A 72089-nucleotide genomic window follows, 5' to 3' on the forward strand; every position below is an offset into this window, starting at 1 on the left:
TCAGTGCAGGCAAGCTTTAGTAATGGGAACAAGTCACATATGAAATGATTAATAAAATTGGGTCCACAGAAGGGCAGCTGCAATGTGAAGATAATTTGTATGATAGCATGCAAGAAGCCTCCTGCCCAGGCTACTCCCACCAGAATGCCACACACCCTCCTGTTCATGATGGAAGAATAGTGAAGGGGCTTGCAAATGGCCACATAGCGGTCATAGGCCATGGCTGACAGAACAATCACTTCTGCCCCAGGGAAGAAGTGGACAGCAAATAGCTGTGTCATGCAACATTCAAAAGAGATGGTCTTCCTCTCAAAGAAGAAGTCTATAATCAACTTGGGTGTGATTACAGAAGAAACACATGCATCCAAGAAAGATAGAAAAGACAAAAAGTAGTACATGGGGATACCAAAGAGTGTGGGACTGCATACAATTGTTACCATAATTAACATGTTGCCCCCAATAGTAAAAAGGTAGACCAACAAAAAGAAAACAAACAATATTTTCTCAACTTTTGGGTTCTGTGAAAGTCCCAGAAGTATGAACTCAGTGACAAAGCTCTGGTTTAGCATGATTCTTGAGAAATAGACAAAATAAATGAGTTCACATAAACCTAAATATGAGAAAGAATTTCTTCATGTATTTTAATATTATCAACAACAAATAAAATAATGCAAAATGCTCAGGACTCAACTTTCTTGTCAACACTATGTGGCAGGAGACAGTATAACTATTTTTTGTGCAAATGTTAATAAAGATATTAAGATCAAATGAACAAAACTATCATTAACCTGGTGACTTTGGAGACACAGGTCCCAGCACACATGACTACTAAATAGACTGAACAGGATGATGATTGAGATATTTTATCTCAGTGAGAACTTCGGAGTAGTGATTGTTTTTCTAAAGTCTACTTCTCTGTATAATCATTCAAGTATCTATTATTTTCTTTATTTATGCATGAGGAATCTTGATAAGACAAGAGGGTAGATGATGAAGGAATAGAAGCCAATGGATCAATGACCTGCAAATGAAAATTGGTGAAAATCACATTGGTGAAAAAGAGAAACTTCATGGTGAATATAATGTATAGATTTGAGACTTAATTACTTACCAATTATGTATACAATAAAAATTTGATAGAGAAAAACATATGGATTGAAATTCATATGAATTTTCTATAAAACATGTTGATTAAAAAACTTATCTTCATATCACCAAAGATCAAGAGGAAGATCAAGTTAAAAATGTCTAAATAAGACTCACATTTACATGTCATTAATTCTTCCAGTTGAAAAATCTTTCAATTGAAAACTCTTTAATAAAACATATATGTAAATATTCTAGCTCTTGAATTCATTTTTCCTAGGTAGATGCAGTTTTAAAATGTTATAGATTTCCCTTTTCTATATGTCCAACAGAAATGTATTCATAAAATGTTTTTCTGTGATTTTTAAAATACATATATGTATATATGTGTATATATACATGTGTAACTTCATATATATACATATATATGCATATAGCAAAAAGTGAGTAACAGAATAATGTGTCTATATGGAAAAGCAAAATGATGATTGATATTAATGACTATCATGTAGAGGTAACAAACAAATTTTACACGTAAGTAAATCTATCCTCTGACGTTGCTTACATTTGACAATGCATTGTTCCTGAGGAGGGAAAATCACTCTATTGAGGATAGGGCCACTAGTAGGTTTCCAATGTTCCACTGAAAGGCACCATACCGATAGGAGCAGCATTAATTGATTTAGTGGGTTCAGCAACAATGACAAAAATAAAGTAGAGAGGAGGTCTTTGCTGTTGATAAATTGATACACTTCATTGTATACAGTAAGAAAATCTCATCTAAAAAGCAAATATTAATGAATATAAAACAGACAAAATAAAATATTATGTAGATAGAAAAATCGCTTACTTTCTGTTGTCAAATAGTATGAAAACAGCTTTATGTGTAAGAGTCACGTACCATGAGATGAACTGTCAGACATCAAGGTTTCAGGTCCACAGAAGACAAAGAAATGGCTCTTTATCATAAAGGGAGTGTTGAGAAAGCTTGATGTAGCTCAAGTTGGCTTCAAAGTAACCATTTACACTAGGATGACCTTAATCTCCTGATCATCACTCCTCCACCTCCAAGTGCTAGGATTACAAGATGTGCCACCACAACCTGCCACATCAATAGTTTTATAAAGTTATTATTCACACTCTAAGTCAACAAGAGCATGTGAGTATTAATGACAGCATTATTTCTAACAATTGGCCACATACATATGTTGATACAAAAACTGAAGCACTCAAAAAATAAAGGAATGTCACTGTGCATGTGCATGTGTGTTTAGAGAGAAAAAGACAAAAAATTGAGGAGTAGGGAGTTGGGAAAGGATTGGGAGAAGTTTGGATAGGAGGAAACATGCAATATATTTATGGAAAAATATTTGTAAGTCTCAATTTAAAAGTTATACCAATTAGAAGAAATTTATTTAGGCAGTGCTCTTCTTGAACAAATAATAAATAACTTCAAATTATAACTATGATTATATTCTTTATACTAGTATACCCACTCTTAAAATTTATACTAAGAATTAAGTTAGAATATTTTAGATTAGAATATGACACAATGTCAAAATATTTTCTATTAGTTTATAAAGTTAACATTTAGTAATTATAAATTTTCCTTCCTTGTTATAAAAATCAATACAGATTTCTAAAATAAAGAAACATTGAACACAGAAATACCTAAAATATCCAAAATAGGAATGACATATAAATAAGCCTTGCAAAATAAAATCACATGGTACATAAATGAAACACTAATACTATGAAGATCTCAACTACAGAGCATCTTCATTGTATATTAGGTTAAAGAAGCAAAACAAAATTAAGTCTCCATTTATTGATTTTTTAGAATACAAGTGTAGATATTTTAATATAAATTTTGTTACTGTTTTCAAAGTATTTTATAATATACATCAATATTTAAACCACAAAATCAATTTCCATTTAAAGTTCTGAAAAGAAAGATGCATTGTCAGATCACTTTTTACACTATCAAAAGTGGAACTCATGTGCTAACAGACCATAGCATCATATATTATAACATGTTTAAACTATTATACTCTTTCCATAAAGGGTCATACTGCTGAGTTAAAACCCTCAAACCTATAAATACTCTTAAATTTCAAATCTACAATTTCATTTAATGGTTTACATAATTGGTTTAATGGTTTACATAAATGGCTGATCTTCTTATCCCCAACAGTCATGAATTTGAATATTAAAGAGTGGTCTCCAGTCTTGCTCAGGGACCTCTCACTGTAGAAACTGGTAACCAAGTCATTTCCTTGAATGGTGATCATGGGACATGTTCATCCCTATGCCAACTGGCTATATTGACTACTATTTCCTTCACAATCACTGTAGCAAAAAAAACCTAATTGTAGCATCAATCTATCTTCAGATAACAGAACATTTTTGTTAATGCAAAGTATGTATATACTTAAAACTATCAGAGGAAATAAACAGAAAGTTTGTCACTCTATGTAGCTGATTTGAAATATATTTCAAACAAGTAAAATATTGTTATCAACAATAGTAATAATAAGTTGAAGTTGAAATGCTATTTTAAATTACAATTTATGTTAAATTCCATAAGTCAATCTTATTTTAATATAAAATTATCTACAAATAAAAATTGATTTTTTGTGTGTAGATAAGCAAATTTCTATGGCTGTCAGGACAAAGAGTACATTTCAGATTCCTAATCCTTTTTCTCTGTCCTCAGTGTTGCTCTGATGATTTTCTTAAATGGCTCAACTCACTGGTGTTACAATTTCTGTAATGTGAGGGAGTTCTATTTCTTCCCATTTCCTTCCTAATGGATTTTTGAAACTTCTCCTTTGATAGCTAGGTGATTCATCACATTTTAAGAGACAGGCCAAGGCCGTGACTACTGCCATTCATGCAATTCAGTGCATTAACCACATAATTTCCTAAACAGTCTAGAGGTAGAATCCTAATACTGAGAGAAACTTAAGAGGATGAGATAAACTTAAATCAGACAACTTCAGTTTATGAGGTTAATTATTCCGACCATAATGTCCTTTCCTGTGCCCCGTGTTAGTACGTAGTTGTGCAAATACAATATTTTATATTGATTTTCAATATTGTACAGAGTTTAGCAGCAGTTTGTCTGTCATGACCCTTTCTCAGTGTTTTTCACAAACAGCAAAGAATTTTAATTTTTCACAAATACCTTTAATTCAAGCATTAGAATGGCAACTAGACTAGTGTGTAACTGAATGTGTATTTAGAAAATTGGCAACATTTTATTGGACACTGTACCAAAACAAGCTGTCTCCTTGATTATTTTGTTTCAATTTGAAGATGACAAGTTGAAAATTATTTTCATTTCAATAAATTGGGGAAATAGATAAGAAGGGAGAGAATAAGCAGCCTATGAAGTAAGAAAGCAAGAAGGAAAAGGAGGAAAAAACAGAGGGCTGAGGGAAAGAAGGAAGGAAGGAGGGAAGAAAAGACTTTGCACACTAACAACTAATGCATTGGGAACTTGAGGAGTTATTATTTTAAACTACTATTTTCTGGTGTTTAGAGTATTATTTCATTCACTTCTGTGTGCCCTAACTTTGACCATAAAAATCCTCATTAAAGATAAGAAATCTGTGCATCACAGTTGACAGGAAATTTCAAGAACACAATTATGAACTGAAAAGCAAATTATTGCATTAAACACACAGTAACCTGACTACAGCATCCAAATTTAGAGTGTTTTATCACAATTTAAAAACATCTTCATAAATTCAAAAATGCGCCTCTGATTCTCACCTTGTGGTGACCGTGTGTAAATCCTGAAGAAATCAGTCTCTTGTTTTCTACTGAAATCAGTTCATGTAATGGTGACCAAAATGCTATGTTTTAGCCAATGTCTCCTTCTGCACAGAAAAGAGAAGACCAGGTCTGGTAGTGAAGGTAGCAGTAGTCAACTTCCTTCAAGCCATAGTCAACATGATTTAATAATAGAAGAAAAATGAAGGAGCCAAATTCACTCCCTAATTGCAACTGGAATGAATGGATGTTCCCTGAGAGGTCATCTACCTGTGAGACTTCCTAACAGCTCTCCTAGGGTCTGGACATTTTCTGGCTCAAAGATATCAGAGACATTACTCTGCGGACTTAGTCACTTACTTGAGAAATTGTAATATTTTCACTTCCTTTCAAAGTTTTTAGAAATTTGAGGGCTGGTTTTATATGAAACATTTTCAGTTTCAGGATTAGGAAAGTGTTATATACTGAATAGTTTGTAATGTCTCTGAGTGTAATTTAAGTAAAATACTCACATGCTCACCAAGCATGATAAGAGCTGAGTTCTGTTTCAAGGGATTTATCAATCAATCTTAAGTATGCTATCTACTGTTCTGGAAAACACTAGCAAGGACTGTTCATTAAAGAAAAACATTTCGCTGGGCCATGGTGGCACACGCCTTTAATCCCAGCACTTGGGAGGCAGAGGCAGGTGGATTTCTGTGAGTTCAAGGCCAGCCTGGGCTACAGAGTGAGTTTCAGTAAAGGCACAAAGCTACTCAGAGAAACTCTGTCTTGCAAAACAAAACAAAACAACAAAAAAACATTTCATATATAAATATGTAAGAATGTATATACTAATAAAATACTAATTTCCTTAAAGAGTATTTTTGTTTTTGTTTTTTGACAAGGTCATATATATATGTACATATATATGCATATATATTATATTTATATGCTTATATGTGTGTGCATGAATGTGAATGTGTGTGTATACAGTGTTCTATGACCACATTGACTACACAGTACACTTTCTTATAGCCATTCCAATTATGCTGACCCCTTCCTTCTTCCCAACTATCCTTCCTCCTATATATGAGTCTATTGATTTTGACCCCTTGGCTTTAAGGTTGATGAATTGTGAATTATTTGATGGATCATAGACAACATGTATGTGGTTACATGCTAAAAGAAATGGTACTCCTTAACCAGGAACATTTAATTGTCAGTGTCTCCTCAGGGAGACTTGGGAATTCATGACTCCCTTCCCTATACATGATGCAACTTGTGCCAGTCCAGTGCAAGAATCAACAGGTGCTGATTGTTTCATGATGGAAATGATCACGCTATTTCCTGAAGACAATGTTTCATTGTAATATTCATCATCCTCAAGTTCTCATGATATTCCTGTCTTCTTTTCCAAGATATATTTTCCAAGATATACCCTGGATCTAGGGAGGGGATCATATAGCTGTCCCATTTGAGGATGAGCATTCAAAAGTCACTTAACCTCTACACTTGGAAGCTGTATAGTTCTTTGCATTAAGCATCACACACTGAAAAGAGATAAATATTCTATATTAGGATAAGAAGTGCACTGGGGATACAAACACAAATGTATAGAAGGCTTCCATCATGTCTATTCAGGAAAAAAATGAAAATAATAGTAGATTCTGCCCTAGGGCCTTGAACTTCTTCATAAGCTTTTATCTGTTATCTTCAGGGCTCTGATATTGATACAAATTGGGTGAAAGGGAATAAACAAATGACAAACGTGTATAGAAAAGCTGGGGTTGAAAGAAGCATGGACTCTGAAGGAGATGCACCAAGAGAAACCTGGAAATTTAGCATGTTCCTCATACACTTCAGGAAGGAGGGGGAAGTGGATTAGTGAATCTCCATAGGTGGTCTCTACAGGGCAGCAGTCTAGGTTGCAGTCATCCTAGAGTAGGAAGCTGTAGTTGATTGTTTCTGCATACACTGCTTTTAACTAAGGGTCAGTCATTTATAAATATCCACAATAGAACAAGAGGAAGCCTTTGCCATTCCTCTGAGGCTGACCCAGTGAAAGCTTTCCTGGGTTTGAGGCATTGACATCCTTGACATGGCCATGATTATTTCAATAATGCACATTTACTCTGGATTTCATCTGTTCCCCACACTTTTGACTAAATTACAGTGCCTGGCATGTATTTCCTTCTATGGAAATTGACTAAAATTCAATATGAAGCAGTTTCTTTTCCCCTAAAACATTCATGCAATTCTTACACTAGTAGGTATATCTTTCTTGGCTAATAAATATTTGAGTATCCAGTGTTCACAGATCATTAAGACCTTTGATGAAATTTTTCCATTAACACACTGAATAGCACCTTCTTTGACTATGAACGCTTACCAGAGTGAAAAACATTCTTTAAAAACTCTCCACTGTGAAACCCTAAGAAATTAAAAACAAGTCACATACTTTTCATATGTAAGAATGCAGAATAAATATTCTCATTCCAAAAGGGAAGAAAAAGGACATAGACAGAATGCTTAATGAAAGTGACAGCAAAACCTGTGATGATGTATTGTGCACCCCAATATATTGTGTACCCTAACAGTATACCTTAATAAACTTACCTAGGGATCAGAGAATAGAACAGCCACTAGATTATACATAGAAGTCAGGCAGTGGTGGCACACTTGCCTTTAATCCTATCACTTGGGAGGCAGAGATCCATCTGGATCTCTGTGAGTTCAATGCCATACTGGGAAGAGAGCCAGGTATGGTGGCACACACCTTTAAACACAGGACTTGAGATCTCATGTCTTTGCCTAGGAAGGACACACGCTTTTAATTCCAGGAAGTGATGGCAGAAAGCAGAAAGGTATATAAGGCATGAGGAGCAGGAACTAGAAGCTTTATAGCAGCAGTTCAGCTCAGATCCATTTGGATGAGAACTCAAAGGGTTTTCAGTCTGAGGAAAGAAGATGAGCTGAGGAGTTGGCAAGGTGAGATTGACTGTGGCTTGTTCTATTTCTCTCATCGTTCAGCGTTCAACCCAATATCTGGTTCTGGATTTTTTTTTTTTTTTTTTTTTTTTTTTTTTTTTTTTTTTTTTTTTTTTTTTTGGTTACAAACTGTATGGCCGTGGCAGGCTTCTTGCTAACTGTTTTTATAGCTTAAATTAATCCATTTTTATTAATCTATACCTTGCCACATGGCTCGTGGCTTACCGGCACCTTTACATGTTGTTTGTCATCGTGGTGGCTGGCAGTGTCTCTCTGACTCAGCCTTCCACTTTTCAGTTTTTTTCTCCTCCTTGTCCCGACTATACTTCCAGCCTGGCCACTGACCAATCAGTGATTTATTTATTGACCAATCAGCAACACATTTGACATACAGACCATCCCACAGCAATTCCCTATATTTTTTTTTTTCACGTTTTGAAACAGTGAATTTAATGATTGATGTCATGTATACAGTATCCAGCTTTCCATCAAAACATGACTTCATTGTAGAACATGTGGCCCATGCTCCCATAACTTAGTTTTCAAAGGTTTGTGTTCTAGGCTTTTAGGAGGACACCACATTTTTTTTTTCCCCTTTTCTATTTTAATAAAAAGGAAAAAAAAGAAAAAGGTTATAACTAACAAAAGAAAAACTATATACAAAAGTACAATGACTATATACAATATATACAAGTAATAAATGTCTAAACAATGTCTAGTCCATTTGTATTTGACAAATTCAGAGAAAATAATTTCATTATCTATCCTATTTTGTTAAGTCCAAAATGTATCTAATTCACTTTCTATCCTAATTAATCTTCAACTATAACTAACTAACCTTCAACTATAACTAACTAATCTTCAACTCCCTCAGAGACCCAAGAAGGAAATAATATTAGCTAACAAAAATAAAAACAGAAAGTGCATGCAAGCAACTTCCAAAAAATTTGTGAGTTGACAGAAACAGCCATCTGCCTGGACAGTCACCTGAGGTTTCTCCACAGTGTTGGGGCATCATCTTCAGCCTATAGGCTTAGCATATCTGACAGACTCATTTGTGAAGTAGGATGTACACAAGGTCGACAGTTCAACCTCACATTGGGTGAGAGCAGTCCATGTACCAGAAACACCTGAATTCCACTAGTGTCATGTCATGATTCAGGATTTTAAATTCTGGAAATTGTTGTTGATTTTTTAATTCAGCTGTCCATTCTTGGCTGTGTATATATGGCTTCATCTTAACATCCCGTTCTTCTCCACATCCCTCTGTCAAATGCCAGTTTACTATTGCGAGGCGTGAGCTTAGTTACTCTTCAAGAATAACTGTTTCAGCTGCTGTTCCATTGCACATCAGAAGCCATCGGCCCACTGCCTATTCAGCTGCCTTCGAAGAAAAGGGCACTGTACCTTTTCCAAATTGCGAAGGCCACTTCAGGGATGGTGCCATATTGTCCTGGCCTCAGAAGATGCCTTTTGATAAAGCCATAACCACACTCGTTTTGGCAAGAATCAGTAGTCCTTTGTTTCATGTCCTGTCTGTCCATTTTGTCAGCAGTTGATTCAAGGATACTTTGTTGTCCAGTGGCTAACTTTTGCCACAATGAAAGTTAACTCCATATGCAGTTTCTTCAATGCCCATATTTTCTCTGAAGTAGATTGGTACTGCCAGGAGCCGACATGTCTCATAATCATAACAAAAAAGAAAAATTTTCTAAGTTATTAAAACATTTTAAATGCCATATTCTGTAGATCTCTGAAGGGTTTGAAGATGACCTGTCTAAAATATATCTGCTCAATTTTTAAAACATATCTAATATGACTACAACTTCTATTGTAATGTCTAACTACTAACTTTCATTTCTTTTTTTTTTTTTTTTATTAATTTATTTTGCAATACAATTCAGTTCTACATATCAGCCACGGATTCCCTTGTTCTCCCCCCTCCCGTCCCCCTCACCTTCCCCTCAACACCCCCCCCCCCATTCCCATCTCCTCCAGGGCAAAGCCTTCCCCACAGACTGAGGTCAACCTGGTAGACTCAGTCCAGGTAGGTCTAGTCCCCTCCTCCCAGGCCGAGCCAAACAATCCTGCATAGGCCCCAGGTTTCAAACAGCCAACTCATGCAATGAGCACAAGATCTGGTCCCACTGCCTGGGTGCCTCCCAAACAGATCAAGCCAATCAACTGTCTCATCCATTCAGAGGGCCTGATCCAGTGGGGACCCCTCAGCCATTGGTTCATAGTTCATGTGTTTCCATTCATTTGGCCATTTGTCCCTGTGCTTTATCCAACCTTGGTCTCAACAACTCTCGCTCATATAAACCCTCCTCATTCTCGCTAATTGGACTCCCAGAGATCCACCCGGGGCCTAGTCATGGATCTCTGCATCCAGATCCCTCAGTAGTTGGATGGGGTTTCTAGCACAACAATTAGGGTGTTTGGCCATCCCATCACCAGAGTAGGTCAGTTCAGGCTGTCTCTCGACCTCTGCCAGCAGTCTGTTGTGTGGGTATCTTTGTGGATTTCTGTGGGCCTCTCTAGCACTTTGCTTCTTCCTATTCTCATGTGGTCTTTATTTACCATGGTCTCCTATTCCTTGTTCTCCCTCTCTGTTGTTGATCCAGCTGGGATCTCCCGCTCCCCCAAGCTCTCTTTCCCTCAACCCTCGCCTTTCATTACCCCCACTCATGTCCAGGCTGTTCATGTAGATCTCATTCCATTTCTCTGTCATTGGGTGATCCCTGTGTCTTTCTTGGGGTCCTGTTTTCCAGGTAGCCTCCCTGGTGATGTGAGTAGCAGACAAGTCATCCTTGTTTCATGTCTAGTATCCTGCTATGAGTGAGTACATACCATGTTTGTCTTTCTGAGTCTGGGTTACCTCACTCAGGATGATTTTTTCTAGATCCATCCATTTGTCTGCAAACCTCATGATGCCATTGTTTTTCTCTGCTGAGTAGTATTCCATTGTGTATATGTACCACATTTTGTTTATCCATTCTTCAGTTGAAGGGCATCTGGGTTGTTTCCATGTTCTGGCTATTACAAACAATGCTGATATGAACATAACTGAACAAGTGCTCTTATGGTGTGGTTGAGCATTTCTTGGGTATATGCCCAAGAGTGGTATAGCTGGATCTTGGGGGAGATTGATTCCCAATTTTCTAAGAAAGCGCCATATTGATTTCCAAAGTGGTTGTACAAGCTTGCATTCCCACCAGCAGTGGAGGAGAGTTCCCCTAGCTCCACATCCTCTCCAGCATAAGGTGTCTTCAGTGTTTTTGATCTTAGCCATTCTGACAGGCGTAAGGTGGTATCTCAGAGTTGTTTTGATTTGCATTTCCCTGATGATTAGGGATGTTGAGCAGTTCCTTAAATGTCTTTCGGCCATTTGAGTTTCCTCTGTTGAGAATTCTCTGTTTAGTTCTATAGCCCATTTCTTAATTGGACTGTTGGGCATTTTGATGTCTAATTTCTTGAGTTCCCTATATATTCTGGATATCAGTCCTCTGTCAGATGTGGGGTTGGTGAAGATCTTTTCCCATCCTGTAGGCTGTCGCTTTGCCTTGTTGACCGTATCCTTTGCTCTACAAAAGCTTCTCAGTTTCAAGAGGTCCCATTGATTGATTGTTTGTCTCAGAGTCTGTGCTACTGGTGTTCTATTTAGGAAGTAGTCTCCTATGCCAATGCGTTCAAGACTACTTCCTACTTTCTCTTCTAGCAGGTTCAGAGTAGCTGGATTTATGTTGAGGTCCTTGATCCACTTGGACTTAAGTTTTGTGCACGGTGATAGATATGGATCTATTTGCAGCCTTCTACATGTTGATATCCAGTTTTGCCAGCACCATTTGTTGAAGATGCTTTCTTTTTTCCATTGTGCGCTTTTGGCTTCTTTGTCAAAAATTATATGTTCATAGGTGTGCGGATTAATGTCAGGGTCTTCAATTCGATTCCATTGGTCCACATGTCGGTTTTTATGCCAGTACCAAGCTGTTTTTATTACTGTAGCTCTATAGTAGAGCTTGAAGTCAGGGATCGTGATGCCTCCAGAAGTTGTGTTATTGTACAGGATTCCTTTGGCTATCCTGGGTTTTTTGTTTTTCCATATGAAGTTGAGTATTATTTTTTCCAGGTCTGTGAAGAATTGTGTTGGTATTTTGATGGGGATTGCATTGAATCTGTAGATTGCTTTTGGTAAGATTGCCATTTTTACTATGTTAGTCCTGCCTATCCATGAGCATGGGAGATCTTTCCATTTTCTGACATCTTCTTCAATTTCTTTTTTCAGGGACTTAAAGTTCTTGTCATATAGGTCCTTCACTTGCTTGGTTAGTGTTACCCCAAGGTATTTTATGTCGTTTGTGGCTATAGTAAAGGGTGATGTATCTCTGATTTCCTTCTCCGCTTCTTTGTCCATTGTATATAGGAGGGCTACTGATTTTTTTGAGTTGATCTTGTATCCTGCTATGTTGCTGAAGGTGTTTATAAGCTGTATCAGTTCCTTGGTGGAATCTTTGGGGTCGCTCAAGTATACTATCATGTCATCTGCAAATAGGGAAAGCTTGACTTCTTCCTTTCCAATTTGTATCCCCTTAATCTCCTTATGTTGTCTTATTGCTCTGGCTAGAACTTCAAGTACTATATTGAATAAGTATGGGGAGAGTGGACAGCCTTGCCTCGTTCCTGATTTTAGTGGAATTGCTTTGAGTTTCTCTCCATTTAATTTGATGTTGGCTGTTGGCTTGCTGTAAATTGCCTTTATTATGTTTAGGTATGTTCCCTGTATTCCTGATCGCTCCAATACCTTTATCATGAAGGGGTGTTGGATTTTGTCAAATGCCTTTTCTGCATCCAGTGAGATGATCATATGGTTTTTTTCTTTGAGTTTGTTTATATGGTGTATTACATTGACGGACTTTCGTATGTTGAACCACCCTTGCATCCCTGGAATGAATCCTACTTGATCATGGTGGATAATTGCTTTGATGTGTTCTTGGAGTCTGTTTGCCAGTATTTTATTGAGTATTTTTGCATCAATGTTCATGAGGGAGATCGGTCTGTAGTTCTCTTTCTTTGTTGTATCCTTGTTTGGTTTAGGAATTAGGGTAATTGTAGCCTCGTAGAAGGAGTTTGGTAATGTTCCTTCTGTTTCTATTGTGTGGAACAATTTAGAGAGTATTGGTATTAACTCTTCTTTGAAGATCTGGTAGAATTCTGCGCTGAAACCATCTGGTCCTGGGCTTTTTTTGGTTGGGAGACTTTTAATGACTGTTTCTATTTCGTTAGGGGTTATTGGACTATTTAAATAGTTTATCTGGTCTTGATTTAACTTAGGTATGTGGTACCTATCCAGAAAGTTATCCATTTCTTTTAGGTTTTCCAGTTTTGTCGAATAGAGGTTTTTGAAGTATGACCTGATGATTCTCTGGATTTCCTCAATGTCTGTTGTTATGTCCCCCTTTTCATTTCTGATTTTGTTGATTTGGATGCTCTCTCTCTGTCTTTTGGTTAGTTTGGATAAGGGCTTGTCTATCTTGTTGATTTTCTCAAAGAACCAACTCTTTGTTTCATTAATTTTTTGTATTGTTCTCTTTGTTTCTATTTTATTGATTTCAGCTCTCACTTTGATAATTTCCTGGCGTCTATTTTTCCTGGGAGACTGTGCTTCTTCTTGTTCTAGAGCTTTCAGGTATGCTGTTAAGTCTCTAGTGTGAGATTTCTCCAACTTATTTATGTGGGCATTTAGTGCTATGAATTTCCCTCTTAGTACTGCTTTCATAGTGTCCCATAAATTTGGATATGTGGTGTCTTCATTTTCATTGATCTCTAGGAAGTCTTTAATTTCTTTCTTTATTTCTTCCTTAACCCATTGGTGATTCAGTATTATTCAGTTTCCATGAGATTGCAGGTTTTCTGTAGTTTTTGTTGTTGTTGAAATCCAACTTTAGACCATGGTGGTCTGATAGAACACAGGAGGTTATTCCAATTGTTTTGTATCTGTTTAGATTTGTTTTGTGGCCAAGTATGTGGTCAATTTTAGAGAAGGTTCCATGGGGTGCTGAGAAGAAGGTATATTCTTTTTTGTTAGGATGGAATGTTCTGTATATATCGATTAAGTCCATTTGAGTCATGACATCAGTTAAGTCCTTTATTTCTCTGTTAAGTTTCAATTTGGGAGATCTGTCCAGTGGTGAAAGTGGGGTGTTGAGGTCTCCCACTATTAACGTGTGGGGTTTTATATGTGATTTAAGCTTTAGTAATGTTTCTTTTACATATGTGGGTGCCCTTGTGTTTGGGGCATAAATATTCAGAATTGAGACTTCATCTTGGTGGATCTTTCCTGTGATGAGTATGTAATGCCCTTCTTGATCTCTTTTGATTGATTTTAGTTTGAAGTCTATTTTGCTGGATATCAGGATGGCTACACCCGCTTGTTTCTTAAGACCGTTTGATTGGAAAGTCTTTTCCCAGCCTTTTATTTTTAGGTAGTGTCTATCTTCGAATTTGAGATGTGTTTCTTGTATGCAGCAGAAAGATGGGTCCTGCTTTCGTATCCATTCTGTAAGCCTATGTCTTTTTATAGGTGAATTAAGTCCATTGATATTGAGGGAAATTAATGACCAGTGATTGTTCATTCCTGTTATTTTTTGGTGGTGATGTGTGGGTACTTCTATACGTTGGGGTTTACTGCTGTGGCTTTATCTGTTGCCTGTGTTTTCGAGGGTGTATCTGACTTCCTTAGGTTGGAATTTTCCTTCTAGTGCTTTCTGTAGGGCTGGGTTTGTGGATAAGTATTGTTTAAATCTGGCTTTGTCATGGAATGTCTTGTTTACTCCATCTATGGTGATTGAAAGTTTTGCTGGGTATATTAGTCTAGGTTGACATCCATGGTCTCTTAGTGTCTGTATTACATCTGTCCAGGTTCTTCTGGCTTTCAAAGTCTCCATTGAGAAATCGGGTGTTATTCTGATGGGTTTGCCTTTATATGTCACTTGGCCTTTTTCCTTTGCTGCTCTTAATATTCTTTCTTTATTCTGTACGTTTAGTTGTTTAACTATTATGTGGCGAGGGGACTTTTTTTGGGGGTCTAGTCTGTTTGGTGTTCTATAAGCTTCTTGTATCTTCATAGGCATTTCCTTCTTTAAGTTGGGAAAGTTTTCTTCTATGATCTTGTTGAATATATTTTCTGTGCCCTTGAGTTGGTATTCTTCTCCTTCTTCGACCCCTATTATTCTTAGGTTTGGTCTTTTCATGGTGTCCCAAATTTCTTGGACATTTTGGTTCATGACTTTGTTGGTTTTAGTGTTTTCTTTGACTGATGAATGTATTTCTTCTACTGTATCTTCAACGCTAGAGATCCTCTCTTCCATCTCTTGCATTCTGTTGATTATACTTGCATCTGAAGTTCCCAATCGTTTTCTCAGATTTTCTATTTCCAGCATTCCCTCTGTTTGTGTCTTCTTCATTTTTTCTATTTCCCTTTTCAGGTCTTGGACTGTTTCCTTCATTTGTTTCATTGATTTTTCTTGATTTTCTCTCAGTATTTTATTGTTTTCTTCCAGGACTTTATTGATTTCTTCTAATTTGTTTGCCCTTTCCTCTAGTTGTTTACAGCGTTCTTCACATTTTTTTGTCTTTTCCTCTACGCAAGCCTCTAGCTTCTTCATGATGTCATTCATAAGGCTGTTTTCTTCTGCTTCTTCCAATTTCTGATGTTCAGGTCTAGGTGTTGGAGGAGGGCTAGGGCCTGGTGATGCTGTATTGCTATTCATTTTGTTGTATATGTTTCTGCCTTGACGTCTGCCCATCTCCTTGTGGTTCGTTCTTGGCCTTATCCGCACACTTGGTTCAGACAGACCAGTGTTCCAAAAGGGAAGTCAGTGTTCCAAAAGGGAAGTCTGGAGCAAGATGGGAGCTGGGGGCCGGCCTCTAAGTCTCAGGAAGAGGCTTGGGGCTCAGGCGGATGGGCGTGGGGGCAGGGCGTGGAGACTGCAGGGTCTGCCAGGGGTCTTGGAGAAGGGGATCCTTCCCGGTGGGGCTAGCAGGGAACCTGCCCGGTGGCCAGAACCTGGGGCCGAGTTGGGCAGGTCTTCCCTGGAGTGGCTGGTGCCCAGGGATGGGGTCTGGGGCAAGGAAGGGTACTCACGACTGTTCCAAAAGGGACGTCCGGAGCAAGATGGGAGCTGGGGGCCAGCCTCTAAGTCTCAGGAAGAGGCTTGGGGCTCAGGCGGATGGGCGTGGGGGCAGGGCGTGGAGACTGCAGGGTCTGCCAGGGGTCTTGGGGAAGGGGATCCTTCCCGGTGGGGCTAGCAGGGAACCTGCCCGGTGGCCAGAACCTGGGGCCGAGTTGGGCAGGTCTTTCCTGGAGTGGCTGGTGCCCAGGGATGGGGCCTGGGGCAAGGACGGGCACTCACCAGTGTTGTAAAAGGGAAGTACGGAGCAAGATGGGAGCTGGGGGCCGGCCTCTAAGTCTCAGGAACAAGATGGGACTGGATTTTTTATTAATAAGACCATTTAGCAATTTGTGTTACAAAAACCCAATAGGATAAACTCCAAATCCTATAGTTCTATATTCTCTGCCCTCTAAGGCTTATAAAGCATTTATGAAAGTGATCTGGAGGTACTAGGTACCACCATGTCTCTTGGTCTACTGCATATTTTACAAGCAACCTTTCTCCTGATTAGTTTCTACTCCGTACATGGAAACTTCTTCTTCTGTTATGCCCCATGGTCTGGCACGTTCAGCACACTGGTGTCTTCATTGCAACTAAGGATTACCTACATATCTTTAAACAGCAGCCTCTCAGGGACTCTTTGAAGGGATCCCAGCCCTTCCATACTTTAAAAAACCTTTGTATTTGTCTGAAAATGTGAAACAAGACTCTATGAATTTTTTCTGAAGTGATACAATTAATATAAATAAAAGTTGATATCTGTTTTTATACCTTCAAACTTCAGAAGTTCCCAAATAAAAAGTTCTTGGTTTCAAATCTTGTTTTCATGTCCTTCAGCCAGGTGGAATGCTTCTGTTCAAGATTTCCTGGATGACTTAGATGCTGAGTAACAGGGGCTTTGTATTGATTTCACATCTTCTTACTAGAGCACCTTTCTTCTGATTTCCATTAAAGCTTGATTTAATTTTTCTCATTACAAGGACACTCTTGCCTCTCATTTTCATGCTTGTCATTTCAGATATTTTATTATTAAAATTGTTTGCTTCTAATTCTTCTCCTCATTGACTTAAATAATATTATTAATTAATTAGTTAATTAATTAATTTGTGTAATGTGTAATGTGTGTTTGGGCAACACATGCATGCATAGGGAAGAGGTATTCCTTAGTGTCTCTTCCTCTTTCTCTCCCCTATAACTTTTGTGGCAGAGTCTTTTACTGAACATGTACCTCAACTATTTAGCTTGACACACTGGCAAGTGTATTCCATGTATCCCGGGTCCAGTCTTCCCAGAACTATGATTATAGGCATGGCCATTGTTCCTATCCTGGATATTTAAATGGCTACTAGGGATCTGAACTTAAAAGCCCCAGAAATGCCAACAGGTATGATAGCAACTGAGCTATCTTGCAGACATCAGCTTTCATTTTATTTTGTTTATTTGTACAAATTACTTGGAGTTATTATTTTTATAGTTTTTATATTTATTGAAGTTAGAGAACCAGGAGAAAAAGAAAATGATATTTTCACACAGAGACAGAAGAATAATCAGCAGATGAGAAAGTTTGAAGTTGTGAAAATGATTCATGGCCAAGGTAAAAGTAACAATATTTTTGGCAGATAGAAACATCATAAGATTTAAGCTGCACCCTGTACCAATTGGGAACAGGTAAGGCCCCATCTCCAGACTGGACAGGACAGTTCTCTAACCCCTAGGCTCTGGGCACACATTCTGTGCCCCTCCTCCCAACCCCCAGCCAGTGCAGCCCTAGAGACTGGGCAGCAGATTCTCCCCCCACCCCACTCACCAAACCAGTCATCCCCTGTGGCACCAGTGGCCAACAGAGCCATAAGCCTACCCTGTAGCAATCGGGATCAGGCCCCATCTCTGGACTGGGCAAACTAGGTCTCTGACCCCTAGGCCTGGGGGACACATTCTGTGTCCCAACCCCATCCACTGGAGACCCAAGGACCAGGTAGCTGCCTCTTCCTCCACCCCCTTGCCAAGCCAACCATCCCCTGTGGCACAAGTGACCACCAGAGCCATATGCCCACCCTGCACCAATTGGAAATAGCTGCTCACTGAGACAGGCCCCACTAGGGCCAATTGGACTAAGCTGTTCCCTGAGACACAGAGTCCATCAGCAGTGATTGGACCAAGAGCCCTGATTTGACCAAGAGCTCCCATTTGACTAAGAGTATCAATTGGACTAACAGAGGCTTCCTAAGACACAATCACTGCTTACATTGAGTGGAGGAAGAAATGGGTAGATGCCAGTGCAAAAATATAGTCAACAACATAAATACCAACATGGCACAATCAGAACCTAGTGGTTCTACATTAGCAAGAACTGAATATCCCAATGAAGAAGAAGCAGAAGAAATCGACCTAAAAATTGACTTTAAGAAGATAATAGAGGTCTTTAAAGAGGAAATAAAAAATTTCCTTAAAGAAATCAAGGATGAGCCTGGCAGTGGTGGCGCACGCCTGTAATCCCAGCACTTGGGAGGCAGAACCAGGTGGGTCTCTGTAAGTTTGAGGCTAGCCTGGTTTACAGAGCGAGATCCAGGGCAGGCACCAAAACTACACAGAGAAACCCTGTCTCCACAAAAAAAAAGAAAGAAAGAAAGAAAGAAAGAAAGAAAGAAAGAAAGAAAGAAAGAAAGAAAGAAATCAAGGAAAAGAAAAACAAATTGGAAGAAATCAATAAAACCCTTAAAGAAAGGCAAGAAAAAGCAATTAAACAGGTGAAGGAAAAAGTTCAAGATTTGAAAAATGAAGCAAACTCACCCAGGAGGAATAGATACCAGGAAAAAAAAATCAAATTGAGGGCTGAAATCAATAAAATAGAAACAATGAGAATAATACAAAGAATCAATGAAACAAAGAGTTGGTTCTTTGAGAAAATCAACAAGATAGACAAGCCCTTATTCAAATTAACCAAAAGGCAGAGAGAGAGCATCCAAATTAACAAAACCACAAATGAAAAGGGAGACATAACAACTGACAGTGAGGAAATCCAGAGAATCATCAGGTCATACTTCAAAAACCTGTACTCCATAAAATTGGAAAATATGAAAAAATGGACAATTTTCCGCATAGGTACCACATACCAAAATTAAATCAAGACCAGATAAACAATTTAAAAGACCAATAACCCCTTAGGAAATAGAACAGTCATTAAAAGTCTCCCAACCAAAAAAAAAAAAAAAAAAAAAAAAAGCCCAGGACCAGATGGTTTCAATGCAGAATTCTATCAGATTTTCAAAGAACTAATTCCAATACTCTTCAAATTGTTCCACACAACAGAAACAGAAGGAACATTACCAAATTCTTTTTATGAGGCTGTAATTACTCTGATACCCAAACCACACAGAGATGCAATAAAGAAAGAGAATTACAGACCAATCTCCCTCATGAACATTGATGCAAAAATACTCAATAAAATATTGGCAAACCGAAAGGAAGGACACATCAAAAAGTTATTCACTATGACCGGGTAGGCTTTATCCTGGAGATACAAGGATGGTTCAACATACAAACATCTGTCAATGTAATACCTCATATAAATAAACTGAAAGAAAAAAACCACATGACCATCTCACTAGATGCTGAAAAAGCCTTTGACAAAATCCAACACCCGTTCATGATAAAGGTCCTAGAGAGATCAGGAATACAAAGAACATACAAAAACATAATAAAGGCAATTTACAGCAAGCTGACAGCCAACATAAAATTAAATGGAGAGAAACTCAAAGTGATTCGACCAAAATCAAGAACAAGACAAGGCTGTCCACTCTCCCCATATTTATTCAATATAGCACTTCAAGTTCTAGTTAGAGCAATAAGACAACAACAACAACAAAAAAGATCAAAGGGATAGAAATTGGAAAGGAAGAAGTCAAGCTGTAGATGTATCCAACCTTCTTATTAAATAAGAAACACAGAACCAATGCAAAGAAGAAAGCCAAGAGGTCAGAGCTAAGAGCTAAAACCTTACCCTTCCTCCTGCGGTGGTCCTACCTCCCCGAACCAGAGCTACCCCTGTGTTAAAGTCTTTATATAGAGTTCCTGTCCTGCCTTCTCATTGGTTGTAAACCCAACCACATGACCGCCTCCTCACGGCCTGTCTGTATAGGCCTCCAGGTTTTCCATGATTGGTATTAAGATTAAAGGCATGTGTATCCAATAATGGCTGTATCCCTGAACACACAGAGACTTACCCAGCTCTGCCTACCAAGTGCTGAAATTACAAGCGTACGCCACCACTGCCCTGCTTTCCTATGGCTTGCTAATAGCTCTGACCCCCGGGCAACTTTATTTATTAACATGCAAATAACATTTTAATACAAATAAAATATCACCATATCAAGCTTTCACTATTTGCAGATGATATGATAGTATACATAAATGACCCCCAAAATTCTACCAGGGAACACCTACAGCTCATAAACACTTTCAGTAATGTGGCAGAATACAAGATTAATTTAAAAAAATCAGTAACCTTCCTATATACGAATGATAAATGGGCTGAGAAGGAAATCAGAGAAACATCACCCTTTTACAATAGCCACAAATGATATAAAATACCTTGGGTGGTAGCTCTAACTAAGCAAGTGAAGGAACTATATGATAAGAACTTGAAGTCTCTAAAGAAAAATATCAAAAAAGACATCAGAAAATGGAAAGATCTTCCATGCTCATGGATAGGTAGGATTAACACAGTAAGAATGGCAATCTTACCAAAAGCAATCTACAGATTCAGTGCAATCCCCATCAAAACCCCAACACAATTCTTCATAGACATGGAAAGAACAATACTCAGCTTCATATGAAAAAAACCAAAAAACCCTTTGGAGGCATCATGATCCCTGATCTCAAGCTTCACTATAGAGCTATAGTAATAAAAACAGCTTGTCACTGGCATACAAACCTACATGTAGACCAATGGAATTTAATTGAAGACCCTGACATTAACCTGCACATCTATGAACACCTGATTTTTTACAAAGAAGCCAAAACTGTACAATGTGAAAAAGAATGCATCCTCACCCATGATATTGGCATAACTGGATGTCAATGTGTACAAGATTGCAAGTAGATCCATAACTATTGCCATATACAAAACTCAAGTCCAAGTGGATCAAAAGCCTCAACATAAATCCAGTTACACTGAACCTGATAGAAGAGAAAGTAGGAAGTAGTCTCAAATGCATTGGCACAAGTGATTGCTTCCTAAATATAACACCAGTAGCACAGACATTAAGAGAAACAATTAATAAATGGGAGCTCACGAAGCTGAGAAGCTTTTGAAGGGCAAAGGACACAGTCAACAAGACAAAATGACAGTCTACAGAATGAGAAAAGATCTTAACCAACCTCACATCTGACAGAGGGCTGATCTCTAAAATATATAAAGAATTCAAGAAACTAGACATCAAAATAATGAACAATTCAATTAAAAAGTGGGCTATAGAGTTAAACAGAGAATTCTCAACAGAAGAATCTCAAATGGCCAATAGACATTTAAGGAACAGCTCAACATCCTTAGTCATCAGGGAAATGAAAATCAAAATGATTCTGAGATACCTACCATCTTATACTTGTCAGAATGGCTAAGATCAAAAACACTGATGACAGCTTATGTTGGAGAGGATGCAAAGCAAGGGGAACACTCCTCCACTGTTAGTGGGAATGCAACCTTTACAGCCACTATGTAAATCAAAATGGCAGTTTCTCAGAAAATTGGAAATAAATCTTCCTCAAGAACCAGCTATACAACTCTTGGGCATATACCCAAGGAATGCTCAATCATACCACAAGGACATATGCTCAACTATGTTCATAGCAGCATTGTTTGTAATAGCCAGAACCTGGAAACAATCTAGATGCTCCTCAACAGAAGAATAGATAAAGAAAATGTGGCACCTATACACAATGGAGTACTACTCAGCAGTAAAAAACAATGATATCATGAAATTTGCAGGCAAATGGATGGAACTACAAAATACCATCCTGAGTGAGGTAACCTAGACTCAGAAGGATAAACATGGTATATAATCACTCATAAGTGAATACTAGATATAAAGCAAAGGATAAACAGACTGCAACCTACAGCTCTAGGGAGACTAGCTAGCAAGGAGGACCCTAGGAAGGACACATGGAATGTCCAGTGAAGGAGAAATAGATGAGAGCGACATGAGCAAACAGGGGGTGAGGGGAGTAATGGAGGGCAAGGAATTGGGGATGAGAACATAGGGGAAAAGGAGGTTCAAGCTGGAACAGGGACAGAGTGCGAGAGCAAGGAAAGAGATAACGTGATAAATGAAGACATCATGGGAATAGGACTAGGCAGGGTTCTAGGGAAGTTCCCAGGAATACACAGGATGACTCCACTTTAGACTACTGGCAAGAGTTGAGAGGGTTCCTGAACTGGCCTACTCCAATGATAAGATGGGTGAATATCCTAACTGTCATTATTGAGCCTTCATTCAGTGACTGATGGAAGCAGATGCAGAGATCCATGGCCGAGTGTCAGGCGGAGCTCCAGAAGTCCAATCGATGAGAGAAAGGAGGGATTCTATACACAAGGGACATCGAGATCATGATAAGAAAATGTACAGAGATGGCCAGCCAAGCTAATGGAAATGCATTAACTGTGCACCAATAGCTGTGGAGTTCCTATGGTATGGAACCAGGCCCTCTGGATAGGCAGATAGTTATTTAGCTTTAACTGTTTAGGGGGCCCCTAGGCAGTGAGATTGGGATCTGTCCCTGGTGTATGAGCTGGCTTTTTGGAACCCAGTGCCTATAGTGGGACACCTTGTGCAGCCTTGGTGCATGGAGGAAGGCCTTGGACCTCCCTCAGCTGAGTGTACCATGCTGTGCTGAGTCCCAATGGGAGACCTTGTCTTGGAGGATGTGGGAATGGGGGGTAGGTTGCGGGGGAAGGCTGGGGAGCAAGAGGAAGGAGGAGAGGGGGATCTGTGGTTGGTATGTAAAATGAATAGAAAGTATCTTAATAATTAAAAAAAATGAATGAAAATAATATTTGGGCTAATCAGTACTTTTATTGCAGTTAAGAAAATATTGTTTCTGAATCATCACTGTATTCTTTTAGTTGGAAAGTAGCTCTCTATTGCCTACTTCCAGATAGCAATGACCATTTGAATTCCACTATTTATGGTGAATATATATATATATATATATATATATATATTTCTTCTTTCATATATATTACATCCTGACTGCAGTGTTCTCTTTCACCTCCTTTCCCAGTCCTGTTCCACTCCTCCTCTTTCCATTCAAAAAAGGAGAGGTTTAGTGGGTATTCATTCTGTCCATGACCTTGGGCTAGCTGCCCTGATAGAGGCAGTGCTTCTTGCCTGCCTACACGACCTTTTAAAGGGGAAGAGGGAGGGGTGCTGGCCATCTCATGAGTATCCTGAGAAAACTTCAGATTAAGCTCAAGTCCTAACTGGAGTAGTAGTCTCTGTGAGACTGCAACATCTCAGTCAACGGTCTTGAAGCTGTTCTGAATGTTAAATCATCTGGGCCATCACTCCCATTGGAGATCTCTCAGGGGGTCTTCCTTGATGGAACCATATTAACCTGGAAGGCATCCACAGCTTCTCATCTTCTGTGGAAACAAAAGCAGAACCTCTTTTCCAAAGTCAAGATACCTTTAAGGTATGTATATTGGTTTAACTTAGCAGCCCCTACAATCAAATATATGGCTTTTTAAAAATTCTATTACTTTCGTAAGGACTTCTTTATCTCACAAGCCTAGGTATATTTTTAAACACTTTGAACCCATCTAGAGGTCTTTTCCAATCTTAACCTGTTTTATTGTGTATCTGTAATCCTATTCTGACCAGGAGAGCTTTTAAACTGCTAAATTGCATGTCTAGGACTGAAGCAGCAACCCTGGCTGCAGGATCTGCCCGGCTCAGCTTTTTAACAAGGCTGTGCTCTCAAGTCAGCAGGCAGAGATTGGGAGAATCCTTTCTGTACTATGATCTGTGGGAGGGATGGCCCTTAGCTCATGGCAGTTGGTGGCCAGCTCCATCTCCAAGGCAGCTGTCTAGAGACCCTTCTTGGTCCTGATGATGGCATGAGACATGAGACTAGAAAGCCTAGTGTGGCTCCATTGCTGTGTATTTAGAATCTTTTGTAAGATTTTCAGGTCCATGTGGATCAATGCCCAATGGTGGGTACCAAATGTAGCCACAAGTTTTCATGTGTCCCACAGCTGCTTGGTCCCAAATAAATACATAGGGGATTGTTATTGATTACAAACTGTTTTGTCTACGGCTCAGGCTTATTGCTGGCTAGCTATTACATCTTAAATTAACCGATTTCTATTAATCTATGTATCAACACATGGACAGTGACTTTACCTGTGTTCTATTACATCTTGCTCCTTTGGTGGCTTGTGGCATCTTTTTTGACTCTGCCTTTCTTCTTGCTATAACTTTGCTTGGATTTCTCACCTGACTATAACCTATCTTTCCATAGTCCAAGTAAGCTTCTTTATCAACCAATTGTAGCAACACACAGTCACAGCATACAGGAAGACCATCCCACAGCAGGGCGGCCTCCCAGGGCTATTAACCAAATATGGCATATCAAGTTGCAATAAGGCTAGGCACCTCCACTCATAGGCTAGACAAAGCAATAAGCATTTTCACTCTTAATACTAACAATGTGTTTCCAAAAAGTTATTGAATGTGGCCAGCTATGGAAAAGCAGGTGACCAGCATTGCAGAGGCAAACACTGGATCCCATTGAGTTCGAAGCCAGTCTTTTTCTACACAGGCCAGCAAGAGTACACAGTGGGACCTGGTCTCAAAGGAAAAAAAATCTTTAAATAAATACATTAGGCAAAAAAGCCAATTGAGTATTAGCATGAAAGTTATCATTTTGATGAGTATTGCCATGCTTAAGCAAATTGAACACAGAAAATGAAATGGAAAGCTGAAATAACTGTTAGGGGAGTCTTGGGAAAGTTCTTATCTTTAGTGTAAATAAAAACTGGTAAGAGGTTTTCAGTATTTATCTCTTGACTTAAAAATATAATTTCCTTTCTGTTGGAGTTTGAGTTAAGGTTATGTAAGGATATAATGAATCTGTGACACAGACACAGACTCAGGAACAACCACCTGATGCTGACACTTATCAAGAGGAAAGTTGTCAACAAGTGTGGGAAGGAACACAAGAATGCTTGTGTCTTCCTCAGTTTCTAAAGAACACTTAAGACCTAGTACAGACTGAGGCAGTTATATGTAGGAATATACATGTATGTACATATATGCACATAGTAACAATTAATGAAAAAGGCCATAACCATGAAAGAGTGTAATGAGGTTTATGTGGGATAGTTTGAAGGGAGAAAAAGTAGAGAAATAATGTATTGAATTATAATCACAAAAAAAGAGAAAATAATGTTTTCTCACCTAGAACATTGAAGAACCCTCTAAAGAATAATGTCATTTCATTCTGTATAATACCTAAACAACATAATAGCTGTGTAGGTAAATATTGACTTCTTTATCATTCCATTGTCTTTGAAGTGTGCCCTTTTTTGTTGATATTTGTATGGGATGAATAAGTGGGTGTGTAGCATATACATGTTTGTACACAAGAGGAGAGTACACTGTTTGTGCATGTGCACATATATGCAATTACATAAGACCACATTGACCATGTTCATCTGCTGCACATTACCTTATTGCCTTGGGATAAGTTTGGAATGAACTTTCAGATTTCTGTGTTTGAGTAGATTAGCAGTCCTCTGAACTCCTGGGATGTATTTATCTCTGTTAAAACAACACTAAGTTAAAGGGCCCTGTGATGCCTGGCTTCTGACATGGGTGCTGGAAATCAGAACTGACATTCTTCTCTTAGCACAGCATGAAGTGCTCTTACCCACTAATCCACTTCGAGAACATGATAAGGGTAATATTTAATATTTGTCAGAAACCGCTGTCAATCTCTACCACATTTTCCTGATGGCATTTTTCATTTCCTTATTCCTGAAAGTGTAAACCATAGGATTGAGCAATGGTGTCAAGACTGCAGTAAATACAACAGCATTTTTCTCAAAGGAGAATGCAGATGTTAGTCTTGCATATGTTAATATGCATGGGACAAAGAACAAAACCACAACAGTAATGTGAGATCCACAGGTGGAGAGAGCTTTAAGTTGCCCTTCAGAGCTGTGGGATCTCAGAGAGTACAAAATGACACCATAGGAGACAAGCAAAATAGAGAAGATTAGGATGCAGATAGACCCACTGTTGGCAAACACCAAAATGACAAATATGTGTGTGTCAGTACATGCAAGCTTCAGTAACGGGAACAAGTCACACAGGTAATGATCAATGACATTGGGTCCACAGAAGGGCAACTGCAAAGTGAAGATGATTTGTATAATGGAATGCAAGAATCCTCCTGTCCAGGCTACTCCCACCAGAATGCCACAAACCCTCCTGTTCATGATGGAAGAATAGTGAAGGGGCTTGCAAATGGCCACATAGTGGTCATAGGCCATGGCTGACAGGATGATCACTTCTGCCCCTGCAAAAAAGTGGACTGTAAACAGTTGTGTCATGCAACATTCAAAGGAAATGGTCTTTCTCTCATAGAAGAAGTCTATAATCATCTTGGGTGTGACAGTAGAAGAAGTGCATGCATCCAGTAAGGACAGGAATATCAAGAAGTACATGGGGGAGCCCAGCAGTGCAGGGCTGTAGACAATGGTCACCACAATTATCATATTGCCTCCAATAGTTGCAAGGTAGACCAAAGAAAATACAACAAACAATATCTTCTCAACTTTTGAGTTCTGTAAAAGGCCCAGGAATATGAACTCAGTGACACAGCTCTGGTTTTCCATGATCACAAGATAATGAGAAAGTAAGATGTGTTCTAGTACATCTACAATTGGAAGGAAACAAATACTTAATGCAGTTTACAGAATCACTATTAACAAGTTGGTGTGCCTTTATGTAAAATTATCTTAAGTCATTTCTATCAGGAACACAATGTTTGTAAAGTGTCTAGTTATATAACATGCAGAATTGAGATGAGAATAAAATTTTGAATACCTTATAATGGACACATTTTAAATACTGAAATGAAAGAATCTGCTCAATGTTGGAGGAGAGAAATAATGTATCTTAGAACAGTCATCTTATATCATTATCTTAATTTTTTTGAAGTGAAATGTTAAAAAGCATTTAGAAACTATGTTCTATATATGAACAAAGGATAATAACTTAATAATATTGTATGACATTGCATGAATTAGACAAGGATGACTAATCTTTAGTGATGCATCAGAACTCTACCTTATCTACCAACAAGAGAAGTGATAAATTGTTCACTTGAAAATCTGGCTGCACTGTGGATTCTTTTACAACTATGAACAGTATTTTTAGCATCAAAAAAATTAATCTACACTTCTTGAAAGAAATTTCAATCTGTTGTATGTTTGAAAATGTTGAAATTTTACTTTAAAATCATCATTTTAAAATGTGACCAGAACTTGATAAAAAAAAATCAGGATGCTGTCATGAAAACTAAATGAAATTAGTGAGATTACAAGCTACTGTAAACTTCAAAACTCATCCCATAGTCAAAAGTATGTGGCAAAAGTTATTGATTCTATTTCCTCAAATTTTGTAACAAAGTTGTTAAGATATGAAACGAAGAGTAGATGATTAATCTGGGATCTTAAGAGACCCAAACACCAACACCCAGGAGGTTACCACAGAGTCAACTGGGTAAAGACTGTTTTCCTCAGCGAAAACTTCAGAGTAGTATAGTTTGTCTGCCATCTCCCTCTTTCTGCAAAGGATAAATAATGTTATTACTTTCTTCCTGTGGGAAAGGTATCTGGATAAAGGTAACAGAATAGTATATGGTGAGGAATCAGAAGGGAGGGGCCCATCAGCTAAACATGAAAACTGGTGGCAGCACATATCTGAAGAAGAAACTACTTTTTGAATAAGATTTTAGACACTTGAGGCTTAAGGACCTGCCAGTTATTAATACAATATGACTTTTTTTCAGAAAATATAGTTTGGCAATGTATATAATTTGAAATATATATGAATTAACTCTAAAACATGTTCATAAACAGACTACTTACTCTTCTCCAAGGTTACAGATGGTCAAATGAAAATGTCAAAATATCACTCATGTTAGTTATTTCATGTATTTCACTTGCACAGAAATATTTAACAGAAAAACATCAAAGTTTTTATTTTGATCATATAAAAACAATTATAAGAAGGGGCTATAGAGATGTCTCAGTGGTCAAGAGCACTGACTGCTCTTCAAGAGGAACCAGGTTCAATTCCCAGCACCCACATGAGAGCCCATAGCTGTCTATAACTCGAGTTCCAGGGGACTAAACACCCATGGCAATACACCAATACACATTTAAAAAATAAACAATAATAATAGTTATGGAACCAAAAATTGTAGGAAGAGATGTTAAAGGCTAAGACTAAGTGGCCCCAGACAACCCAGACAATTACTTACACCAGAGAATCCAATTTTAGATACCACTCTTGCTTTGCATGACAAAAGCTCTCAAGTAAATTTATTTATAATTATTCACAAAGCAAAATGATTAATTTCATAGTTGCAAGATATGATGATTTCAACCCACAGTACTTTCTAAGGTTCTGAATAATTAATGGTAGATTATAAAGACCATCTTACAGAAAAAAAGCCCTGAGTGGTATGTTCCAAAGTATATAGGTTCAATGTCAATTTTAAAATAAGTAAAAATTAGCATTATCTTTTGACATTCTACGTAAGTTTAATTTCAACAAAAATGGCAATATCATTTTTCCAATAAAACAAGTTAAAACATAAAAATGGAGACTACAATATAATTATATAGTTATGATCACAAGGGTTATGATTTTACATCATTTAGGAAGTGATTAACATAAGGTGTTAAAACAAATTTTACTCTGAATTGAATTTTGTGCTATAGAAAGAATAATAATTGAAAATCTAAACATAAGTAGAATCTGTTACTTAGATAAGACAAATGTTTGCATTTTTTTCTTCACTATCTTGACAAATGCATACTGTAAAGCTGTGTGGCCATGTCAAGTGAATCAATGCCAGTGATATTCTGGAGGCTTCCATTCAATCTTATTTGTGTAAATTTAAAATTAGACTAAATACAAAGTCAACTAGAAATTTAAAAATTGTTTGCTTTCTGCCCTTTGAGAGTCTAGGAAGCATAGGGGAAGCATGATGGGATCACAATATGTTGTATATGTGTGTATAATTCTCAAAGAATAAATAAAAATGTACTTTGAAAACAGGTAACAAAGCATGTTGATGTCAAAATAGCCATGCATTAGTGAGTGCAGTACCACAACCCAAGCTCTCTGCTCCATTAAAATAAAAAAGTTGATTGAATTTTTCTGTTTGTTTGTTTGTTTTAATGGGAGTTGACATGGTCCTATAGAGGCCAGGCTAAACTCAAACTTACCAGATAGCTTTAATGAATTTAAATTCCTGATTATTGTGCTTCCACCTCCAAAGTACTAGGATTATAAACATGTGACACCACACTCGGTCAGCTTCATAGCTTTTATCATCATATTCTATAAACACTAAGTCAAAAGGAACTTGTGAATACTGACATCCTCTTTATTTTAAACAATGCTGAGTACCTAAAAGAGAGGAGAAACAGTCCATGACTTTCTTTTCTTTAATAGCTATAGTCTTGGAAATTCTAGAGCTATACAGGATATCTTTAGTCATCTCTTTGAGCAGTAACTTTGGAAGATTTGTCACCCTGTGCCCAACTATCCACATGGCCCACTATCTTAGCAACAAGGATAATTGTAACACCAGGACATCTACAAGGAACAGAATTTCTTCGTTAATATAAAATGTCTGTAAAATTAAAAAAATATGAGAAGGTAGAACTGAAAGGTTATTGTTCTATTGAAATGTATTTCAAAAAATGAGCATTGTTATTACAAGTGATAATCATTGAATTCAAATATTAATTGAAATTGCTCTTATTAAAGTCCATAAATCCATCATATTTTCATCTATGATTACTAGCTATCAATAAAAGATGCATTACTTGTCTGTGTGTCAATGGAAATTTCTTTCTACAGCTCTCTGGGAAAGATGCTCTCCAAAAACAACTAATCCTCTTTTTCTCCCCTCAGTGTTGATCTGCTATTGTCCCTAAATGTCTCAACTTTCTTATCTTACTATTTTTGAAACATTGGAGAAAGCACTTTTCTCTGTTTCCTCTCCTATCCTTCCTAATGGATTTCTGAAACTCCTCTTTGATGACTTGGTGAATCAGCTCATTTTGGAAGAATGATCAAGCCAGACTACCAGCCCTAAAGCAGTTCAAAGCTTCAATTTAGATTTTCCTAAAACAGTTCTGAGGGAAAAAAACCTAATGTTGGGGGAACTTAAGTAGACATAAATCAGAAGCCTCTTCGTTTTGTAACATAGGTAACTTTGAACATAATGTTATTTCTTGTACCATGTTTTAGCGTTAGGTTGTGGATATAGTACATATTTTTTAATATTCATTTGCTTATTATATAGAGATTAACAGAGTCTCAATCTGCCATAACTCTATCAGCATTCTTTACAAAACCTCAAAGCATACTACCTTTACATACAAATATCAGAATGGTGAGTATACATAATACATACATAATCATAATCCTGTATTTAGAAAAAAGTAAATTATGATTGAATGGATAATAGACAACACGAAATTTGGTGTCTTTATACATTATATGGTTTCATCACAAAGGTGGAAATGTGAAATAATGATTGATTACGTTAAACTTGAAGAAATGCATGATCATTAGAGGACAGGAAAACAAGGAAGTAAGAACTGCCCAGGAAGACATAAAGCAGAGGAGAGAGAGAGAGAAAGAGAGAAGCAGAGACAGAGACACAGAGAGGTGAGACATAGAGGAGGAGGAGAAGTGGTACATGTAGGATAGGAAGGGAGGAAGAAGGGCTGGAAAGAATTTACAATCTGAAGACTGTTTTTTATGGACATGTGAGCCATTATTACCTTTAAGTATATATTTGTGGGCTATTACTATTACAATTAAGTGTATATTTGTGGATATATTTGTGTGTATTTTTATTTTTTAGACTCCAAGTGTATCATTTTATTGCCTTCTATATGCTCTAATTTTCATAATAAAATTTCCCATCTAGAATAAGGATATTGATCATTAGAGTTTATATAACTCTCCCAAAAACACACTCATAAAATGAAAAATCAATGTTTGATTTAAACACTGAGTCTTGACCACAACACCAAAACTATAAATTGCTTTGTCACAATTTAAATCATCTCTGGAGATGTAAAAGTTTACTTTATATGTCTAACCTTATGTCAGTTGTATGAAAATCCTGAAGATAGCAATGCCCCATTTTCTGAGGAGTGCAATCCATTCACTGGTCATCAAAACGCAGTTTGTATCCAATGCTTCCCGCCATGTGTAATAGAGAAGAGCAACTCTCACGGTGTCAGAAGAGATGTTACCAATGCTTCTCTAACAATTTTTGCATTGTGTTTTAAGCATTAAAGCAAAATAAAGAGCCAATGTTCCACTTTAATAATGAATAGAATTTAATGTGGGTTTCTTGAGTGTCTGATCCACCTGTGAGACCTATTCTTAGCTCCCTCAGGGTTTGTATGATTTATGGCCCCAGGAGTATCCAAGGCATAATTTCATGTACTTTTTCATTTGATTGTTTATAAAACTTCTTTTCTCAACCAAAATCATGTTTAAAATATTGGGGTGGAGATGTTTCTATCTGATAATATTTAAGGTAGTATTACTCTCAGCAATAAAACACTATTATATAATGTGTGGAATGCAGCATCTCTGTGCAGAATTTAAGTAGAATGCTTGTGTACTAACCAAAATTAAAGTCAGTTTTGTCATGAGGAATCTACCAATCAATGCATGAGAATAATTTGATAGCTTTAGGAAAATACTAGCAAGGACTGCATTCATTTATAGATGTATTGATTCCCTCTAAGAATATTTTATTTTATTTGCTTTTTGACAATTTCACAAATATATACAAGGTATTATGATAATATGACTACATATTACCTTCTTGTTCTGATGACCCCTCTCACTTCTTCTCAGTTGGTTCTTCTGTATCTACTGTTTTTGCTTCTGATCCACAGACTATAAGGTTGCTTGTATGAGCCTGAGCCAGGAATTATTTATGCAAGTTTGTTCAACTTCACTCATGTTATTATATACCTAAAAAAAGTGATACCTCTTCTCAAGCAATCTTTAACTGTCAATATCTCCTCAATGAAGGGAGAGAACTCATGAGTTCATTCTTTATCAATGATGCAATGCTACAGGATTGAATCTTGTGCCAGGATTGTGTGATTCCAATTTCTCTATCATATCCAGTACAAGTCATTTCATAGCATCATCCTCCTGCTTTCAATGACTTTTATTCCTTCTGCCCTCCCTTTAAAATATTTTCCAGATGTTGGAGGAGGTAATATAGCTGTGCCATTTAGGACTGACCATTGAAGAGTTACTTATTTTCTGTACTTGGAAGAGTGGTGAGTCTATGCACTAATTTCCACACAGTGCAAAAAGAAGCTACACCGGGATGATCATTGGTTTAGGATAACCAGTCGGTGTGCTTTTCCCTGGAGAAGAGTATCTCTCCCATTCTCAGAATTTCTTAGCTGCCTTTCTTTCAGATGGAGGAAAGAGAAAGTGAAAAAGATGTAATATTTTATATTCTCAAAGCTTAAAGAAATAGTTTTTAAAAAGGAGCTATTTTGTTTATAACTTAAGAGGTGCCCTAGACTATGCATATAAACATGAAAATTTAGAAAGCTGACACAATGTTTATTTAGCAAAATAATAGTAATATATCCTCTCCTAGGGCTTGTGACCTTGTTCTTCATAGACTTTTGGCTGTGTTTTCAGTACAAGGTATGTGTTCCCTCCTATTGACCATACTTCAACTTCAGTCTCAAAGGGTTTATACCCAAAACAGTATTGATTCTACTACACCGGTGAATATATCTTACCTATTTGAACATTATCCAGCATGCCATGCCGTGGCTTGCTAAAATATTTATATTTTATGAGTTTTCTTCAACAACTGACTGTACAGTATATTTTAGAACTATGAAATCTAGCCATCAGAGATGAATATACTAAGTAATTCTTAAGTATAAGTTAAAAACAAGTTATAGATGCCCTATATATATTTGCACAAGCAAATCTTCTTTTCCAGAAGGGAATGGTTTATTATAAGAAATGATTGTTCAAAAGCGATTGCAAAAGTCAGAAGGGTAAGCTCTAAATTCTTCAGCTCCAACTTTTCTGGTATCTTGGACTTGTAATGTATATCTGAGATCTAAAGTGATTAGTTAGCCCCACTGCTTCAGCACTGCTGCCTATAATACAGCAATGGATATCATGTCTTGGCTCCATTCCATATACAAAAATTCCATCTGCCAATGTTACATGGTCTGCTGTCTTCAGCACCTGGTTTCTCCATTGACACAAGGCTTTACCATCACAATTTTAAGTAGCTGTTTGTGGGGATGATATTGGACCTGGTCTATTAGTCTACAATATACACGGCTAACTGAAGTCAGAGTAGAGGAAATGTTAAGTACCTGAGAGATAGGAAACAAGACTTTGTGATACATTTTAAGGCATAGCCATTGTTAGCATGGCTGAAGTATGGGGGAACATGATGCTTAGAATATGAAATAGAAATAAAGGGGTAAGATGGGGTCAGGGATTTTGAAACTCTTAGTCAGTATCTCATCCATTGCGTTAATGAACCATAGCTGACATTTTTTAAATCAATTCCAAACTATAAATTTTTATATACCCAACTTTTCTTTTAATGGAAAAAAACAGTAAATAAATTTTAAAAAGTTGGAAATTTGGAAAACTTGAGAAGAGGATACATCTGTCTTTGAGACATTATTGTGTAAAGATATGAACTCTATAAAGGCTTTTGAAGCTCTGTTTAAAGGATTCTGCAATTGTAACTGATAATATTGGTATTCATGAAATCTGAACATGAATTTTTTGTCTGTCTGATCCAATAATTTTCACAATGAGAACAGTATATAACCAAATTTTACTATTGTTCAGTCCCTTTAAATTGTGAGACATTTTATTTAATATTTGAGTGCTAATTGCTATGTACAATTTGTTTCCCATTTTTTCATCTAAAATGAACATTTTAAAATGAAGAAAGACATTGAATTTTTATATGTCCCACAAATAACAATTGAGAGCAAGCCTTTTTAAGCATTCTATAAGAGATAAATTGATGTCTACTTGTGTTGCCACATGATTATATTCTCTGTTCTTAGAAGGTCAAGGAGAATGGTGACTTTAAGATTAACCAGTGCTATCCATGAAGGGACTTTGTCCTAAATCAACAAAAATGACAAACAATAGGAATCAAATCAAACATGTCTGGATCCAGATTCAATCGAAGAAATGGTGATTCCCCCTGTGCATGTAATGTGGAATTGCTGAGTGATAAGTGGTAAGAGCAGAATCAGACATTACACAGTAGCTCTGGTAACCTGAAGGAAATGGGTTCTTAATTATGAGAAGCTGAAATCCCTTGGTATTGGATATACCTTACGAAAAGATGGGTGTCCTGGTTAGCTTCATTTGTAATTTTGACACAGCACAGTATTATCACCAGAAAACATTAACTAAAAAATCCCCTGAACATGATTGGCTTATAGTCATGTCTGTGGGGTACTATCTTGATGGAGGAAAGCCCCATTCCACTGTGGGCAGAACTATTCATAGTCAGGCAATTCTGGTATTTTTATGGAAGCTAACTTAGCTCAAGCCAGAAAGAAAGTCAAACAAACAGGCAGCAAGCAGCCTCCCTGGTTCTGGTGCCCTGAGTTCCTGCCCTGACCTCCCTCAATAAAGGATTTTTACACTGGAATTTTAAGCCAAAAAAACTCTCCTCCCCAAGTTGCCTTGGTCCCAGGGTTGCATTACAGCAAGGAAATGAAATCAGAACTTTGATTAATTTAGTTATATTCCACTGTCTTTTGTTCTAAAGTGATAAACCATATAATAAAAGTTAATGCATTGTTTTTGTATCTTCAAATTTTATAATTACCAAATGAAAATTGCTAAGTTTCGAATCTTGTTTTCATGACCTTCAGTCAGGAGGAATCCTTTCCTACTTTCCCTGGGTACTTGGAGTCAGAGTAACTAGTGGACTCACATTCATCATATAACTGCATGTTAAAACCACAGCCAAACATTATATGGAGCCTTTATAATCATATGTCTTTCTGTAGTTAAAAATTCCAAAGACAACATAATCTAGATTTTTTTTGGTGTGGCATCTATCTTTATATGGCTTATTTTTTATATTACTTTTATTGTTTAAAGACTTTATTTTTCAGAATTATCTGTTTTTATGTAACTGTATATATATATATATGTATATAGTCTCTATATTTTTTAAGTCTACATATATTTTTACATACGTTGTAAACTGTTTAGAGGTTTATACCATCTGAATCTGTCTTATTGAGAATCTATTGTTTTAAACTGCAGTGGTTAGTACTGAATGACTCTGCCCACCTCAGCTTTCCAACATGGTGGTGACACATTTACTGCTAGCTCTGGGTCTGCAAGCCATGTGTACCATCAACTTTCAGAAGCAGTGGGTCTATGCTTCTATCAAAGCGGTGTGTAGCCCAGAAATCTTTTTTTTTTTTTTTTTTTTTTTTTTTGTCTATACTAGCATAGGCTAAATCCATCACGCAGTATAATGTGTGGCTTGTACATGCCTCATTCTTGTCATGTTGTGGGTCAAGCCTGCGTGCCACAAACGCATCATAGAGTAGCTCAAGCACGCAGGCTGTGTCTAACTTGAGAGAGACAACTAGGAAGCTGTTTTGGGCTCTGTTTTAGAATCTTTTTGTTGTGGTTTGTTTTGTTTTATTTTGCTTTTTAATCTTTAACAGGTTTCAGGTGGAAACCTTTATCCCATGTTGGGCACCATTTGTAGCTGGAACTTTTTGGTTCCACCGGCTTGTGGCTGCTCAGACCCAAATAAACACACAGAGACTTATATTACTTATAAACTGTATGGCCATGCAGGCTTCTTGTTATCTAGCTTTTATATATTAAATTAATCCATTGCTACACATCTATACCTTGCCACGTGGCTTGTGGCTTACCAGTTTCTTTATATCTTGCTTTTCCTGGCAACAGTGGTGGTGGCAGGCACTGTCTCCTGATATAGCCTTTTATTTTTTCAGAATTTTCCTCTCTGTTTATCCCGCCTATACTATACTTTCTGCCTAGCTATGGGCCAATCAATGTTTTATTTATCAATCAATCAGAACAACACATTTATAGCATACAGAAAGACATCCCCAACAGGGTGGAGCACAACACAAGAACAGAGCCAACAGAAGCAAATAAGCAGAACCCACAGGGGCTCACAGTAAGTGACAAGATCAACACAAAGCCCCTGTATGGGTCTGAGCTAGGTCCTCTGCATATACCTTAGGGTTGTATCGCTTAGTGTTCTTGTGGGACTTCCAACAATGGGAGTGGGGAATGTCTCTGACTTTTTTGTCTATACTTGGGACCCTATTCCTCCTAATGGGTTGCCATATCCAACCACAATATGACTTATTGTATCTTGTTAGGTAACTTTGGGTGAGTATTCCTTGGAGGCCTGATAATTTTTGTTGGTTTTTTGTTTGTTTATATTTTGTCTTGTTTTATTTGAAGGAAAACAGAAGAGAAGTTGATCTGGCGGTGGGGAGGTGGGGGTGGGACTAGTAAGTGTGGAGGGAGGGGAAACTGCAGTCGGGATGTAATGTATGAGAAGAATAAATGTGAAAAAAAACACCATTTTAGGGTTTTCATTAAAGCTTGGGTTAATTTTTTTCATCAAAGTATGCTCATATCTTGTATGAGCATTTTCATGTCTTATAATGCAATTTTCTTATTACTAAAGTCTATCAACTTCTATTTTCTTTTATCATGGCCCCCTATATTCATGTTTTATTCACTCATTTACTTATTTATTTTGTGAATGTGTGTGATATATTCATGTGTTTTTAGGTGTGTGCACTAAAAGGTAAGAGGTCAACATTACTGTGCTTTCCTCTATAGATTTCCACATTATTCTTTGAGTTAGTGTGTTTTCCTAACTCTGAAGCCCAACAATTCAGCTACTTGCTTACTTTATTGATTCTTATATCTCCCCAGGGAACTTGAATTTTCATATCTTCACCTCCCAACACTAGGATTTTAGGCATGCACAACCATTCCTGGCTTTTTACTTGCATGTTAGGAATGAGAACTTGGATTCTCAAACTTTGATACAAGAACTCTAGCAACTGAATCATTTCCCAGTCCCAAATTTTGTTTCATTTGTGTATTTATGGAAAATAATTGGTCTTATTATTTCTACAGTTTTTACATTTACTGAAGTATGAAGGTGAAGAAGAAAAGAAAATCATGACATTTAAACCAAGAGGCAGAGTTGAAAGAACAGTTAATGGAGATTATGAGGGTGTGAGGATGATACATGACCCATGGTAAAACAATAATTTAGAAGAAAAAAAACCATCAAAAAATTTTGAGAAAAACAGTGCTGTGATATGATTTGTACTTTAAGACTATTTTCTGAACCATTTTATTCTTTTAATTAGGATAAGTCTATAATATTTTACCAAAGTGTAAGAACTAAGCCCCAAATACACACACACACACACACACACACACACACACACACACACACACACACACACACAAGTTATTCAACACTAAATAAACTCAAAATTTTTGTATTTATAAATATATGTGTTATATGTCTCTCTGTGTGTGTGTGTGTGTGTGTGTGTGTGTGTGTGTAAAACGATAATAATTAGAGAACAAAAGGACATGCATTTGAGAAAGAAAGGATGAGGAACACAGAAGGAGTTCAAAGGAGCAGAGAAGCATTGGAATGATGCAAACTCATATGCATAAATGAACCCCCCCAAAAGACCCAAACAAATTATACCAGAAAAAAATGAACAAGGACATGATAAAATATATTGAAATTTATTAATCTTGTGAAAACAAATTTCAAATCTTGTTTCCTCTAGATTCTCTTCTCTGTTATGGTAGTTTAATATGCAGTAGGTCCCCTTAAGTTCACAGAGAGTTGCACTATTAGGAGGTGTGGCATTACTGAAGTAGGTGCAGCTTTGCTGGAGGAAGCCTGCCACTGTGGGGGTGAGCTTTGAGGTCTCCTATGCTCAAAATAATGCCCAGTGTCTCAATTCACTTCCTGTTGTCTGCAGGACCAAGATTTTTCAGTCTCAGCTCCTTCATCAACACCATGTCTGCCTGCATGCTGCCATGTCCTGTCATGATAATAATGGACTAAACCTCTAAAACTGTCAGCCACTCTAAATAAATGTTTCCCTTTATAGGAGGTACCATGGTCTTGATATCTCTTCAGAACAATAGAAACCATAACTAAGACATCTGTAAATAACAGGATATATGTGCTCAGTATATGAACATCTTAGGTTATAATCAATATTTGCCTTTGGTTTATGCTATAACATGGGATTTTCCAAGGGAATTAGGTCACAGAGCTCATACAAGAGGGGTAGTCACTTCGGTCCTTGGAAATTCTAGTGTCTAGTCATTTTAGAATTTCAAGACATAACTCAATACTTCCTCCCTGCATGAATAAACCCAATTTTAAAATGTGTTCAAATAATCCAGTAATACTTAGACTTCAGGCTTTACCTATGCTCCTATACATTTCTAGGTTCTGAGGTCTCACAATGGCATAAGACCCATTTTCTCTTGGAACATTTAAATCTGTTGCTTCTCCTTACTTCAAATATACATTTATTTAGTAAGACAATTTAACTACTTCATATGTTTTCAAATTCACTGAATTTTTGAAAGTATAAAATTAAACTGGTTTTAATTTTCACATGTTAATGCTAATTAATCAATTCAGAGTGAAAGCGTGAACTCAGAAAGGTACATTGTTAACGCATCCTATAGAAAATGATGTCATCTTTTTCAAAATAATGACTAAGGAATAAAATAATTTTCTTAATAATGAGTGACTTCTTAAATTTTTAGATATATTTTGTAAGTGTAATTATTGATTCTTATGTGTGTGTCTGTACCTATATGAATAGTGTGTATATGTGTAAACAAATGAGGGGTAGATGGTGCATGTAACTGTCCACATGCATGCTGAGACAGAGGAAGGCACTGACTCTATCCATTTATTGTTCTCTACATTATTTCCTTAAGACAGGGGCTCCAATGAACCTTGAACTCATTCGAGAACCTTTGTTAAGAACCTTTGGGCTCTACAATACCTCCCTTCACCAGTATTTTGTTAAAAGTGTGCTACCATGCCTAATTTTTGACATGGGTTATGAGAATCAATAACAATATATTAGTTTGCACAACAAATGCTATTACCCACTGGTTTGTCTCCCCAGCATTGAAAGTATAATATTTTAGTAATCATCAGAAACCACTGTCAATCTCTTCCACATTCTCCTGATGGCATTCTTTATTTCCTTATTCCTGAAAGTGTAAACCATAGGGTTCAGAAGTGGTGTCATGATGGTGGCAAATACAAGCGCATTTTTTTCAGAAGAGAAAGCAGTTGTTGGTCGTGCATATATTAATATGCATGACACAAAGAACAAAAGCACAACAGTAATGTGGGATCCACAGGTGGAGAGAGCTTTAAGTCGTCCCTCAGAGCTGTGGGCTCTCAGAGAGTACAATATGACACCATAGGAGACAAGCAAAATAGAGAAGATAATGATGCAGATAGACCCACTGTTAGCAAACACCAAGATAACAAATAGGTGTGTGTCAGTGCAGGCAAGCTTCAGTAATGGGAACAAGTCACACATGTAATGATCCATGACATTAGGTCCACAGAAGGGCAGCTGCAAAGTGAAGGTAATTTGTATGATAGAATGCAAGAATCCTCCAGCCCAGGATACTGTCAACAAAATGCCACAGAGCCTCCGGGTCATAATAGAAGAGTAATGTAAGGGCTTGCAAATGGCCACATAGCGGTCATAGGCCATGGCTGACAGGACAATCACCTCTATCCCAGTGAAGAAGTGGATAGCAAATAGTTGTGTCATGCAACATTCAAAGGAAATGGTCTTCTTCTCATAGAAAAAGTCTACAATCATCTTGGGTGTGACAGTAGAAGAAGTGCATGCATCCAGTAAGGACAGGAATATCAAGAAGAAGTACATGGGGGAAGCAAGCAGTGTGGGACTATAGATGATGGTCACCACAATCATCATGTTGCCCCAAATAGTTGCAAGGTAGATCAACAAAAACACAACAAACAATATTTTCTCAACTTTTGAGTTCTGTGAAAGCCCAAGAAGTATGAACTCAGTGACAAAGCTCTGGTTTTGCATTATTCTCAAGAAGATACTGAAGTAAAATCTGTTCACTTAAATCTGAAATTATGAGAAAAGAATACCTCATTCAAGTTTTTAACATGTACAAGTTGCTGCTTCCTTGATTGTTTTGCTACTAAAAAATAATATTATAATTTTTTAAATGTATAGTCACATAACATAGAGTATTGAAGTTGAGATAAATTATTGAATACCTTAAATAACCACATTAAAATATTGGATATAAAAACATCTCCTTGGGTGAGACGAGAGCAATAGCCTATCTTTGAAGTGTCAGCTTTCATGAGCATTTATGAGATTCTTGAAGTGAAGCATTGAAATGCATTATGAACTATTCTAGATATAAATGAAGACCAGAATGTAAGTCATCATTGGCTTATCAGAGCACTCGCTGCCTCATCTACCAACAGAAGAAGAAAATGTATTTAGGGCACACTTCAAAATCAGCTTAAATGTATGTAAAAGTATGAATTTATTGAAACTTCCAATAACTTAATCCATTCTTTTTAAAAAAGGAAAATTCTTTGGGAAAGTATGCAGCAATCCTTCTTGTGTATTTGTTGAAAGGTTGGAAATTTCACTAAATTCATCATTTTACAACCTAACAAGAACTTTACAAAACTTAACCTGTTGTCATAACAGCTAAGTGAAATACTACAAAAAGAGCGATTGCTCCAGACTTAAAGATCTAGTCCTAGTCAGCAATATGTTACAATGGTTTGTGCACCTTAATTTTGCAAAAGTTATCATCAAAGCTTTTATGACACATGATGTCTCCACAGAATCAACAGAGTGAAGAGTGAGATTTTTCTCCTTTGTAAGAACTTCAGGAAAGGGATGTTTTCTAATCTCTTTCACTCTGTAAGGGTTAAAGCATAGTCTTCCTTTGTCCTTTTGCAAATGGGACATCTTGACAAAGGCAACAGAGTCAATGGTGAAAAATCAGAAGGCCAAGAACCAATCACCTATAAATGAAATTTTGTGACAACACAGAGCTAAAAAACAGAATCTCACCCTCAAATGTAATTTATAGTCTTCCAACTTAATGATTTGTCAAGATACATGCTTTGATATTCATAAGAATTTAGTATCAAACATGTTATAACATCTTACCTGCTCATTTCAAGGTATTAAATGGTCAAATTTGAAAAATATCTGAATGTTACTCATTGTAGCATTACTTTACAATGCTAGGTGTAACTAATTTACAGGAAAACTCAGCTTTGTCACCCACAGAATGCAATTCTAAACCGAAAAGTTGTCTATCTTTCCTGTAATATATTCTTATGTGTGAATATATGCATGCATATACACATTCCTGTGTATGCTTTTGTATGCATGCATGTCACCACACCAAGCTAAACCCATAGTTTCTATCAACACATCCTACAAACTATGCATCAAAAAAAGAGATTTGAATAGAGAATGTTGAATATTTAAAGTGTCTGCATGTATATTTTGATGAAAATTGAATCATGAAAAAAATGTCACATTAAAATCACATTTTAGAGGCTGGAGAAATGAATGGTTATGAGTGGTTATTGTTCTTCCAGGGGACTTGAATTCAATTTCCAGAAGCTAAGTCAAGCCTTATAACCCTCTGTAACTCTCAGTCATGGACTCAATTAATTCCTCTTGCTGGTGTGGACTACTACAGAAAAGTGGCATATATCAAACAGACCAACTCGAATATCCATATATAATAATAAAATAAAATCATAGTTTAAAGATTAGACCAATTATTATAAAATTGATCCACTCAAATAATAATTTGGAAAATAAATCACAAAAAAAATTAGAAACACACATAAGTTTATATTATTTTTCTTAGAATTCCCATCTTTAAGTTAAATTCTAAAATAAAGTTAAATGAAAGAAATTTACATTAGAATATAATACAGTTTCAAAAATATTGAAAACAGAAAAATATCTAAATCATGACAAGGTACCTATGTATATAAGACTGTTACAAACTAAAATAACACTATAATACTATAGACAATGCACTTAATAAAGCACTAGTAATATGAAAACCTCAAGCTTTTTAAGAGTAAAGTAAGCCAGGCGGTGGTGGCGCACGCCTTTAATCCCAGCACTCTGGAGGCAGAGCCAGGTGGATCTCTGTGAGTTCGAGGCCAACCTGGGCTACCAAGTGAGTTCCAGGAGAGGCGCAAAGCTACACAGAGAAACCCTGTCTCGAAAAACCAAAAAAAAAAAAGTAAAGTGGGTGATAAAATTGAGAAAATTAAGTATCTAATCATGAATATTCAAATGTATAAAATATTAAAGAAGGAAAAATAAAAATATACTTTATTTATAGTATAAATACTGATTTTATGAACCAAATATTTAAGTTAAACATCAAAATTAAAATCTACCTAATCTATTTTCCTTTAAATTTCTGTGAAGGTTTCTGAGGTTTACAAAGCTTTCACTACCAAAAATTAAATCAATAGGTTAACCACACCCATCTGGCAGTAATAATTTTTCTTTTTAAAATTAATTATTTTATTTTTGAGATTATATTATAGTTATATCATTTCACCCTCGCTTTCTTCCCTCCATAGTATCCCATATGCTAATCCTTTGTTGTTTCATGTATATATGTGTATGCATATAAAATATAGTCCTAAATACAAACTTCTCGGTTCACGTAATGTTACTTGTGTTTTTAAAATAGTATAAACTTTTCACAAACATTAATACCATAAATTCAACCATTTAACACTTTCATTTGCTCTTTCACTTCTAATTCCATATCTCACATAGGAACCAACCCATTTTCTATGTATTTCTTCCCATGCATCCCATTGTTTTCTTTTCTCTAACAACTATGCACTGTAAGTATCTAATCTTTATTTCTTTTCTTGCTCAGAGTCCCTCATTGCATAACTATGGTCAATGAGCCATGTTCTGGAGTAGGGAATTTGAGAAGTGTGACTCCCTGTGTCCTGCTTTCTACATTGCCCATGATTACCTGCCCATTCATTTTAGCAACAGAGATTTTGATAGCATTAATCTCTCTGAAGATAATGGAAAGTCTTTGATAACTGTATAGTGTAAAAAACATTCAGAAGAATAAGAGGAATTAGAAAAATTATCATTCTATGTAGATGCTTTTAAGAAGCTTTCCAATGAAAAACTTAATATTGTGATCACAGAGAATAATCATGAATTTAAAAGTTACTTGAAATTATCCTTTATGGTAAATTTCTACAAGTCTAACATATTATTACCTAAGATTATTATCTAGCAGTAGAAAGTTTATTAGTGTGTAGCTAAGCAAACTCCTTTCTGCCACTCTCTGGGAAACACATTCTCCTGAGATTACTAACAATTTTCTAATACTGCTTTCCAAAATGCCTCAGCTTTGCTTGTCTTACTGTTCCTGATTACAGGAAACTACGTTACTGTTCCCTCTGACTCCATGCTGAGTGATTTCTGAAATGGCTCTTTTTCTGCCTGGGTGATTCTGTTCATTTTAAGAGAGACCAAGTCACAGTCATGAGCACTGATAGGTTCAGATCTTCAACTAATTGAATTTTCTGAAAAGTTCGGAAGCACTCTCTACTGCCTACAGAAAGTTAAGGGGACATTCTTAAACAGCAGATTTAATGTTGAGTTAAGGCACTTTTCCTGATTCTGTGTCCTTCTCAGTACTTACCTACTGTCCAGGTATGGAAACAGTACATTTTACATTCTCTATCAATAGCTATGTAGTATAGACAACACTCCAATGACTCCTGTGCCATCATTCTTTACAAAACTTCAAACATACTATTTTCTAATCAATGATATCAGAACAGTAAGAACACTTGTCTTACTTACTGAAAATGTTTTTACAAAAAAAAAAAACTGCTGGTGGACAGATAATTGAAGAACAACACTTTGACATTTCTCTGTTACTTGTTTTCAACTTCAAGATGACAAGCTGAAAATGTATTTTATCTCATTGGACTTAAAGAAGAAGATATTCAAGGGAAGGGAAGGAAGGAAAGAATGAGAAGGAAAGAAGAAAGGAAGGAAGGAAGGAAAAAGTTCTCACTCTGACAACTGAGTTTTGGACACCTGAGCAATTATTAGTTAATAAGCACTGGCCTCTGAGTTCTGAATATAGCATTTTAATCACTGATGTATTGATTACCCATTATCATAATATCAATACTAATGATGAGGAGCCTATACACCAGAGTGTATAAAACCCGTACACATAGCTATGCACTGAATGTTCCCTGTTTGCTTTAAATATAGTATCCTGACACACAGCATCCACACTTAAAATACTCCATCATAATTTAAAGTCAACTGTGAAAATTCTGTAATGTACCTTAAATAGATCACTATGCATCAAATCTGTAAAAAGTCTGCCTTTAGGTATCACCTATTCTTTATGGAGAAGTACGTTCAGTGGTGAACAAAATTCTTTTGTATTCAATTCCTTCCCACTTCTGAGAAAGAAAGCACTGATTCTGGAAGTTGATGCAAAGCATGTGAATATTGCTTCTCAGGTCCTGCCATCAGCATAGTTTCATGATGCAAGAAAAACAAAGAAGCCAATGCTTCCTTCTGTGTCATCAAGAATTTATGGAGGTTTCCCTGAGATATCACCAGCCTGGGAGACTGATTTTTATCCCCCTGAGTTTTAAGATTTCTTTCTGCATGAGTTTATGATATAACTTTTGTGCTTGAACACTTGCTTGAGTGTTTAAAATACTTTTATTAATTGGGTTAGAAAGAGCTTAATTTTTCCAAAAGGAGTTTCTTTTACATTTTTCCTAAATGTTAAATTCTGCCACTAGAGAGATTTTTGTGTTTTGTTCATCATATTCAATATTTTTTAAGTAAGAATTTTATATGTACATGGATGTTACTTTTCTTTTGAATAATCAGGTTCCTGTTTGGTAATTATTTCATGTAACACTGTATTTAGAGGGAGAACAGTGCTGTAAAATGAATGGTGTAAAATAATTCTTTCATGAATTTAAGCAAAATGCATGGGTACTCACCAAATATAATAGCTTATGGGTTCTTTCTTAAAGAATCCTTACACTAATCCCTACGAGAAATGTATATTGTTTTAGAAATAAAATAGCAAAGATTATTCCTCAAAAAACCCACATTTTTTGAAATACTATGTTTAAATATATATGTTAATTTTAATGTTATTCACTTAAAAATTCTTGAGGTTGTGTGTCTATAGCATTTGTGACTTGGGGGGTAGTTGTCTGTTTCATTCCATAGGCCAGGGTAAATTTGGATTCACAGTAATATTTTACTCTTAGTTTCCAAAATGCTGTAGTTATAGGCTTGGACCAGATCTATGGCTTATATCCTAAGTTAAAAACCAAAAGTAGAGTTGTTCGAGGTAGAGGACATCATGTATCTTCATAATATGTAATAGGATCTTGAAGATCACTTTAACATAAGGATACATCCTTGACATTCCTGCTTGAAAGAAAAGTTAAAAATTGTCTCATAGATTATTTCAGAAGTGGAACAAGCCAAATTGTCTGTCAAATTGTACAACTCTTAAGAATTGATTCCTACGCTGTTTACCTGTTTACACAACTTTAAAAAGTAGAAATTAAGTAACTCATGAAAAGATTGTGAATAATGGTACTCAAACAGCACCAATGTTTAAATAGTGTATAAACTTTAGAGGAAATTATTGTTTTCCTTTAACTTAAATGCTACACCTGTGTCCCAACACAGAATAATCACCTGACATAAACTACATTCAACAGTAGGTGATACGAGATCTGCAATGGTCAGCATTCAGATACTAACAATTTCTGTTTCCCACTCAATTTAAACTACTTGGAACTTGCTAACAAAAACTAATAAAAACTTACTAACTTTTTCTACTTTGCTTAATTCTTTGCTATCTGTTTCTTTTTGAAAAACAGTATAAAAAGTGCAAAAAAATATTTTTAGATTTCATTAGGGAAGATAATTTAAGAAATATGTATTTACTTACTTATACTATTTATCCATATTATAGAAATCCTGTAAGTTTTTCAGTTCAAAAAATAAACTAATATTTCAAAAAAAAGAAATAGGGGCCAGGAGAAATGGCTCAGCAATTAAGAGCACTGGGGTTCTCGCAGAGAAATTGTGTTTAATTCACAGCACTCCCATGGTGGCTCAAAACTACGTCTATTCTAGTTCCAGAGGATGCAATGTCTTCTTCTGACCTGGATGGGCACCAGGCACACACATGATGCACATACACACATGCTTGCAAAACATTCATACATATGGAATTTTAAAAATTCTGAACAGCCGAGCAGTGGTGGCACATGCCTTTAATCCCAGCACTCAGTAGGCAGAGGCAGGTGGATCTTTGTGAGTTCAAGGCCAGCCTGGGCTACCAAGTGAGTTCCAGGAAAGGTGCAAAGCTACACAGAGAAACCCTGTCTCGAAAAGTCAAAAAAATAAAAATTCTGAACAATAAATAATAAATATTTATCAAAAGAAAGAAAGGAAAGAAGGAAGGAAGGAAGAAAGGAAGAAGGAAAGAAAGAAAGAAAGAAATATGGAGCTAAAAGCAAGAAAATATAAATAACTGGGCTTGAAATGTCTGTCAACTCTGTGGAAGTTATTTTATATCCCAAAATTTCCACTAATTTATAGTCATGTCTTCCTGTATTAAATTTATAAAAACCAATGAACAGTTTTTTTCTAAAGATGAACAGTTGAATTTTTGACAACTCTTTCTGAAAATTATATTATAAAGTTTCATAGGTCAAAATGTGGAAGCAGGAGCAGGACAATATAGAAAAATACTCAGAGGAAACATGATTCAGTAAATACACTTACTTGGATATTTTTTCATAAAATATATTCATTCTGATAATGGTTCCCATACTTCATCACCTCCCTGGCCCTCATTTATCCATACCCATCCAACTCCACAATGACAATACTAAGTATTCAATTCATAGTTGTAGCTAGAGTTTTCCTGGTCCTGCCTGGCCAATGGTCAGGACAAATCTCTCTTACCCACCAGTCCCACAGCCACTCAGACCCAACCAAGTAAACACACAGAGACTTATATTTCTTATAAACTGCATGGCTGTGGCAGGCTTCTTGCTAACTGTTCTTATAGTTTAAATCAACCCATTTCTATTTATCTATAAGTTGCCACATGGCTCGTAGCTTACCAGTATCTTAACATGTTGGTACTCATCATGTTGGCTTGCAGCATCTCTCTGCCTCGGCCTTCCACTTCCCAGAATTCTCTTCTCTGCTATCCTGCCTATACTTCCTGCCTGGCTACTGGCCAATCAGGATTTTATTTATACAGAGCGATATCCACAGCACATAGTGAACATCAGAAATCCAAACAGTTTTTTTAACTTTTAATGAAAATTGATTTATTTTTTCATATAATATTTCCTGATTATTCTTTTTTCTTCCCTCTACTTCTTTCAGTCCCCCCCACAACTCCACTCCACTCCCCCTTTGTCTTTCATTAGTAAAGGCTTCTAAGAGATAACAACCAAACATGACAAAATATAATAAGAAAAAACAAAAACCATCACAATGAAGTTGGACAAGACAAGTCAATGGAAGGAAAAGAGTCCAAGAGAAGGCACAAGAGTCAAAGGCACAATTGTTCACATTTAAGAGCCACATAGGAACACTAATTTGGAAGGCATAATATATACTCAGAAGTCTGATGAAGATGCATGCAGGAACTGTGTATGCTGCTTCAACCTTGGTGAGTTAATATGAGCTTTGTTCACGGTGATTTAGAGGGTGTTGTTTTCTTGATATATCCACCTCCTCTGACTATTATACTCATTCTGCTTCATCTTCCAGAGAGTCCCCAGAGCTCTGAGAGGAAGGATTTGATAGAGACATCATGTTTGAGCATGAGTGTTCCCAGGTCTCTCACTCTCTATAATATCTGGTTGTGGGTCTCTGTATTTGTTCCCATCTGCTACAGGACAAGACAAACCAATGATGATGGCTGAACAGGGCACTGATCTATAAGTACAGTAGAATGAAAGTAGAGTCCCTTTATCACTCTTTTTGTAGACTGGTATAATTTGTTTCAACCCTAAGTGCTTGGGCTATCTAGTCTCAAATTTTGGTCACTCAAATAATATTGAGTATGTGTTGTATCCCATGGACTGGGCCTTAAGTCAAATCAGTCACTGGTTGGTTATTCCCACAAGCTCAGTGCCACTGTTGTCCCAGTGTATCTTGCAGACAGGACACCATTGTAGATCAAAGGTTTGTGGCTGGCTTGGTGTTTATGTTTCTCTTTTAGTAGTGTGCAGAGTACCTACCCATACCAAAGGCTCTAGAACTTAAGAGTGAAGAGCTTAAGAAGCTTGTCTTCTCTGTGTCCATTGAGTTGTGTAGATGTTGTCTTCAGCAATGGGTCTTTCTGTCAGTTTGCAGAGAGCAACCTATTGTCTTGGCAATAGCTTGGGTTGTCTATGAATTCCCATGGAACCCCTTTGTCCAACTACTCAATTAGATATAACCTAATATCAGTACTGGAAGCATTATTTGGTGACAAGAGATGTCCAGCTGGGACTCTGTCTCCTGCATTATTTGGCAATTTCATTTAGACCACCTTCATATATGTATATACTTTAGGAAGCTTCTACTCTATTATGTTTCAAGATTACCCTATAAATACCTCTTAATTTGACCTGTATTGTCCTGTATTCCCTCATTTTCCCATTTATCCTCCCATTCCAGTTCCCTCAATCCATCCATAATTATGTATTCTATTCCCCTTTCCTAGTGAGATCTATATCTGTTCCCTCAGGTTCTTTATTCTGTACCTACCCTCTGTGGTTCTACAGACTCTATCTTGGTTATCATTAACTCAACAGCTAATATCCACATATAGGTAAATACATATACTGTGTTTGTTTCCCTGGATCTGGGATAGCTTACTCGGTATGATTTTGTTTTAGTTCCATCCATTTGCCAGCAAATATCATGATGTGATTTTTTTCAATTGCTGAGTAATATTCTATTGGGTGTATGCACCATATTTTCTTTATTTATTAATTTGTTGATGAGCATTATTTGTCTAAAATTTCTGACTGTTATCCAGGCAGTGGTGGCACACACTTTTAATCCTAGAACTTTGGAGGCAGACACAAGCAGATCTTGAGTTCATGGCCAGCCTGGTCTATATAACAAGTTCTAGAAGAGCCAAGCTACACAAATAAATCCCATTTTCACACCCCTACTCCCCACCAAAATCTGACTATTTTGAATAGAGTAACAATAAACATGGCTGAACAAGTACCTTTGCAGAAGGAAGAAGCATCATTGGGTGTATGCCAAAGGGTGACATAGCTGGATCTTGAGTTTTACTTATGTCCATCATCCTGTGAAAATATCACACTAATTTCCATAGTGTCTGTACAAGTTTGCATTTCCATCAGCAGTGAGTGTGTGTTATTCAACATTCTTGCCAGCATAAGCTATCATTTGGTTTATTGATGTCATATAAGATGAAATCTCAAAATAAATTTGATTTGCATTTCCCTGATGACTAAAACTGTTGAACATCTCTTTAAGTGTTTCACATCCCTTTGAGTTTTCTCTGTTGAGAATTCTCTGTTTAGGTTTGTACCCAATTTTGGATTATTTATTTTCCTTATATTTACTATACAGCTCCTGACTTGGCTCCAGAGAGCACCTAGCCCTATTCCTCCCTTTGTTTAACCACACCTTTTGTTTCTCTTACCTTTTGTTTCTCTTATCACACTATGTGAATCTTGTTTGAGAGTCAAGGATCAGAGAGTCCCCCAAGGATCAAATGCCTAAAAACTTGGTTCAGGAAACTCGGAAAACTGAGGTACTTGATAATTCAAGTAAATTGCACCTGGCATTTGGTCTCTGGAAGCTCCTTTTTGGTTGCTTTGAAGGTACGGAAATTAACTATCAAAACTGTAAAAAAGAGTAAATAAATATTGTAGTTATGGTTTTTCTGTTTGTAGTTAGAGTTTTCCTGCCTGGCCCACAGTCAGGACAAATCTTTCTTACCCACCAGTCCCATAGCCCCTCAAACCCAACCAAGTAAACACACAGAGACTTACATTACTTATAAACTGTATGGCTGTGGCAGGCTTCTTGTTATCTAGTTCTTCTATCTTAAATTAACCCATTTCTATTAATCTTTAAGTTGCCACATGGCTCATGGCTTACTGGTACCTTACATCTTGCTCGTCATGGTGGAAGCTGGCAGATCTCTCTCTCTGCCTTCCTGTTACCTCAATTCTCCTCTCTGTTAGTCCCGCCTATACTTCCTGCCTGGCTACTGGCCAATCAGTGTTTTATTTATTAACCAATCAGAGCAACACATTTGCCATCCCACAGCACTCCCCCCCCTTATTTTTTAAAGAAAGGTGTTAACTTTTACATAGTAAAATTATAAATAACAAAACAATTATCAAGCAAGAATTATAGTTATAATATCTAGTCTATTTATAATAACTAGTTTATTTGGCAAAATTAAAGAAGATATCCTATCTATCTTATATTTATGAGTCTAAGGTTTTATATCTAACTTATCTTTTATCATAACTAAGGAAAATTGTAACTATCTAGCTTCAACTACATCAAAGACCTCAGAAGGATATAATATTACCTGAGCAATGGGAAAAGGATGCAAGCAACTTTCGGGAGTCTTGCAGGGTAGACAGAGACAGCTGACAGCCTGGACAGTCACCTAATGTTCCTTTGTAAAGTTGGGTCATCTGTCTTCAGCCCACAGGGCTAGAGTCTCTCGGTTACTTTTTTTAGAGTTCTGTAGAATGTCTGGCAGTTTCCTCTGTGAAGCAAGAACCTGAAGGACCATTTTGTCAAGCAAAGTTCAGTGGTCATCTTTCTATGGGTCCTGCATGTCCAGTCGATCAAGCAGTCCAGACAAGAACAGTTTCTTGTCCAACTGGCTTTTTGCCAAGGTGAAGATAAGCTCCATATGGAGTGTCTTCGATGCCCATCCTTTCTGAAGTAAATCGGTGCTGCCAGGAGCAGACATGTCTCACTGTCTACAAAGTCTAAATTTTTTAAACATTTTAAATGCCATATTCTGTAGGTCTTTGAAGTATTTGAAGATTATCTATCTATCTGAAATATATCTATGTATACCTAGAAGACTTAACTAACATGGCTACAAGTATGATTATCATAGATGACTAATTATTCATCTATTTTTAATTATCCATTACAATTTTAATTGAGCTGTACAAACGTAACACCTTAAATAAGAGTAGAAATATACACACAGTATAACAAAATTAATTTTAAGTTTGTATCAATAAACTAAAATCTATACCAATGCAAAACATTTTAAACAAGTTGTTGCTCTTTAAAATAGGTTGAGCAATTTACCCTTTTATCCTGTCATATCTATGTCATATCCCCTTTTCTTCTTTGGAAAGAGATTGTATTTATAATCAACCTGTTTTAAATAAAAATATTGGTTTTTCCCTGTCCCACACCAGAGGGCTCTTCTGATTTGGGACACAAGATTCTCTTAATCATTTTTTTAAGCAATATGTGTGGGTTTAGAGAAGGAATGAACCAATTCCATCTCCAAAGCCAGGTTGGTATATTTAGGAATTTGGGCATAGCTTCTCTTACTACTTCCTCTGCAGGGGGGTGCTGTATCTTATGGAGACATGTAGCTAGAGTTTTCCTGCCTGGCCCACAGTCAGGACAAATCTCTCTCACCTGCCAGTCCCACAGTCGCTCAGACCCGACCAAGTAAACACAGAGACTTATATTGGTTACAAACTGTATGGCCATGGCAGGCTTCTTGCTAACTGTTCTTACAGCTTAAATTAATCCATTTTTATAAATCTATACCTTGCCACATGGCTCGTGGCTTACCGGCATCTTCACATACTTTTTCTCATCGTGGAGGCTGGCAGTGTCTCCCTGACTCAGCCTTCCACTTCCCAACTTTATTCTCCTCCTTGACCCGCCTATACTTCCTGCCTGGCCACTGGCCAATCAGTGATTTATTTATTGACCAATCAGAGCAACACATTTGCCATACAGAACATCCCACAGCAGGGACACAAAGAAAATTTTAGGATTATGGAGTAGTCCGTGAGGGTGTATCGTCTGAGCCAGTTGTCTTGAATCTGATCTGGATGTTGGATCATCTGGGCCATGTTGTCATAGGAGACCTTTCAGGGGGTCTTGGCTAGTCAATCCTGATGTATCTTAATCTGGAACAAATCCATAGCCTTTGGCTTTCCGTGGAAACAAAAGCAGAGCCTCTTTTCCAAAGCAACATATCCTTATATCAAAATTTTGAAGTCAAGGTACCTTTAAAATTCACATTTTGGCATAACTCAACAGCTTTTACAATCAAATGTTTTTCTTCAGTTATGAATATCAAAGAGAACATAATCCAGATTCTCTGTGTGATAGCCATCTTTACGTGGCTTATTTTTTGTATTACCTTTACTGTCTCTTTAAAGACTTTATTTTTAAAAACTATCTGTTTATATAACTGCATATATTCCTTTTTCTCTCTTTCAAGCCTACTACATTTTTACATACATTGTAAACTACTCCATCTGAATCAGTCTTATTATGAACCTATTGCTTTAAACTGCAGCATTCTAAAGACTGAAAGGACGCTGTGGCTGCTGGCTCCACCAGCTTCAGCTTCCCAACATCGCAGTGGTACAATTTCTGCCAGCTCTGGGAGACATCAACTCTCAGAATAGTGGGTCTATGCTTCTACCAAAGCAGCATGTAGCCCAGAAACTTCTTTTTCTGTTTTGTACTAGCAAAGGCTAAATCCACCAGGCAGTGTAATGTGCCATTTGCAGAGTCTTCAACCCTCCATAGTAGATGGTAGCTCAAACATGCAAGCTGCCACTAACTTGAGAGAGACAACTAGGAACTGTTTTTAGCTCCATTTTATAATCTTTTTTCTCGGGTTTTAGGTGGAAACTCTTGCCAACCCATTGGGCGCCATTTGTTGCTGGAGAGGTTCTCTCCAGGTTCCACCAAGCCACCGAAGTCCCACAACCCAGGTATAAAATAATCACTCAGATGCTTATATTACTTATAAACTGTATGGCTATGACAGACTTCTTGTTATCTAGTTCTTCTCTCTTAAATTAACCCATTTCTATTGATCTATAAGTTGCCATGTGGCTCATGACTTACCGGTACCTTATATCTTGCTTTTCATGGCAGCAGCTGGCAGGTCTCTCTCTCTGCCTTCCTGTTCCCTCAATTTTCCTCTCTGTTAGTCCCACCTATACTTCCTGCCTGGCTACTGGCCAATCAGTATTTTATTTATTAACCAATCAGAGCAACACATTTGCCATACAGAACATCCCACAGCAGGGACACAAAGAAAATTTTAGGATTATGGAGTAGTCCGTGAGGGTGTATCGTCTGAGCCAGTTGTCTTGAATCTGATCTGGATGTTGGATCATCTGGGCCATGTTGTCATAGGAGACCTTTCAGGGGGTCTTGGCTAGTCAATCCTGATGTATCTTAATCTGGAACAAATCCATAGCCTTTGGCTTTCCGTGGAAACAAAAGCAGAGCCTCTTTTCCAAAGCAACATATCCTTATATCAAAATTTTGAAGTCAAGGTACCTTTAAAATTCACATTTTGGCATAACTCAACAGCTTTTACAATCAAATGTTTTTCTTCAGTTATGAATATCAAAGAGAACATAATCCAGATTCTCTGTGTGATAGCCATCTTTACGTGGCTTATTTTTTGTATTACCTTTACTGTCTCTTTAAAGACTTTATTTTTAAAAACTATCTGTTTATATAACTGCATATATTCCTTTTTCTCTCTTTCAAGCCTACTACATTTTTACATACATTGTAAACTACTCCATCTGAATCAGTCTTATTATGAACCTATTGCTTTAAACTGCAGCATTCTAAAGACTGAAAGGACGCTGTGGCTGCTGGCTCCACCAGCTTCAGCTTCCCAACATCGCAGTGGTACAATTTCTGCCAGCTCTGGGAGACATCAACTCTCAGAATAGTGGGTCTATGCTTCTACCAAAGCAGCATGTAGCCCAGAAACTTCTTTTTCTGTTTTGTACTAGCAAAGGCTAAATCCACCAGGCAGTGTAATGTGCCATTTGCAGAGTCTTCAACCCTCCATAGTAGATGGTAGCTCAAACATGCAAGCTGCCACTAACTTGAGAGAGACAACTAGGAACTGTTTTTAGCTCCATTTTATAATCTTTTTTCTCGGGTTTTAGGTGGAAACTCTTGCCAACCCATTGGGCGCCATTTGTTGCTGGAGAGGTTCTCTCCAGGTTCCACCAAGCCACCGAAGTCCCACAACCCAGGTATAAAATAATCACTCAGATGCTTATATTACTTATAAACTGTATGGCTATGACAGACTTCTTGTTATCTAGTTCTTCTCTCTTAAATTAACCCATTTCTATTGATCTATAAGTTGCCATGTGGCTCATGACTTACCGGTACCTTATATCTTGCTTTTCATGGCAGCAGCTGGCAGGTCTCTCTCTCTGCCTTCCTGTTCCCTCAATTTTCCTCTCTGTTAGTCCCACCTATACTTCCTGCCTGGCTACTGGCCAATCAGTATTTTATTTATTAACCAATCAGAGCAACACATTTGCCATACAGAACATCACACAGCAAAATATGGCCTAGGTGAAGGGAAAAGGGCTTCAGTTCTTCAAGGCTGGACCCCCCTGCAGCCATGATAGGCTAAATTCATTCTTAAGATGCTTCTTTTACATATGTGGGTGTCCTTGTGTTTGGGGCATAAATGTTCAGAATTTAAACTTCATCTTGGTGGATCTTTCCTGTGATGAGTATGTAATGCTCTTCTTGATGTCTTTTGATTGATTTTAGTTTGAAGTCTATTTTGCTGGATATCAGGATGGCTACACCCGTTTACTTCTTAAGACCGTTTGATTGGAAAGTCTTTTCCCAGCCTTTTATTCTTAGGTAGTGTCTATCTTTGAATTTGAGGTGTATTTCTTGTATGCAGCAGAAAGATGGGTCCTGCTTTCATATCCATTCTGTAAGCCTGTGTCTTTTTATAGGTGAAATAAGTCCATTGATATTAAGGGATATTAATGACCAGTGATTGTTCATTCCTGTTATTTTTTGGTGGTAGTGTGTGTGTACTTCTCTTCTTTGGGGTTTACTGCTGTGGCTTTATCTATTGCCTGTGTTTTTGAGGGTGTATCTGACTTCCTTAGGTTGGAATTAAGGGAATCTGATGCAGAGATCCATGACCAGGCCCCGGGTGGAGCTCTGGGAGTCCAATTGGTGAGAAAAAGGAGGGTTTGTATGAGTGAGAATTCTTGAGACCAAGGTTGGATAAAGCACAGACAAATAGCCAAACGAATGGAAACACATGAACTATGAACCAATGACTGAGGGGCCCCCAACTGGATCAGGCCCTCTGAAGATGTGAGACAGTTGATTGGCTTGATCTGTTTGGGAGACATCCAGGCAGTGGGACCAGGTCCTGTGCTCATTGCATGAGTTGGCTGTTTGAAACCTGGGGCCTATGCAGGATCGCTTGGCTCGGCCTGGGAGGAGGGGACTGAGTCTACCAGGTTGATCTCAATCCTCGGGGGAGTCTTTGCCCTGGAGGAGATGGGAATGGGGGGTGGGCTGGGGGGAAGTTTGGGGGGGGCGGAACGTGGGAGAACAAGGGAATCCATGGCTGGTATGTAGAATTAAATTATATTGTAAAATAAAATAAAATAAAAAGACGCCTCTGTGTTTTCATTGCACGGACCCGCATGAACCCACACACTTGTGTAGGGACCACACAGCTACACTGGTTTTATGTGTAAACTTGACACAAGAGTCATCAGAGTTATCAGGAGAGGAAGGATCCTCAGTTGAGGAAATGCCTCCATGAGATCCAGTTTTAAGACACTTTCTCTAATACTGAAAATAGGGGAGGGTCCAGTGCATGGTGAGTAGTGATATCCCTGGGCTGTTGGTCCTGGCTTCTATAAGAAAACAGGCTAAGTAAGCCTGAGGAAGCAAGCCAGTAAGCAGCACCCCTCCATGGCCTCTGCACCAACACCTGCCCTGTTTGAGTTCCTGCCCTGACTTCCTTCAGCAATGCTTAGGTGTATGATGAATAAACCCTTCTTCCCCAACTTACTTTTTGTCATGATGTTTCTTCACAGCAATAGAAACCCTAACTAAGACATCTACTGTCTTGTGTTCTTTTTTTATTATTTTATTTTTATTTTTTATTTTATTTATTTTTTTGTGTATGTATGTCTTGGGTTCTTTAAATATTTTGGGTATTACCCCATTATTGGAGGTCTAATTGGTAAAAATCTTTTTCTGTGCTGGAGGCTGCAGCTTTGTCCAATTGACAATATCCTATGTCATGCAGAAGCTTCTCAATTTCATGAGGTCCCATTTACTAACTGTTGATCTTAGTGCCTGTGCTAACATTGTTCTGGTCAGAAAGTCTTTACCTGTGCCAATGAGCTCAAGGGCATTTCCACACTTTCTCTTCCGTCAGGTTTAGTATATATGGTTTTATGTTGTGGTCTTTGATCCATTTGTACTTGAGTTTTGTACAGGGTAATAAGTATGGATCTGTTTTCCTACTTCTGCATGCAGCCATCAAGTCTGACCAGGAACATTTGCTGAAGAAGATATCTTTTTCCCAGTCTGTGTTTCTGCTCTCTTATCAACAATCAAGTATTTATAGGTATGTCATTTTATGTCTGTGTCTTCAATTTGATTCCAGTAACTTCCAATATAAATACTTTCTCTGTAGAACAATGTGCTCTCTTTCTAAATAGTGATTAATGCATAAAGTGCATGTATAAATAGATTTTGGCTCATTTTTTTGACAATAAGTTTTCTAAGTGTAATATTTTTTGTTTGTGTGAATGTGTTTGTGTTTGCAAATGCACAAGTCAAAAAAAAAAAAAAACCCAGAAAAGGCATTGACCTTGTCCATCTGTTCAACTAGATCTTATTTTCTTGAGACAAGGTGTCTAAATGAACCTTGAGCTTGCTGTATTCCTGACAGATTAGTTAAGCTGTGAGTCCCTGGGTACTTTTCTGTACATCAGCAGTCCTGAGTTAAACATATGCTACTATGCCTGTCTTTGACCCGGATTCTGGCTCTCCAAACTCAATGCCTCATATTTATGCAGCATATGCTCTTACCCAGTGAGACATCTCCCCAGCTCTGTAAGTGTAGAATTTTAATGCTTACCAGAAACCATTAACAATGTCCTCCTCATTTTCCTGATAGCATTATTGACTTCCTTATTCCTGAAGAGGTAAACTGTAAGACTGAGGAATAATTTTGGGACAATAGCATATATAACTACATTTTCTCAAAGGAAAATGGGGATATATATAGTCTGGGAAATAATATGAAAGGAATAAAGAACAAAACTACAATAGGGGTGTGGGAACCACAAGTAGAGATAATATTTCATTGTCCTTCAGAACCATAGGCTCTCAGAGAGAACAAGATGACATTATAATAGACAAACAGTAAAAAGACTAAACTTCAGATAAACCAACTGTTGACACTGACCAAAATGACAAACATGTGTATGGCAGTGCAAGTTAGCTTCAGTAATGAAAACTAATCACACATGTAATGATTACTGGCATTGGGTCCCAAGAAGAGCAGTTGAAAATTAACCTCTGTGATAGAATACAAGAAGCCCCCTGCCCAAGTCACTCCTACCAGGATCTTTTGGTTCCTGACTAGGGCTTTCAAATGACCACATAACAGTAATATGTCATGGCTGTTGGGACAATCACCTCTAACACAGTAAAGGAGGGCACATCAAATAATTATGTTGTGAAACACACACAGGAGATGACCTTCCTCTCACAGAAGAAGTCTACAAGCATCTAGAGTGAGGTAACAGAAGAGATGCATTCATGCAGGAAGGACAAGAAGTGCACGGGACATCCCAGAAGTACAAGACTATATACATAAGTGTGATGTGTGTGTGTGGTTGCTAGTAATTGCATTGTAGAAACATAAAGTACCAAAAATTATGTTTTCTCAACTTCTGAGTTCTGTGAAGGTCCCGTAGTGGGATCTCAGTGACAAAGCTCTGGTTTTGTGTGATTCTCAAGAGAACTGAAAAAGGAAAGTTTATTTTAAAGAATCTTCTTCCTTTGTCCAGGTGTGAATGAGGCATCTCAATAAAGGCACCAGTAAATGAGGAATAAACAGAACAAGAGGGACCAAATCCAACATGTGAAAACTATGCAGATGAAGAACAGAAAAAAATAAGGGACAGGAAAGAATTTAATGAATTTCTCTTTTGATAATCTGAAAGAATGAAAAACTGAAAAATATCTGTTTGAATATAATTTAGTCTTGAGACATAAGTATTCATCAATCATTTTTAAAATTCAACCTTGTTTGAGAAAACAGTGTTCTACAACAAGCATGGTTTGAAATTTATATGAATTTACTATAATACATGTTCACAAACAGCTTATGTGCTTACATCTTACTATTATAATAAAGAGATTTAAATTTAAGTGCATTAAAAATGTCATTCATGGCATTGCCATTATATTTCTATGAGTAATCGATTTTATTGTAAAATCAATTGCCTTCCCACAGAAATCATTTCAATAAATTCTCCCATATTTATAGTGAAAACTTTTCATCATCCCTAGCAATTCTTTTCATTTTATCTAACCCCAGACATAAAGGCAAAGAACAACAAAAGAACTGAAAACAAATGCTGGGAGAAGGGAGCAGATAAAAATCTAATTGTTGTCTTTCTTGGGGTCCTATTTTCTAGGTAGCCGCCCTGGAGTTGTGAGTAGCAGTCTAGTCATCTTTGTTTTACATCTAATATTCTATGTGTGAGTACATATGATGTTTGTCTTTCTGAGTCTGGGTTACCTCACTCAGGATGATTTTTTCCAGATGCATCCATTTGCCTGCAAACCTCATGATGTCATTGTTTTTCTCTGCTGAGTAGTACTCCATTCTGTATATGTACCACATTTTATTTATCCATTCTTCAGTTGAAGGGCATCTAGGTCGTTTCCATGTTCTGGCTATTACAAACAATGATGGTATGAACATAGCTGAGCAAGTGCCCTTGTGGTATGATTGAGCATTCCTTGGGCATATGCCCAAGAGTGGTATAGCTGGATCTTGGGGGAGATTGATTCCCAATTTTCTAAGAAAGTGCCATATTGATTTCCAAAGTGGTTGTACAAGCTTGCATTCCCACTAGCAGTGGAGGAGAGTTCCCCTAGCTCCACATCCCCTCCAGTAAAAGCTGTCTTCAGTGTTTTTGATTTAGCCATTCTGACAGGCCTAAGGTGGTATCTCAGAGTCAACACAGTGATTGCCCAATGACAGAGAAATGGATGAGATCTACATGAAAACATGGACATGAGTGGGGATAATGAAGAGCAAGGGTTGAGGGAAAGAGAGCTTAGGGGAGCAGGAGATCCCAGCTGGATCAAAAACAGAGAGGGAGAACAAGGAATAAAGGACCATGATAAATGAAGGCCACATGAGAATAGGAAGAAGCAAAGTGCTAGAGAGGTCCACAGATATCCACAAAGATACCTCCACAATAGACTACTGGCAATGGTCAAGAGACAGCCTGAACTGACCTACTCTGGTGATAGGATGGCCAAACACCCTAATTGTCTTGCTAGAAACCCCATCCAATGCCTGAGGAAACTGGATGCAGAGTTCCATGGCCAGGCCCCAGGTGGAGCTCCAGGAGTTCAATTGGCGAGAAAGAGAAGGGATTGTATGAGCAAGAATTGTTGAGACCAAGCTTGGAAAAAGCACAGGGACAAATAGCCAAACTAATGGAAACACATGAACTATGAACCAATAGCTGAGGAGCCCCAACTGGATCAGACCCCCTGGATAAGTGAGACAGTTGATTAGCTTGATCTGTTTGGGAGGCATCCAGGCAGCGGGACTAGGTCCTGTCCTCAGTGCATGAGCTAGCTGTTTGGAACCTGGGGCTTATACATGGACACTTGGCTCAGCCTGGGAGGAGAGGACTGGACCTGCCTGGACTGAATCTACCAGGTTGAACTCAATCCTCAGGGGAGTCTTAGCCCTGGAGGAGATGGGAATGGGGGGTAGGCTAGGGGAAGGCGGGGTGGGGGGGGGGTGGGACGGGGGAGAGCAAGGGATTCTATGGCTGATATGTAAAATTAAATTAAAATATGAAATAAAAAATAAAAAAAATTAAAAAATTCTAATTTTTAGTGAGATTACAAACTGGTGCAGTCAGTATGCAAAAGTGTGTAGAGAATTCTCAAAACTCTAAAAATAAATCTATCCTATGATCCAGCTCTACCACACCTTGTTATATGCCCAAAGGTCTCCACATCTTACTCTACAGATAATTGCTCAGCTGTGTTCATTATGTTTTATACACAAGAACTAGGAAATAGAAACAATCTAAAAGCCCAAATACATAATGGAAATTTGTTACATATATACTATGGAAAACTCTTCAGCTATAAAGAAAAACAAAAGTATGGACTTTGCAGGTAATTAGGACTACAAAAGATGATATTGAATGAGGTAGACCAGGCCCAGAAAGACAAATGTCATTGGAGGCTTCAAGTTTCAAATGATAAGATTTGAACACATATCCTGGAATACCCACAGAAATAGGAAAGCCAAAAGGGACCACTGGTGTTGTGGTGGACTGTAGTGAAGGGAAGAGTAGGATACAGATGAACTTTTGGACAAATGGGAAAAGAGGGGCTCAAATTAAGGATGTCAGAAGGATATAAAATAAATACATGAGAAGAATGGAAAGGATTAAATAATAATAAGGATGTCTGAAAAAAAATCACAAGACATCATACTATTAATCATTTAACTAAAAATATAATATAAAGTATGTATATAAATACACATATACAGTTTAAATGAAAGTTTCCTCACCTGACACTGACAATGCTCTCTCTGAGAGCCAAACACCAACTAACAAAAACCCCAACAGCAGGCATGAGAAAGTCCTCCTTTATTTTATTGCTTAGAGTTGTCCCCAAACTCCCAAAATGTACAGTATATTCCTTATGCCCTCGTTTGCACCTCAGAGGTGGAAGGTAATTCCCTGTTGCTGAAGACACTATGCACTTCAGACAGGGCTCAGAGACCCCTGAATGGAACTGACATAAATACCTCCCACCTGAAGACTAGTTTTAATGGTACCAGAAGGCACCATGAAAGCTGCCCAAAGAGGGAAGCAACAGATAATCCTACCCAGTTAAAAAGCCTATAAACTAAAATGACCAGCATGAGAAATAGCACTAAGGGTGCAGTAGTTGTGTGCATACCTTTTCTGTAACCTACAAATCTCTAATTGGACACAATGCCTACTCAACAAGCCATAAATCATGCCTGGTATTAGAAGCCTAGCCAAATACCCATGACTACTGAGGTCATTCATCTAGAAAGAGAACCTACAACACGATTTTTCAAAAAATAACATAAACTCTAAATATTTGTCATTGTATCCACAGATAAGAGTATCCCTGACACTAGGGAAGCTTCTCTTTTTAACATATAGAGATCATTACAGAAAATCAAAGCCAATCACAATGAAGCATTGTGGAACCCAGTCTCAGTGGATATACATATAAAACATTTTCCCACACCTAGGGCTCAGTGAACAATGTAATAAAGGGGCCAGAAAGATGGTAAGAGCCAGAGGATCAGTGACTGCTGTGACTGTGAATCCTAGTAATGTCAGAACTTACATACATAAAATCATATCAACATGACCTCAAAAACATGAACTAAACAAAGACAAAACAATAGATATGCCAAAGTGGATGGGGAAAGATTATGCATTCTCAAACCTACATGAAGCTTTTGAATGCTGAGCTAAGGAAAACTAGTCTTCCCCAGGGAATATCTCATCCACTCATAATGCCAAATATTGAGCCCTGAAAACATATATAAAAGTAAACTTGTACAAGTTGATCATGTCATATTTAAGCATATGTATGTATGTATATGCATGTAACAAAAATCAATGAAAAAAAAGAGGCCATGAACTTGAAAGAGAACAAAAAGGAGGATATTGGATGTGGGAGCCCATGTAACTCCATCTTGTGGCTTGATTCAATCTTGACTTAGGGTCAGAGAGTTCAAACTTGTTTTTACCCCCCAGGCCTCAATAACAGGATGTTTTGCCAAAGGCTGTGGTCACCAGTTGTCCTGAGAATTAAGGAGGTTTTTATGCTTGTCTGTTCCTTGAACCATGGTGAAGATAAGGAGGTCTTTGCCTCTTTGCTTTCTGTACATAAAGGCCATGAGAAGTAAACTCGGGGCTGTAGTAGTTACTGACAGTCCTCCTGAATCTATCCTATGTCTCTGTCTTTTCTGTCTGTCTTTTCTTTTTTTTATTTTATTTTATTTTATTTTTTTTTTTTTTTGGTTTTTCGAGACAGGGTTTCTCTGTGTAGCTTTGTGCCTTTTCCTGGAACTCCCTTGGTAGCCCAGGCTGGCCTCAAACTCACAGAGATCCGCCTGGCTCTGCTTCCCAAGTGCTGGGATTAAAGGCATGTGCCACCACTGCCAGGCATGTCTGTCTTTTCTTAATCAAAACTCCCCTATTCAGGTGCTATTTGACAGGTTGGCAGGTCCCAACAATTGGAGTGTTTGGAGTGTAGAGGGGGAAGGAAGAAATGATGTAATTATAATCTCAAAAGTCTCAAAGCAGGGTTTCTATTTGCTTTGAACCTGTGTGTGTCACAGTCTCTGAGTTGGTATGTGTATCAGTAAAGTATAAGAAAAGCTCACCAGGTTCTGATATTTAAACTAGTAGCACTAAAATTGCGTAATGGAATCCCGTTTTTTTATTTCACAGCTAAAATTCTACCTTCTTTTCTCCTGGCATAGCAGTACTAGAGTCTACAACTGTGAAACCAGAGTTAAGGAAATATAAAATAATGGTTGAATGCAATGTATAATGGAACAAAATGAGAATGTTTTGGTTAGTGTGTTCAACATTTTCTTTCATAGTTTTATTTCAATCTTTGTAATCACAACTTCCAAAAGCAATTAATCCACTGATATCAGATCTTCATCTCTTAAGCTAATTCATAGCTCATAGGGACATATGAACTACTTAACCAAGAACACTTATGGTTAGGGCAAAGACATTAAGATGATGCATCTGTTATGAGAAGGTCAAGAAAAACATGGAAATTGATTGGGATAGTGCCCTAGCACATTCAAACTATTGTTACACATTGGTTTTGATGAGATCACACACATTGTTTATATATTGTTTTTTAAACAACTTGTAATTCTTCATACATACACTTTCTAATTGAAATCAATACAATCCCATACACATTTTTATATCTTAGCTCTGGCATATAAAATTAAGGAGAGACCATCACAGTATTAGCATTTAGTACTGAATACATTTTTAAGGTGGGCTCATTTGTAAAGGGTAGAAAATTTGAGTTGGTTCTTCAATTTCATGACAAATAAAATGTCTTCACCAGCTGGAATTTCCCGTGTATAACAAAATTCCCTTGGAATGTTAGATCTTTTGGTTAAAGGGAGAAACTATATGTCATTCTATTAATTTGTGAAGATTCCACATGAAACCTGAGGATAAGAAAACACAAAATTCTGGGCATCATGGTGCAATCCTTTAATCCTTGCACTGGGAAGTCAGAGACAGGTAGATCTCTGTGAGTTCGAGGCCAACCTGGTCCACATAGTGAGTTTCAGGACTGTCAAAGACCCTCTCTCAAAAAAAAAACAAAATGAAAATAAAAGAAGAAAATATAAAGTGACAAAAATATATATAAGTTGCATTGATCATTGATATATAGACAATTATGGAATGTTATTTTATACATGAATACACAAAGTTAATATTAAAAGCAGAATCATAGAGTCACTGTCTCAACAACAAATAAAATAAAAGAATAAAATATAAAATGGCATACAAATATATAAATTTCATTGATTATTTATATCAATTGATAATTGTTGAATATAATTTTTTCAAGTGAATACACAAAGTTAAGAATATTAAAATCTAGAGAAACCAGTCTTCTCCAAGGATGAGTCTCTGATACATTACCTAACTCCAAGAAGTCAGCCCCAAATATATATTTCGATATAAGCATGACTAAAGGAATTCAACAGTATGTACTTATAAATGTATTTGTGATATATACATGTGTGTGTTTCTGCATGTGTGTGAAACAATAATAATTGAAGAATGAAAGGTCTTGTATTTGAGAAGGGGAAAGAAACATGGAAGGAGTTAAAGGGAGCAGAACAGCAGGAAATGATGCAAAAATCTACTCATCCACAAAATAACATATATATGCACATATATATATATATATATATGTGCGTATATATATGGGGAAAATGAATTTAAAATCTGCTTCCTCTGAATTCTCTTCTCTGTAAATAATGGGGGACATGTGCTCATTATATAAACATTTCAGGTAGTAATCAATACTTGTCTTTGTTTTATGTTGTACCATGGGTTTTTCCTACGAAGCAGGTTATAGAACTCATTTTAAAGGGGTAGTCATACCACACAATGGAAATTCTGATTGTCTAGTCCTTTTAGAAACTCAAGACCTAACTCAATTTTTCCTTCTGGCACAAATAGAGCCTCATTTAAAATGTGTTGACATGATCAAGCAACACTTAGAACTCAGGCTTTACCTACCCTCCAGGGCATTTCTAGGTCCTAAGATTTCACATTGTCTCAATGTCATAGAGGGACACATTTTTTCTCAGAGAATTTTCATATCATTCTTCTCCTTATTTCAAATTCACATTAATTTAGTAAGCCAGTTTTACCCCTTCAATAGTTTCAAAAAAAATCAATGAAATTTTGAAAGTATAAAATTAAACTGGCTTTAATTTTCACTGTTTAATGCTAATTAATCAATTTATAGTGCAAGTGTTAACTCAAAAACACAGTTTTCCTATCATATTGTTAGTGCATCCCATAAAAACTGGTGCCATCTTTTTCAAAATAATGGCTAATTAATAAAATGCTTTTCCTAGTAAATAGAGACTTCTTGGTTTTTTTAGACTAGTTTCCTAAGTGTAATTATTGAATCTTGTGTTTGTGTGTATGTACGTGTGTGTACCTGTGTATTTGTGTGAATAGTGTGTACATGTGAATAGAAATGAGGGGTGGATGATATAGGTATCTGTCCACATGCATGTTGAGTAAAAGAAAGTCACTAACTCTGTCCATTTATTACTTTCTGCGTTATTTCCTAAAGACAAAGTCTCCACTAAACCTTGACCTCACTGGTTTTCATAAGAGCCTTTGGGCTCAAGAATACCTCACTTCATCAGTATTTGCTTAAAAGTGTTAAGCCATGACTGATTTCTGATATGGGTGCTGGGATTCAGAAATAATTGCTTACATTTCCACAAGGGCTCTTACCCACTGGTCTATCTCCCCAGCATTGGAAGTGTCATATTTTAATAATCATCAGAAACCATTGTCAATCTCTTCCACATTCTCCTGATGGCAGTTTTTATTTCCTTATTCCAGAAAGTGTAAACCATAGGGTTCAGAAGTGGTGTCATGATGGTGGCAAACACAAACGCATTTTTTTTCAGAAGAGAAAGCAGTTGTTTGTCGTGCATATATTAAAAAACATGGGACAAAGAACTAAAGCACAACAGTAATATGGGATCCACAGGCAGAGAGAGCTTTAAGTCGCCCCTCAGAGCTGTGTGATCTCAGAGAATACAATATGACACCATAGGAGACAAGCAATATAGAGAAGATAATGATGCTTATTGACCCACTGTTAGCAAACACCAAAATCACAAATATGTGTATGTCAGTGCAGGCAAGCTTCAGTAATGGGAACAAGTCACACAAGGAATGATCAATGACATTGGGTCCACATAAAGGCAGTTGCAAAGTGAAGATAATTTGTACAGTAGAATGTAAAAACCCTCCTGTCCAGGATACCACCACCCAAATGCCACAGAGCCGCCAGGTCATAATGGAAGAGTAATGTACAGGCTTGCAAATGGCCACATAGTGGTCATAGGCCATGGCTGACATGACAATCACCTCTACCCCAGTGAAGCAGTGGACAGCAAATAGTTGTGTCATGCAACATTCAAAGGAAATGGTCTTCCTCTCATAGAAGAAATCTACAATCATCTTGAGTGTGAGAGTATAAGAAGTGCATGCATCCAGTAAGGACAGGAATGTCAAGAAGAAGTATATGGGGAACCCTGCAGTGCAGGGCTGTAGATAATGGTCACCACAATTATCATATTTCCTCCAATAGTTGCAAGTAGACCAAAGAAAATACAACAAACAATATTTACAACTTTTGAGTTCGTAAAAGGCCCAGGAATATGAACTCAGTGACACAGCTCTGGTTTTCCATGATCACAAGATAATGAGAAAGTAAGATGTGTTCAAGTACATCTACAATTGGAAGGAAACAAATACTTAATGCAGTTTACAGAATCACTATTAACAAGTTGGTGTGCCTTTATGCAAAATTATCTTAAGTCATTTCTATCAGGAACACAATGTTTATAAAGTGTCTAGTTATATAACATGCAGAATTGAGATGAGAATAAAATTTTGAATACCTTATAATGGACACATTTTTAATACTGAAATGAAAGAATCTGCTCTATGTTGGAGGAGTGAAATAATGTATCTTGGAACAGTCATATCATTATCTTAGTATATTTGAAGTGAAATGTTAAAAAGCATTTAGAAACTATATTCTAGATATGAACAAAGGATAATAACTTAATAATACTGTATGACATTGCATGAATTAGGCCAGGATGACTAATCATTAGTGATGAATCAGAATGCTAACTTATGTACCAACAAGAAAAGTGATAAATTGTTCACTTGAAAATCTGGCTGCACTGTGGATTCTTTTACAACCATGAACAATATTTTAGCATCAAAAAAATAATCTACACTTCTTTAAAGAAATTTCAATCTGTTGTATGTTTGAAAATGTTGAAATTTTACTTTAAAATCATCATTTTAAAATGTGACCAGAACTTGATAAAAAATCAGGATGCTGTCATGAAAACTAAATGAAATTAGTGAGACTACAAGCTACTGTAAGCTTCAAAACTCATCCTCCAGTCAAAAGTATGTGGCAAAGGTTATTGATTCTATTTTATTTCCTCAAATTTTATAACAAAATTGTTAAGATATAAAACAAGGAGCAGATGATGAATCTGGGATCTTAAGAGATCCAAACACCAACACCCAGGAGGTTACCACAGAGTCAACTGGGTAAAGACAGAGACTGTTTTCCTCAGTGAAAACTTCAGAGTAGCAATGTTTTTCTGCCATCTCCCTCTTTCTGCAAAGGTTAAATAATGTTATTACTTTCTTCCTGTGGGAAAGGTATCTGGATAAAGGTAACAGAATAGTATATGGTGAGGAATCAGAAGGGAGGGGCCCATCAGCTAAACATGAAAACATTGGCAGCACATATCTGAAGAAGAAACTACTCTTTGAATAAAATTTTAGACTCTTGAGGCTTAAGGACCTGCCAGTTATTAATACAATGTGACTTTTTTTCAGAAAATATAGTTTGGCAATGTATATAATTTGAAATATATATGAATTAACTCTAAAACATGTTCATAAACAGACTACTTACTTTTCTCCAAGGTTACAGAAGGTCAAATGAAAATGTCAAAATATCACTCATGTTAGTTACTTCATGTATTTCACTTGCACAGAAAGATTTAACAGAAAAACATCAAACTTTTTATTGTGATCATATAAAAATAATTATAAGAGGGGGATATAGAGATTTCTCAGTGGTCAAGAGCATTGACTGCTCTTCAAGAGGAACCAGGTTCAATTGCCAGCACCCACATGAGAGCCCACAGCTGTCTATAACTCGAGTTCAGGGGACTAGACACCCATGGCAAAACACCAATGCACACTAAAATAATAAACAATAATAATAGTTATGGAACCAAAAATTGTAAGAAGAGATGTTAAAGGCTAAGAATAAGTGGCCCCAGACAACACAGACAATTACTTGCACCAGAGAATCTAATTTTAGATACCACTCTTGCTTTGCATGACCAAAGCTCCCTAATTAGCACCCTAATTGCCTTGATAGAAATCTCATCCATGTCTGAGGGAACCGGATGCACAGATCCATGGCCAGGCCCCAGGTGGAGCTCCAGGAGTCCAATTGGCAAGAAAGAGGAGGGTTTGTATGAAAAAGAATTGTTGAGACCAAGATTGGAAAAAGCACAGGACAAATAGCCAAACTAATGGAAACACATGAACTATGAACCAATAGCTGAGGAGGCCCCAACTGGATCAAGCCCTCTGGATAAGTGAAACAGTTGATTAGCTTGAACTGTTTGGGAGGCATCCAGGCAGTGGGACCCCGACCTGTCCTCAGTGCATGAGCTGGCTGTTTGGAACCTGGGGCTTAAGCAAGGACGCTTAGCTCAGCCTGGGAGGAGGGGACTGGACCTGCCTGGACTGAATCTACCAGGTTGAACTCAATCCCCAGGGGAGTCTTTGCCCTGGAGGAGCTGGGAATGGGGGGTGCGCTGGGGGGAAAGCAGGGGGGGAGGGTTTGCGGGATAGGGGAATGAAAGGGAATCCGTGGCTGATATGTTAAATTAAATTATAAACTAAAAAAGAAAAACAAACAAACAAATACAAAAATAAATAAAAAATATTGAGACCTAAAAACATATATCCAAGTAACATTATCCAAACTGATCATGTTATATTTGGGAATATTTATGTATACACACACACACACACACACACACACACACACACACACACACACACATATATATATATATTTGTAACAAGAATTAATAAAAAAAGATACCATGATTTGAAAGAGAACAAGAGGGGTATATTGGAGTTTTGGGGGGGGGGTAGAAAAGTAAGGAGAAATGATATAATTGTAATCTTAAAAATAAAAGAAAAAATACCTGTAAAACACAGAAAATACCAAAACAAAATGTAACACAAATCTTAAAAGATCTTATTAATTAAAAAACAAAAACAAAACAAAACAACAACAACAACAAAAAACAGCTATTGGGGTGAAAGCTGAGAGATCAGAGGAATAGAATAAGCCAGCCACAAGTTCTTACTGTGAGGAAATCCTCAGCCCAAGAGAAATCTCCTTCCTGTATATCCATGCCTGTATATCTTTCTGTGACCTGCCATCTTATTTCCTCTCTCTGCCCAGCTACACCACTTCCTCTTTCTGCCCAGCTCTGTCACTTTCTGTCTGTCTGTACAGACCTCCAGATCTCTATGGTTAACTAGTGTTGGGATTAAAGGCATGTGCCACCAGGCCTGGCTCTGTTCCCAGTGTGCCCTTGAGCTCACAGAGATCCAGATGAATCTCTGCCTCCTGAATGCTAGGATTAAAGGAGTGTGCTACCACTGCCTGACCTCTCTGTTTAATATAGTGACTGGCTTTGTCCTCTGATCCCCAAGCAAGCTTTGTTTGTTAGAGCACAAATAAAATACCACCACAACAAAATCCACCAAGACACTTGGGTTCCATTGTGTATTGGCAAATTACAAGGCAGGCATGGGTCCTACTTTGGAGTGTTGTTGAAATACCCAGTGACACTCCATTGAAGAAAACTGCTTTTGCTTTTCCAAGCTGGAATCAATTGCAAGTAGCTTTTTAGTTAGGAAGAGGGACTTTGAGTCCATTTTCCACTTTTAGTGCAGGGTTTCTACCTGCTTTGAACCTGTGTGTGTCACAGTCTCTGTAAGTTCTCATGTGTATCAGTAAGGTATAAGAGAAACTCACCAGGTTCTGATCTTTAAACAAGTAGGAATAAAATTGTGTAAATGGCATCCATTTTTGACTTCACAACTGAAAACCGTAACTTCTTTTCCCCCAGCATAGCACTGCTAGAGTCTACAGCTGTGCAACTGGAGTTCAGGGAAAATTTTTAAAAAATGCTTGAATGAGATATATTATGAAAAAAGTATAATGAGTACGTTGGGGTAGTATGTTCACTATTTTATTTCATAGGTTTCTTTCAACCTTTGTATTCACAACTTCCAAAAGCAATTATTAATATACTGATATCCGATTTCCATCTCTTAAGCTAATTCATAGTTCGTAGGAACATATGAACTACTTAACCAAGAAGAACACATAAGGGTAGGACAAGAACCTTAGAAAGATGCAGCTGCTATAAGAACAACATGAAAATCCCAGGAATTGATTGAGAGTATCCTAGCATATCCAAACTTCCGTTACACATTGGCTTTCATGAGATTCACACACATTGTTTTATACTGTTTTAATCAATGTTTAATTTTTCATACATACACTTTCCAGTGGAAATTAATTTAATCTCATACACATTTTTTATTTCTTGGCTGTGGCATATAAAACCAAGGACTGACCATATAGTATTAGCATTTAGTACTGAATACATTTTAAGGTGAGTTCATTCATGTATTGTAGAAAATTTTAGTAAGTTCTTGAATTTCTTAACAAATAAGATGACTAGGCCAGCTGGCATTTCCCATGGGTGACAAAATTCCCTTGGAATGTTAGAGCTTTCAATCAAAAAGAGAAAGTATGTCACATTCAATTAATTTGTGAAGATTCTGCATGAAACTTGAGTATAAGAAAATATAAAATGTTGGGCATGGTGGTCCAATCATTTTTCCCAGCACATAGGAGGTAGACACAGGTCAATATCTGTGAATTCAAGGCCAGACTTGCCTAAGTAGTGAGTTTTAGGACTTCCAAGGCTATGGTAGAAAGACCCTGTCTCAAGAAAACAAAACAAAAATAAAAGAAGAAAATATAAAGTGACATAAAACTATATAAGCTGCATAGATCATTGATATATATTGACAATATGAATGTAATTTTTCACATGATTAGACAAATTTAAGAATATTAAAATCAGAAGGATTATCAGTCTTCTCCAAGGAAAAGTTTATAATATGTTACCAAATTCTAAGAACTAAGCTCCAAATGCACGTGCGCGCACATGCACACACACACACACACACACACACACACACACACACACACACACACACACACATACACACACACATTTTCAACAATAAACTCAATTTTTGTATTTATAAATATATGTGTTATATGTATGTGTGTGTTTATATGTGTATGTGTTTCTGTGTGTGTGTGTAACAACAATAATTGGAGAACAAAAGGACATGCATTTAAAAAAGGGTGACAAACACAGAAGGAATTGAAAGGAACAGAGAAGCAATGAAATGATGTAAATTCATATGGACAAATGAAACCACCCCCCCAAAAAATCCAAACAAATTATACCAGAAAACTGAACAATGACATCATAACATTAATTGAAATTTATTAACCTTGTGAAAACAAATTTCAAATCTGTTTCCTCTAGATTCTCTTCTCTGTTATGGTAGTTTATATGTAGTTGGTCCCCTTAAGTTCACAGGGAGTGGCACTATTAGGAGGTGTGGCATTACTGAAGTAGGTGCAGTTTTGTTAGAGGAAGGATGCCA

At 37.1% G+C, this 72089-nt stretch overlaps 3 protein-coding genes and 1 pseudogene across 3 annotated transcripts in view; all 4 read right to left on the bottom strand.

Annotated features, from left to right (window-relative positions):
- The window catches only part of LOC128101681 (olfactory receptor 4C15-like), a 936-nt gene extending 367 nt beyond the window's left edge, over positions 1 to 569 (bottom strand). The window contains exon 1 of the mRNA XM_052724998.1: positions 1 to 569. This exon is cut by the window's left edge and continues 367 nt beyond it. Coding sequence (XP_052580958.1) covers positions 1 to 569 — 569 coding nt within the window.
- Positions 570 to 25998: 25429 nt separating this feature from the next.
- Positions 25999 to 26901, bottom strand: LOC128101691 (olfactory receptor 4C15-like). Its single transcript, XM_052725006.1, has one exon. It carries the CDS (start codon positions 26899 to 26901, stop codon positions 25999 to 26001), a length of 903 nt encoding a protein of 300 aa, XP_052580966.1.
- Positions 26902 to 39597: 12696 nt separating this feature from the next.
- On the bottom strand, positions 39598 to 40563 carry LOC128101711 (olfactory receptor 4C15-like). Its single transcript, XM_052725026.1, has one exon. It carries the CDS (start codon positions 40531 to 40533, stop codon positions 39598 to 39600), a length of 936 nt encoding a protein of 311 aa, XP_052580986.1. The 5' UTR covers positions 40534 to 40563.
- Positions 40564 to 66019: 25456 nt separating this feature from the next.
- LOC128101818 (olfactory receptor 4C15-like) lies at positions 66020 to 66951 on the bottom strand (annotated as a pseudogene).
- Positions 66952 to 72089: the final 5138 nt, after the last annotated feature.

Source organism: Peromyscus californicus, unplaced genomic scaffold (genome assembly GCF_007827085.1).
Source record: "Peromyscus californicus insignis strain IS unplaced genomic scaffold, ASM782708v3 Scaffold_7__1_contigs__length_154581171, whole genome shotgun sequence".
In the NCBI taxonomy this organism is placed as follows: domain Eukaryota; kingdom Metazoa; phylum Chordata; class Mammalia; order Rodentia; family Cricetidae; genus Peromyscus; species Peromyscus californicus.

What these genes read in the sequence shown, in the direction of transcription:
- LOC128101711 (XM_052725026.1), bottom strand. Translation starts at nt 40,533, where the DNA reads ATGCAAAACCAGAGCTTTGTCACTGAGTTCATACTTCTTGGGCTTTCA.
- LOC128101691 (XM_052725006.1), bottom strand. Translation starts at nt 26,901, where the DNA reads ATGGAAAACCAGAGCTGTGTCACTGAGTTCATATTCCTGGGCCTTTTA.